Below are 72,089 nucleotides of genomic sequence, written 5' to 3' on the forward strand. Positions count from 1 at the left end.
TTCGGACCTTTCCCCGCGTATTGTACCATTTTAACCCCCTTCTTTTTGTGTCGCTGTTGTACAATAACACCCCCCCCCCCCCCTCCTACCAGTATCTGTCTGGGAGGGAATGCAGACTGCACTGGGTGACACCCTTTTAGGAAGTGACTACAACGCGAAAACTGCAACAATATTTTGAGAAAAAACATGCCTTTTCCGGTGAAGCAGTTGATTATTTCTAACACAGCTTTACAGATTCATATATAAATTTCAACGCGGTTGTGAAAGGGGGGGGGGGGGGGCAAGTTTGACACCAAGACAGTGAATAGCTAATCTTTGCTTATCTAATTTTAAATTAAAAACCTTTAAATACCCCACTACACCTCTATGCTTGGTATAACACCATCGTTGATAAAGGTGTGTAATGTGACTGAGGGGGGTGTGGGGGGGGGGGTCGCTACACCCAATATAGTGACGCCATCGCTGACTCCCTTATTCCCTTCCCCCCCCCCCCCCCCCCCCCCCCCACCCCCGAGAAACAATACCATCGACCCGCTCGCCTGTCACCACTTCATTACTTTTGTGGCCGTCACGTGATCCAGTCCATATTTTATTAGTGCATTGCCCGGCCATAAATCATGTCTTGTGCTGATTAGAACGCTTTATGTGGCTCTAACTTAATGGTGAACAAACTACAGAAGGAAAAAAAAACTATTTTTTTTAGCTCTCGGGTTTCTATTTTTTGTTGTTGCTGTAATGATATAATCAATTTTAGAAAATTGAGACCACACACTCTCTTTGCTTTTACAAAATATCAGGATGCAATATGTTTTTAAAGCTCATTTACTCTTCCCCCTTTTCCCTTACGTCTCTCCCCACCCTCCCACCTCAGCACACCCCGCTTCCCCACCCATACCTCATAGTACCCCCTTTGTGTTGATAATTCCCCCCCTCCCCCTCACACAACAACAAGCCGGTATGGTTGTATGTAAAATCACGTATGTGTTCCATTAGCGCTTATTTGATGCTTTTGTTACCAAAAGTTTAAGACGGTTCAGTGACTCTAATGAACTCAGATTGTTACGTTCTGAAGAGGCTCATTAAGTACTGAAGTATATAAAATTCGCTTAAAAACTCATTAGAGGTAATTAAGGATTTAATTATACGAAGTTAGAGGTGGAAGGATTATGGGACAAACGACTGTGTGGAGTTTTCTACATCGTAATAAATAGGGAAATACCGTGATCGTGTTCTAGTTGATGTAATGTACAACCTCTTAGGGAAATATCGTGATCGTTTTCTAGTTGATGTAATGTACAACCTCTTAGGGAAATACCGTGGTCGTTTTCTAGTTGATGTAATGTACAACATCTTAGGGAAATACCGTGATCGTTTTCTAGTTGATGTAATGTACAACATCTTAGGGAAATACCGTGATCGTTTTCTAGTAGATGTAATGTACAACATCTTAGGGAAATACCGTGATCGTTTTCTAGTTGATGTAATGTACAACATCTTAGGGAAATACCGTGATGGTTTTCTAGTTGATGTGATCTAAAACCTCTTGGAGAAATGACGATATTCTCGAACTATTTGGAAATGTGGTGATGGTACAACCACTAGAAAATGTGGAGATTTTCAGACTACTTCGAAAAGTAGATATTGTAAAATTACTGGGAAACGTGGCAATATGATATTATCGGGAAATATGGATACTGTAAAACTACGATGAATACTTGGAAATCGAGATATTGTACAACTACTTGGGAATAAAATGGCACATTCAAGCTCTGGCTCCGACGTAATCCTGACCCTGACCCCGACCCCATCCTTATCTAGACAAGGAACCTAACCCTGACCTAAACGAAGGAACCTGTTTGAAACAATACCTTGATGTGATATTATATTGTCATGGAGCCTTGATCAAAACACACTAAAAACCGATACCCAAATCCACACCTTCTTCTTCGTTCTTAATTCTTGTGCTGGAAGGGATTCCTTCCAACATAATAAAGTCATAGGTTATGGACCATATAGGTCGTTGACTCCGATTTCAGCCTGCTTTTCTTTTTGTATTTGTTTCAATAGCCTTTGTCGAACCAAGAACAAACTACAAGGCAGCACTTGTTTGATTTAGGAGTTGTCTCTCCTAGAAGAGTGGCTGTCCCCAGCTAACGATCCTCATCTGCCCTAGACATCCACAATTTTCACATCTAACACCACAATACACGACATCCACAATTTTCACATCTAACACGACAATACCTGACATCCACAATTTTCACATCTAACACGACAATACCTGACATCCACAATTTTCACATTAACACTACAATACCTGACATCCATAACCACTATTATAACAACTAACACGACAATACCTGACATCCACAATTTTCACATTAACACGACAATACCTGACATCCACAATTTTCACATCTAACACGACAATACCTGACATCCACAATTTTCACATTAACACGACAATACCTGACATCCACAATTTTCACATTAACTCGACAATACCTGACATCCACAATTTTCACATTAACTCGACAATACCTGACATTCACAATTTTCACATCTAACACGACAATACCTGACATCCATACCCACAAACCTGACCCAGCTAATCTCAGGTGAGCCAGGGTTCACTACAGCACTCACCTTTGATGTACGTGCGTCTCCCCCCGGGCAGGTGCCGTGAGTCAATATCCTCACGGCTCGCTAAACACTTTGCCCATCAAACTGCAACATGAGTTGATTGTGTTTATTTTTATTTCCAACCTGTTTGTCTTACACGTTAGAGTAAAAAAAAATTGCGTTGTGAAGTGTTCTAGTGTGGGATATAATGTTAAAAGTAATGACTTAATTGATTCCCCTAAAGACGTCATTCACTTTAATTAGCAATCTTAAATCATACTTTCAAGACGGGAACACATGTTTTAACTTTATATTTTTTCTCACTGTTTACCACTAGGTTTTAAGTAACTTTTAAAATAGCTATTATAATTTTCTTCTTATAAAAACTGTATGTTCACAAGTTCTTTCGGCCTTTGGATTCACGTCAGATATAGCCAGTTCACCCCCCCCCCCATTTCGTCTCAACTTCTCGAAAGTTGAAGCACCCCACCCCCGTCCATCTTTGATAACAATAATTCTAACGTAACATGACACTGTCATTTTATTCTCTTTAAAAAAATACAAAATGCATCACGTTTATCAATGACACCCCCACCCCTCTCTGCCATTTTGCAAAAACGTAACAATTTCATCACACGTCTACTTTTTCTCCACCCCCCCCCCCCCAACATTTGGGTATGTGATCTCATTTCTGGACAAGCTTCCCATGTTTTTCCTTTATTCAAGTTATCAATCCAATCTAAACTTAACTCCAATTTCCGTCCAGCGATCAGGGACAAACGCGAATGACGACACACATCCTATCTATTTTTAGCCCTGCTCTTGACATAAACATGTCCCATAAGCCTTAGATCACACGTGTCCAGGTCAGCCTGACCCTAATGTATTTTGTTAAATAACTTTATTTGAAAAACCAGCCCTACACAATAAAAACCGGCATTTGTCATTACCGTCCATGGAGGTGACGTCATTCATCTCACTACAACACACCACGTGATCCGTTCCCATCAGTCTTGGTATTGTTGTCTGAATGGACGCTACGTCACCGCCGGGGCTATATTTAGCGTACAGGAAGTAAAGGGCAATAAGCCTGCTTTTGTCCTCTGATCTCATTGGTGTAGGTCAAGTTAATTACCTTACTTCTCTCGTAGCCCCGCCCACTTTTTTTTGTAGTGACATGTCATTGTCGACGTGTAAAGTGACACTGGTTTCCTACATGCTGAAAGGTAGCAGGACGTGGCGGTACGGAGAGTAGGTACAGTAGAGTTCACCTGGTTTGTGATAGTTGATTACCATTTTACCATTTTGTCAACCACTGATGATTTCCTTTTTACCCTGCACCTCACGCCCCCACCCCGGCAACCAATCCGTAATGAGAATGAAACATTACCTGCATGATAGCTAAGTCCTCCCAATTTGCTTTACATGGAAAAGTATCAATCCCATGACAAACCCACCTCATGTTGTTCTGTATTACATAACGAAATACCCCTCTCCCCCACCACAACTTATCACACTTAACTTACAAAACTTACAAAATAAACCGCTATAGCCGGCTAATTATATCTCGCATGTCTAAAATATCTCAATTTACAGGGCGATGAAAGAAATAATTACCCCCACCCCCACCTTCATCATGCTTCATACATCCAGCCTTGTTTTGTGTCAGCTTTGTTTAATCCCACCCCACCATATCCCATCCCCACCCCACCCCACCCTATCTCGTCCCCACCCCTCTCCACCCCATATAACACCCTCCCACCCCTGAATACAGCTAAGCCCGTGTTAATTTGATCGGCTATTAATCATGATTGATGTTCGATCCTGACCTTTCCAAGATTAGAATTGTGCCAGGACTGGATAGTCTCCCCCACCCCTGTCGGGCATAACCTTTAGGGTTTGTGGGTAGGATGTGGCACGTGGGGTTGCCGAGGAGGGGACCGGTCAAAAGTAATGAAAATTATTTCAAAAAAATATTCAAAGAAATGTTTCCTCCTAGAAAGTACAAGTACTATATATCATGGTGCTCTAGAACCTCCTAGAACAGTGGTTCCCAACCCTGTGCCCGCGGGCGCCATTGCGCCCGCTGAACGATTCGTATGTGCCCGCCTCTCACTATTCGACAGACAGAACTTTTTTTCATAAACATTACTTTAAAATATTATTTATTTTTATTCATTTGTTACAGTTTTAATTTTTTTTTGACTGCCTAGGTTTATTAAATATGTTTGATACTTGTCCCAACTTGTCTAGCGGCGAGCCAGAATGCACTATTTACGCTAGCCTGGAACGGCTAGTGCCGTTTGCTCATCACACCTTGTACACGCAGAAAACCCGAAGTGAACGAATGGATCGAGCGCCACGGACTGATTTGATAAACGCCGAAGGCGCCAAATCACAAGGCACATAACTCTGATTGCTTCGGCGATCATCGTCTCACTTCGGGTTTTCCGCGTGTACATGGAGTGATGTGCAAAAAGCATTCCCCGCCTGGAGCCGCATTGTTGTCATTGTGATTGCTGCCCTGTTCGGGTCGCGACAGTTAGATGAGAGACATATTCGTCAGACGAAACACGAATTAGAGTTTTCTAAAAAAACATTAACAGGCTAAAAGCGAGGTGCGTAATTTATTGTATTCATAAGCGATGATCTATTAATAAACTTTTATTATTGAGGAGATAGTTGTAGTTCTTGTTATAATATATTTATGCATATAATGCAGAAGGAGTTTGTCGATTTAAAATAGGTGGTGCTCGCCACCCTACCGATATTTTAGAATGTGCTCTAGAGTAAAAAAAGGTTGGGAACCCCTGTCCTAGACAATAAAGTACAAGACTATATATCATGGTGCTCTAAAACCTCCTAGACCATAAAGTACAAGTACTATATATCATGGTGCTCTAAAACCTTCTAGACCATAAAGTACAAGTACTATATATCATGGTGCTTTAGAACCTCATAGACCATAAAGTACAAGTACTATATATCATGGTGCTTTAGAACCTCCTAGACCATAAAGTACAAGTACTATATATCATGGTGCTTTAGAACCTCCTAGACCATAAAGTACAAGTACTATATATCATGGTGCTCTAAAACCTCCTAGACCATAAAGTACAAGTACTATATATTATGATGCTCTAGAACTTCCTAGACCAAAAGTGCTAGTACTGTATAACATGGTACTCTAGAACCTCCTAGACCATAAAGTGCCAGTACTATATATCATGGTGCACTAGAAGTTCCTAGACCATAAAGTACACGTACTATATATCATGGTGCTCTAGAATATAAATGAGAAATATGAACCACTATGCATTGGGTGGTTTCGGGTTAGCGTTTTATTTGCATCCATCACATGTTCAGCGAGAACTCCCCATTTAGCGTACAGTTCTAAAGCTAAACTCATTGGTCTGTAACTTGTTCCTCTATGTGTAGGTGATACATTTTTTTATGTTAATCCGTGTGTAGGTGATACATTTTTTTATGTTAATCCGTGTGTGTGTGATTATTTTTTTAAATGTTAATCCGTCTGTATGTGATTATTTTTTTAATATTAATCCGTCTGTATGTGATTATTTTTTTATTGTTAATCCGTGTATGTGTGATTTTTCGTTTGAATGTTAATCCATCTTTATGTGATTATTTTTTAATGTTAATCCGTCTGTATGTGATTATTTTTTTATTTTAATCCTTGTATGTGTGTGATTTTTGTTTGAATGTTAATCCGTCTGCATGTGATTATTTTTTTAAATGTAGCACCTTGTGCATGTGATTGAATTTTTAAAATATTAATTAATCGAAGAAATTATCTTTAAAACCTAACGGCCTCACATGCAGGTGCTTCAGTAATGCTATCATGTGTAATATATATGCGGCCGTCAGATTTCGGCAAACAATTTAGGCACGTGAGATCAGAGTTACGTTCAATATTACAAACCAGTTGAAAGTATTTGGAAGTGTAATACCAAAAAAAGCAGAATTAGTAGACAGTAGAGATTTTATTCCCATACCTAAACCTCCTGACCTTTCCAGTAACCCAGTGACCTCGTGACGTCATTGACCTGGCTGACCCGCCGATTGACCGGACGATAATTTCAGGCGATTGCGTCACTCCACTCGCCTGCTAACAGAACTAATTGACGGCGAAATGACCTCATCGGCAATCGATAAATCGGTACCCTGGTCCAGCGGCTATCCACTAAAAATAATTACCGTGGGGTTTCCACAGGGGGATTTTCTACATTAACGTCATCAAGATTGAGAGGAGCCTCACATTGGGGGTGGGGGAAGGGGCGTGGTTAATGCCGGAAGTAGTGGATTTGTAGGATTTTAACAAAGCTATTGTTTTTTGTTCTGTTTTGTTGTTTTTTTTTTTTTTTGTTTAAATATTACAAATCGGTTTAATAATTAAACTAATTTCGCAATTCCGTTTTTTTTTTACTGAACAAAATTCGGTAGACTGCTAACACGGAAGTGTCAAGTTCGAATCCGGGTGTCGTCAGTAGAACGTCCGTGAGTCCACTCAGCTCTGATGGGTACCTAACCCACGTTAGGGAAAGTAAAAGCGGCTGGATACAGCGCTGACCACACTATCCCATCATATGCCGAGGTCGCGGAAACAGGTGAACTCTACTTCACTTGTCCCACGGACCTTGAGGTTCGAATGTGAACTTGACTGTATAAAATTAGCGAGGTATTAAGCCCACTCACTTCCCGTGATTTCCTAGTTTAGCTCATATTTAAGCCCGACTCATTATGTTGCATTGAGTTCTGGACTAGATATACGTCCATCAGGATTGAACGTTTGTCTGTTTAGCTCAGAAATCAACGTTTAGCTCAGAAATCACCGTTTAGCTCAGAAATCAACCCGGCCCTACCTGTTGCAAAATATTGTGTCAGGACGTATATAGGTGCTCACCTACACGTGTAGTGAGTGACTCTCGTGCTTTCAACGTGCATTCATCGCTCCACATTACAATACAGGACTTTTTACAACATTCGATGTTGTTTAGGAATCCTACCCTGTTCCATTTGCTTCAAGACAAAGTAATTAATCGAAACGTTTTTTGGGAGGGGTTGAGGTGTATTCAGAGTTCCTTTCCCGTGTCTCGCTATAATAACCCATCGTGTCCGGCAATAAATATATAACGTTGTCTGGTCATCTAGCAGCCTAAAATAATATAAAAAAATAACCCCCTCGCTTACCCCCCTTAATACATTATTACTTCCCTTGTATCTCTACTCACTATACCGAGGAGGGGAGGGGGAATAATAGATGTTCTGAGACCTCGGGATCAAAATTATTCCAAATTATTTTCCGGCCGTCCAGACAGCAGGTATATATTGTGCCGGCACCGGTTCATCACGGGTAGCTTCCGGTAGACCGCTTGTCTGGCACGGCTTTTATTCCAGAGTGGTGTCCTCTTGTTCTCGGGGGGCTGATATTTTGTGTTCTATTATTGGTTTACTATAGCTAAATTTAAAAACAAAAATACGAGTGTACTTTTGGCTGTGACATTGACTAGGGATAAAAGTTGGTTCGTATTTTTATGGGACGAAAATCAATATGAAAATCTTTTAATACACGGTTTCAGAAATAATTAGATTTTCCAACACACACCTTTTTGTCTAAATTAATTGATGAAATAAAAGTTGCAATAATATTCTATTTCGGGAGAATTTCTTCAAGCCGAGGATTAAACTGTCAATTTCACAGAGGACAATTATTAAAAAAACATTTGCGCGTAAATTAATTTTAAAAATCATATTAGAGATGTGACCACTTTCAGCGTTCTTACGGTAATAAACCACCGACAAATACGTTGTGTGTAATGGTTGATTACATCAAGTGATAGTTGCTTACACGTGTAACCTACACGATGGACAGGCTGGATAAAGTGGACACGATGGACACGTCCAGTTTTGGTGGCTCGATGGTGTCACTGGCCTCATTGACCAGTCTGGCCAACTTGACCAACCTCTTCAAGCTTCCATTGTCGGTGAGTTGTCTGTGTCGGCTTTAACATTCACCGTCGGGACTAGTATGTAGCTGTTTCTGTCGGCTAGACCACTCAACGTCGTGAATAGTATAATGAAAGAGTACATAATAATTTTGAAATGCTTGTAGCAATCAACCTCTACTCCGTAGTTCTATTTTTTTAATTTTTTTTTAATTAAGAACCGTAGTCGTAATAATTGAGAACCGTAGTGGTAAGGTAAACGTTCGTATGTTCGTTCTGTTGAGAACCATAGTGGTAAGTTAAATGTTCGTATGTTCGTTCTATTGAGAACCGTAGTGGTAAGGTAAATGTTCGTATGTTCGTTCTGTTGAGAACCGTAGTGGTAAGGTAAATGTTCGTATGTTCGTTGTGTTGAGAACCGTAGTGGTAAGGTAAACGTTCGTATGTTCGTTCTGTTTCGCTGTTCCAACTTGTATAACTACATGGCTGTATAGAAAACAATGAAAACAATAGTTTTCTCTACGGATTGAGTTCACCGCTACTGCTGTATTTATAAGCAAATTAAAATCTTTTTATATTTATACATCTTATTACATGAGCGTAATTTTATATTTATACCGGCAGAAGAATTAGGCTAATTGGGCTATTTGATAAACCGTGTTATATCAACTTACCTTTTAATACATTCCATCAGGCAATTGAATTCGACTACTTCGCCTACTTGATACAATTCACAGCAGGAACTTAATTTTGAAATACGTGTCACTGTAAAAAGTTTGCTACTTAGGCTAGTTGAAACGTAGTTGATGTCTAAACTCGTCTAAGATGCTGTAGTTCCTCACTTGCTTATAGGTTATATTTGTCTGGCCCTTTAAATCTAGGTTATATGTTTGGTCCGCTATCTAGGTTATATGTGCCGCCCTTTAAATCTAGGTTATATATGTAGCCCGTTACATCGAATTATATGTATGACCCGCTATCTAGGTTATATGTGTGGCCCGTTACATCTAGGTTATATATGTGGCCCGTTACATCTAATTATATGTATGGCCCGCTATCTAGGTTATATGTGCGGCCCTTTAAATCTAGGTTATATGTGTGGCCCTTTAAATCTAGGTTATATATGTAGCCCGTTACATCGAATTATATGTATGACCCGCTATCTAGGTTATATGTGTGGCCCGTTACATCTAGGTTATATATGTGGCCCATTAAATCTAGGTTATAATATGATTGGCCCGTTCAATGTAGGTTGTATGTGTGGCCCGATATCTGGGTTATATGTGTGGCCTGTTACATCTATGTTATATGTGTGGCCCGTTACATCTAGGTTATATGTGTGGCCTGTTACATCTAGGTTATATGTGTGGCCAGTTACATCTAGGTTATATGTGTGGCTAGTTACATCTAGGTTATATGTGTGGCTAGTTACATCTAGGTTATATGTGTGGCCAGTTACATCTAGGTTATATGTGTGGCCAGTTACATCTAGGTTATATGTGTGGCCTGTTACATCTAGGTTATATGTGTGGCCAATTACATCTAGGTTATATGTGTGGCCAGTTACATCTAGGTTATATGTGTGGCCAGTTACATCTAGGTTATATGTGTTTGTGGTCTGTTACATCTAGGTTATATGTGTGGCCAGTTACATCTATGTTATATGTGTGGCCCGTTTCATCTAGGTTATATGTGTGGCCCGCTATCTAGGTTATAAGTGTGGCCTGTTACATCTAGGGTATATGTGTGGCCTGTTACAGCTAGGTTATATGTGTGGCCCACTATCTAGGTTAAATGTGTGGCCAGTCATTTGGATTCCCTGGGTGGCCTAGAGGTTTTCTGTATGGCCTGGCCAGGTTTGGCCATTCCTCAACACCAAACTTGAACGGCCCAACTCTCCTAACCTGAACATATGCCCCGTGAACCAACGGGCGGCCAGTAAACAAAACTATTTAGTCTCTGGCTAATTACTGCAAGACGCTGACGTCACGACTGACATTTACGTCCTCCGTGACGTCATCACGAGGGTGGCTGCTGAACTTTTTTGTTTTGGCTTACCCGTCTCAACACATCAAAGTTGTTTCCCTTTTAATTGCTAATTACAGAGATGTATAATTCGGGTCTCTTGATTAAACTGTACGTTTTTTTAAAAAAAAACGCGTTAAATGAATCGTTTCATCAGTTAAATCATGTATGTGCAATCAAAATTTTAACAGTTCTATATGGGTGGTCCTGGACAAAAATATCATGGTTTTATTATTTCTCTGACCACAGTGACGTACGCTAATGAGATTAACTTTAAATTTTATAAGACTATCATTGTTACTGTACAATGTATAGAAGTTAATTAAATCATGTGACTACTAATTGAGATGAGTTAGTTCAACATCATGCATAGTGATGATATTCGCCTGGCTATTTGTCTCGACACCAGTGGCGTAGCCAGGATCGTCTCATAGGGGGGGGGTCCAATTTTTACCCGGGGACAAACTTTCTTTTTGTACCCCCCTCCCCTCAAACTTTTGATTTGCACCCCCCCCCCCCCCTCAAACTTTCGATTTGCACTCCCACCCTCAAACTTTCGATTTGCACCTCCCCTCATACTTTTTATATACATACCGCGGGGTCTATGGGGGGTTTATGACCCCCCCCCCCCTAACCCCCCCCCCCCCCCCCCCCCGCCTACGCCACTGCTCGACACAATTTTGCGCTAAGGCCAAAATGTAGTCTGAGCGAGTTCATCGCGGTTATCTAGGAAACTAAAATAAAACCCCGTAAACAATGGCGGTACATCAGGAGTGGACGTAAGTCCCAGTGTTAGATTCGAACATCGAGCGACATATTTCTGACATAGGCCTATTTCGTTGATAACATTTCGTGAAATGTGTCTTTCAACATTTGTAAGTAGGGTGACGCCCTCTGCGGTTAGTCATTGGTGTGTATGTGAATGTGTGTGTGTGTGTGTGTGTTCGATCACTACTAATGTGTGCCATTAAAAATGTGTCTTTAAGTTTTTCTAAAAACAATTCGTCGACCACAGCAACGAAGCACAAAGCTATTAATCTTTTGAGACGTTGCAGTAATAATTTATATCTTTGTAGATATTTGTTGATGCACACATTGTACAGAAACTGGATCAGAGTATTTTATTATCAGTTTAATTTATCACGTCCACGAGGTTGCCGTGTCGGGTCGGTAAATCTCTTAGTTGCTCAACCGTTAAGTCCCGAGTTCGAACCCTCGACAGGATTAGACCAGATTGCAGGGGACAGAAATATATCTAGGAGAGACAACTCCAAAATTAAATAACTGCTGCCCTGTAGTTCTTGAATGGACAAAGGCTATGGACAGTCGCTACCTATAAGGCGAACTAGGCGGTCGCCTTGAGCGCCATTCTTAGGGAGGCGCAAAAATGTTTGATCGCTATTATTAATAAACCGGGAGTGATCTCCCCTAAACTTTCTCGAATATTCTAATATAACACTACGTGGGATGTCAACTCGGAATATAGACATGATTTTTGTTTACTTAAACTTTTAAAAATAGAATAAAATCTAGTAGAAAAAAAAAATTGCGCACCAAGCGAGCACCAAAACCAAATGTGCGTAATAGTGCGCAATATTATTAGTACTTTATAAATTTACATGCGTTTTTTGAGAAATCGGAAATAGCGTAAATTAGTACTTCCGGTCAACGGAAATTACTCAAAATTTGATAGAAGGTAGAGAATTTGATCTTTTACTTACATGTGAAATTTCATTTATCTATCTGAATTAGTACTCAAGTGATAGGCTTTTGAAAAATTCAAAGTAGAAAAAGTACCACTTCCGGTTATCGAAAATCGCTCAAAAGTTGATACGGATCTACGATTTTGATATAATACTTATATATGAAATTTCATCAACCTAGCTGTAACGGTACTCAAGTAATCGTGTTTACACACAGACACACAGACACACACACACACACACACACAGACATACGGACAAGATTGCAAAATTATGTTTTTCCGTATCAGTGAGGTGTAAAACGTCGAGATTTGTAAAAATCTCGATTTTTTTTTTTTTTTTGCACGATTACAATACTTTCTCTATACTACGTATATACGAGAAAGTAAAAAAGTACCTAATAATTCGCGATGGTGAGAATCAGTGTTTCTTTCATGCATCTTTTCGGGGGAAGGCTGAGTCCGTCCCGTCGTCGTCGTCTCCCCCCCCCCCCCCCAAGAGAGTCTACCCCCCACCCCAAAGGAAATGGGATTTATAAAGAAAATATTGAAAATATATACTTTTAACAGTGTCCGTAGTTCTGTAGGCATCGAGCCTAGTAACGTTTAGGTATCGAAGTTTCATATCTGTTGTGAATGTAGTAGAGTTTGAGTCTATCGAGTAGTCAAGTTTATCTTAAGTTAGATTATTTCAATTCAGGACGGAACACACTACAAAGAGATGTAGGCGTTCTCTAGCTGAAAAATCTAGGAATCTATATTACCACTCGTAAAGTATTAATAGACAATATTATATAGGCTTGAATTCATAACTAACCGTACACTTTGTTTTTCAAATTATATTTTTTTTTATTGTAATTAATAATTATAGCAATGTCTTAAACAGTAAACCGTATTTGATTTATTTAACCGATGTCCCTTAATTTAGGGAGTCCAAAATTTTTCCTTTTTATGTTAGCAAGATATCCAAAAATTTTTGTCGTCAAAATTTAATAGAAGTATGTTATAATAAAGCTACCGTGTTTAAACTCTAAAAAAAAAACAACCTACATTTAAGTATTCAACTATTAAAATATATTATTTTGACACGTCACATCGTTAATATAAAAGATTAGATATAATTATTACGTAATGAAATTTAAACCGTTATGTTGTTGTTTTCAAACATGTCTTAGTTACACTTGGTTAATTTAGCTATTCTTGGGAACGTTATTTCCCTTGAATAAAACGTTTGTATTTGGATTACCAAATGGGAGATAATTCCTTGCTTAACTTTACATTCATTTCAAATTCCTGCACCTTAGGTTAAAAGCTTACTTATAAATACAAATGCAAGTTATTATTTGCTATTTTAAAAATTATATAGATCAAAAGATCTAAACGAAATAGGTTTGGTAGGTTTTTTAGCATTATCAAGTTGAAAAACAAATACATCAGTAGCAGTTGTAGATTGCAATACTTAATATTAGTAGACATTTAGTATGAGATAGTGCAGCAAATACGTCTAAAGGGGGGGGGGGGGTATGTCGTAAAATAGAAAGTACACTCCAGGACTTAGCAACAATTTGAATAAAATGTAATTACGTTTGCAAACTGGAATTGAAGGAATTAGAACAAACTTTTGCGACGAAGGAGGCAAGTAAAATTTGATTTTGATGTCTACTTATAACGTGCACTAACGTAATTGATAATAAATTAATATGTCATTTTTAATTAATTATTTTCTTATACATATATTATAGTAAATTATTACTGTGAAAGGGGGCGTTTTAATAAGGTTTGCAAATAACCTGGCGCCGGCACTGGCTATGGAAGCAAATTCAAAAAGAAAATCAGGCTGAAATCGGAGTCAGTGATTGGCGCATAACAGGTTGACACGTAATACTTAATTTTGCTGGAGGACGATTCCGTCCAACTAAACCATTAAAAAAAGAATAGTAAATAGAATTAATTTGAAATTAAAGTATTAAACTAAATATGAAAAGGGGAAATACTGGTTCGGAAAGTTTTATAAAATGTCTTTGGGGGGGGGGGGGGGGGCTCTGCTCCTCCAAAACTTACCCCACCCATGTAACGCTACTGCCCCCTGTTACATCAGTCGAGGTCAATCAAAATTCTTCTCTCCCCACCCCCTCCACACACCCCCTCCACACACCCCTCCACACTTACTGTTCCCGCCCCTCAATCAAAATTCTTTTGTCTCCCCAAATTTTATTTTCACGCAGCTCGCGTCTCATCAAGCTATTTATATCCCCAGCGTGACATTTATGCATCTAACGATGAATGACTTTGTTGACAACGTGAATTCCCAACCTTTCTCTTGTTCAGAGGCCAGTCAATCTACGTACTACTTAAATATCCACTCAATAATGTAATGCTTGTAAAGAATCTTCTTTAGACCTAGCGACCCATAATGTAGATAAAGTAGAGTTCATGTATTTTGATCTCGGCACATGAAGGGAAGGTGTGCTCAGCCGCCTTTACTTTTCCTAACATGAGTTAGGTACCCATCAGAGCTGGGTGGACTCAGGGACGTTCTACGGACTTGGACTTGGACTCGGATTCGAACTCGAGACTTTCGGTATAATGTAAATACCAACATTAATTGTTAAATTGGTTGATGTTGCCTCATCACGTTCTGTAAAGCAAGGCTGCCCAGATAATGCAACACTGACCTCAATTTGTTATACACGTTTAGGTTAGGATTATGACTACGATAACAATTCATGCTATTGTTAGGGTAAGGACAAGTAGGTTAGGATTAAGACTACGATAGCAATTCTTGTTAGGGTAAGGACAAGTAGGTTAGGATTAAGACTGCGATTACAATTTATGCTATTGTTATGGTAAGGATAAGGCTAAGAACTATGGCATTGACTAAAGCAAAGCTGCAATGAAACCATCCAAGTTTTATAAAAGCATTCCCAATTTATGTAAAATTAAATGTGATGTATTAATTTTTCGTTGATTAAATGAATTCGTGTTACAGATTTAATGAAATTATGATAACTGTTGTTATAATTAGACCCCCCCCCCCCCCCCACCACCTCGCCACAGCTACCCTCTCTGTGAACTGAAAATCGTGTGCACTGTTAATACACAACATATTGCTTTGAGTTTTCCCTGATCTATTTATAGCAGGCAATTCATTACCCCCGCCTGCCCGACTTGTGGATATTTAGTTGTCGGAAAATCTTCACGTCTGCTTTATCGTTTTATCTCGTGCTGTAGGGAAGGTTTGTGGGTGGGGGTTGGGGGGTAGTTTGTAGGTCAACCAGTTCATAAGGCAAGCTTGTGCCACACTTAGGTATTTATTGATTTTTACCGCGGCGTTGATAAATAAATACCTAAAGGTTACTAAATGATATTGATTGATTTCTAATGGGGTGTTGATAAACCCATATTTTATTCTTAGCTTACTGTATATTTATATTGATTTTTTAATGGTTTTTAAGCTAAGCCGGAATGAATGAATAGATAGTATTCTCAAAAGCGACCTGACATTGATATATATATATATATATATATATATATATATATATATATATATATATATATATATATATATATATATATATATATATATATATATATATATATATATATATATATATATATATATATATATATATATATACGTTTTATAAATTGCTTAAATAAATGTAGTGGCTAACAGCCTACAGATTGAGTTTTGATTCTCACATTTTGTTTGTAGCCTGTTTTGAATTCCTTAGGCAGTGGTTCTTACCCTTTTTCAGGTACCGAACCCCACCTGTTTCTTATGCGCATTGGGCGAACCCTTCTCTCAATAATTATATTGTCCGCACTGACTAAGTCAGATCAGGTGTCGGGTGTGTGTGGTGTCTTGACCTCCGCCGAACCCATGAAACTCACCCACAGAACCTCTGGGGTTCGATCGAAACCAAATTAAGACGCAATGACTTACAAGTCTGAACCAGTGACAGGTTGTCTTTGTTGGTAGAACCTGTGTTGTCCATAACAGCATGTGGGCAATCAGCTAATATAGCGTGAGTACCACAAGCGACGACAACCTTTAACCTCAGATGAGAGACCAGGGTATCTTAATTCTGTAACTGCTACTAGATCAGCGTCCTTACAACATGCGGGGATCAGCTAATATAGCGTGAGTACCACAAGCGACGACAACCTTTAACCTCAGATGAGAGACCAGGGTATCTTAATTCTGTAACTGCTACTAGATCAGCGTCCTTACAACATGCGGGGATCAGCTAATATAACGTGAGAACCACAAGCGACGACAACCTTTAACCTCAGATGAGAGACCAGGGTATCTTTATTCTGTAACTGCTACCTAATCAGCGTCCTTACAACATGCGGGGATCAGCTAATATAACGTGAGAACCACAAGCGACGACAACCTTTAACCCCAGATGAGAGACCAGGGTATCTTTATTCTGTAACTGCTACCTAATCAGCGTCCTTACAACATGCGGGGATCAGCTAATATAACGTGAGAACCACAAGCGACGACAACCTTTAACCCCAGATGAGAGACCAGGGTATCTTTATTCTGTAACTGCTACCTAATCAGCGTCCTTACAACATGCGGGGATCAGCTAATATAACGTGAGAACCACAAGCGACGACAACCTTTAACCTCAGATGAGAGACCAGGGTATCTTTATTCTGTAACTGCTACCTAATCAGCGTCCTTACAACATGCGGGGATCAGCTAATATAACGTGAGAACCACAAGCGACGACAACCTTTAACCCCAGATGAGAGACCAGGGTATCTTTATTCTGTAACTGCTACCTAATCAGCGTCCTTACAACATGCGGGGATCAGCTAATGTAACGTGAGAACCACAAGCGACGACAACCTTTAACCCCAGATGAGAGACCAGGGTATCTTTATTCTGTAACTGCTACCTAATCAGCGTCCTTACAACAAATGGGGATCAGCTAATATAACGTGAGAACCACTAGCGACGACAACCTTTAACCCCAGATGCGAGACCAGGGAATTTTAATTCTACAACAGCCACTCTATCAGCGTTCTTACACATACAACTTGAACAAAAAACGTCTACTGTAAAACTTCTCGTATATCACGAACATATGGTTTAAGGAAAATTAATTCTCCACAATGGCGGTTCAGCTGCCAACACTAATTAATGACATCAGGCTGGGTGCTAAGCTTAACATTAAATACAAGCTTACATGAGTTGTGTAATCGTTAAACGTGTGTAAGCATTTATGTGTTGGCCAGTCAGCGGTTGATGATGATGAGCGAGTCTTGTCTGGTGTTATGTAAGTTAGCGGGACACTTAGTGAGATTAGCCGTGAGTTGAATGGGTTATTTGTTTATATAAACCTGAGTTGTATTTGTTGTATGTTTATATGGCCCTGAGTGTTTGCATGGTTCTGATTGTTTAAATGTCATTGATTTAGTATGACCTTGAATATGTATGATCTTGAATATGTATGACCTTGAATATGTATGACCTTGAATATGTATGACCTTGAATATGTATGACCTTGAATATGTATGACCTTGAATTAGAATGGCCCTGAGTTTGTATAACTATGATTTAGTATGGCCTTCAGTTTGTATTACACTAATTTATTATGGCATGGCCATGATTTTGTATGGTGACCATTTTTTCTAATCAGATTTTACTTAAAATAACATGGTATTAGCAGCCATTTAATGGAAAACTCAAACAAAATAATAACAATTTTAGTTCCCAATACGCAGGGTTTTAGGGGTCGGAGTGGTCTAGCGGTAGTGAGCTAGACTGCTAAGCCGTAAGTCTCGAGTTCGAATCTGGGTTCAAGTCAGATTGTCCCTGAGCCCACGCAACTATCATGGGTACCTAACTCACGTTAAGGAAAGTAAAGGCGGCTGGGCATAGTGCTCACAACAATATCTCTTCATATGCCGAGGTTACAGAAACAAGTGAACTCGACTTCACTTGCCATATAGACAACCAGGTTTGAAAGAGAACGTTTTTTTTTTTTACTTTTACACACGGTTTTACCTACAATCCGCTTCAGGTTAAACAATGTTTCAACAACAGGCTGTACTGTACAGAAGAAGTGTGCAGATGTTAGGTTTATGGTCACTTAAGGCCTGAAATAGAAACCACACACCCTGGCAGTAGAAACCGTTATTGTTAAGCACTACAGCCATGACCCATACGTACGTGAAACGATGTGTGAACTACCTCAAGGGAAGGTATGTTTATATACGCTGCTGATAGCTGCTTCACGTACATAAAGAGGGCGTTTTATGTTAACAGGTGCCTCTACTGGTGTGTGGGTCTAAGACAGGAACCTTGTCTATTGGTCTAAGACAGGAACCTGGTCTTCTGTTGGTCTAATTCAGGAACCTGGTCTGTTGGTCTATGACAGGAACCTGGATGTTGGTCTAAGACAGGAACCTGGTCTGTTGGTCTAAGACAGGAACCTGGTCTGTTGGTCTAATGCAGGAACCTGGTCTGTTGGTCTAAGACAGGAACCTGGTCTGTTGGTCTAAGACAGGAACCTGGTCTTCTGTTGGTCTAATTCAGGAACCTGGTCTGTTGGTCTATGACAGGAACCTGGATGTTGGTCTAAGACAGGAACCTGGTCTGTTGGTCTAAGACAGGAACCTGGTCTGTTGGTCTAAGGCAGGAACCTGGTCTGTTGGTCTAAGACAGGAACCTGGTCTGTTGGTCTAAGACAGGAACCTGGTCTGTTGGTCTAAGACAGGAACCTGGTCTGTTGGTCTAAGACAGGAACCTGGTCTATTGGTCTAAGACAGGAACCTAGTCTATTGGTCTAAGACAGGAACCTGGTCTGTTGGTCTAAGACAGGAACCTGGTCTGTTGGTCTAAGACAGGAACCTGGTCTGTTGGTCTAAGACAGGAACCTGGTCTGTTGGTCTAAGACAGGAACCTGGTCTGTTGGTCTAAGACAGGAACCTGGTCTGTTGGTTTACAGGAACCTGGTCTGTTGGTCTAAACCTGGTCTGTTGGTCTAAACCTGGTCTGTTGGTCTAAACCTGGTCTGTTGGTCTAAACCTGGTCTGTTGGTCTAAGACAGGAACCTGGTCTGTTGGTCTAAGACAGGAACCTGGTCTGTTGGTCTAAGACAGGAACCTGGTCTGTTGGTCTAAACCTGGTCTGTTGGTCTAAACCTGGTCTGTTGGTCTAAGACAGGAACCTGGTCTGTTGGTCTAAGATGGTAACTCTAACTATATGATCATTATCAGTCTTTAGCTAAATGACCCCAATATCTGACTAAATGACCCTAAAAAGTCATCGACTAAACGTCCCTAAACATCAACACGTTGTACCGATCCCTGCCATTGTCTCGCCCCTTAGGCACAGTTAACTACCATTTATTGATGACGATTTAAAGCACATATCTAACTGTGAGAAGCTTGAAATTGGGTGCATAAACTTTACAACAACAAAAAAAAAACCAGCAATATTCTAACATTAGATCCTAGTGTCTGTAATAAAAATGTCACAAATAGACACAGATATAGCACATAATTCGCTTATCTTGCAACCTTTGTCTCCTAGTTTTTTAAATTCACAAGTTGTGTGTTTATTGATACTTTATTGTGCTTTTATTGTGCTTTTGAATCATACTTTAGTGCAGGTAAGTAATAAAAAAAAAAGTTAGAAACTAAACGTGGACACATGTCAAGGTTCGGTATTGGTTACTTAGCTGTGAACAGTTAAACTGTTTCTATAGTGGCTAAACACAACACAACACATCAACTTAGTTTTCCAACAACTTCAGCTCAGTAACAGATTCAATACAGCCCGAATCGTCTTCCCGTCGGTATTCGAACACCTAACGAGTGTATGAGTTAGATTTAACTTTAAAGCCTAACACAGATTAGCAATATTATCTCCCGTACACCTGGACTACTGATCGATGTACCAACAACTCAGGTTCATACTAAACCGATCTTCTACGGTTTTTTTTGTGCCTGTTCTGGTATTTAGTTTCACCAAACCGGTGCAAAGATTCACCTGCACTGCTGGTGTTGTTTCACCCTACGCCATATTTTATACGTGTTAAAAGCTCCCAGCGATAGGACAACCCTCAATGTATAGGCCCGTACCGTCAAATCTCCGTAATTGTGTTTTTATTGTGATAGATGGATGGATTTGTCAGTGTGAGCATACCCAAACACCCATTTCTCCTGGGGGTTCTGGGAAGGTTTCCATAATCCACACCCTTATAAAAAAAAAAATTCTCGACCTCTCTCGTGTCGATTTGTTCTAATTTGTTTGCTGAAAAAACCTTTCGCGCTTTCGTCGAGGTTGACGGTGGGGGGGGGGGGGGGGGGGGGGGCTAATATCTAATTACCTTACGGCTTTAAGCATTATAGCGAGATATATATTTTACCGCCTTTTCAATTAAACTTATGAAGAGAAATCTTGTTAGCATAATGCTATGTTTTAAACCTTGCTTTGAAAACTGTCAGGAAATAAAATATGACTTGAAGAAAGTTTCGCCACGCCGATAGACTAGGTTCCAGTATAAGAGTTCTTATAGTGTGTCTGGTACAGTCTCTTGGTGTGTCTGGTACAGCCTGTGTCTGGTACAGCCTGTTGGTGTGTCTGGTACAGCCTGTGTCTGGTACAGCCTGTTGGTGTGTCTGGTACAGCCTGTGTCTGGTACAGTCTCTTGGTGTGTCTGGTACAGCCTGTTGGTGTGTCTGGTACAGCCTGTTGGTGTGTCTGGTACAGCCTGTTGGTGTGTCTGGTACAGTTTGTTGGTGTGTCTGGTACAGCCTGTGTCTGGTACAGTCTCTTGGTGTGTCTGGTACAGCCTGTGTCTGGTACAGCCTGTTGGTGTGTCTGGTACAGCCTGTTGGTGTGTCTGGTACAGCCTGTTGGTGTGTCTGGTACAGCCTGTTGCTGTGTCTGGTACAGCCTGTGTGTCTGGTACAGCCTGTTGGTGTGTCAAATGTTTGTTGGAGGTGGCTGAGGAGCTTTGCACAGAAAATTCAAAACTATTTGAAAATGTAGCATTGTGTGCAAATACAATTAGGCCTACTCGCCGTGTTGCAAACCTGGGTGAAAACATTGCGATTCAAATACTGAAAAATTCAAGCAAGTTTCGCAATTTTTCAATTGCAATGGATGAGTCGCTGGACAGCTGTTCCATCTCTCAACTGATTATGTTCAATAGAGGTGTGGATGAAGACATGAACATAACACAAGAGCTGGCATCCTTACATAACATGTATGGCACTGTTGCCGAAGAAGATATCTAACCATAGATAGTTCAGAGACAAAGACAAAATCGCAAGATTTACCATATTTCACATCAGTAAGATTGCTAATTTTGCGTGAAAATTCTGAGCAGAGTATCTAAGAAAAGAAATAGGCGACTTCCTGATAGTAAAGGCAAGTCAAAGCCATTATTGTCTCATGAAGAGTGGGTATAGAAATTAGCCTCTGCTGCAGACATAACTAGTCATTTAAATTTTCTGAACCTAAAACGGCAAGAGAGTGAAATTTAGTTTCTGATCTATACACCCACCTAAAGGCCTTTAGATATAAACGTGTCATGCTTTTGGAACAGGTACAAGCCAACAACTTGACGCACTCTCAGTAGTGCACGGTCTTTACGGCTGAAGCAACCACTGAGTTCCCCACGTCATTTGCATACGAGATCATTAAAGACCTCCAGCTGCAGTTTCAGTAGCTGTTTTCTGACTTGGATTCAAAGGCAGAAGAAGTGAGACTGTTTCAAAGCCCATTTGGAGCAAATGTGACCAGTTGCAAAGATGAACTGCAGCTGGAGGTCATTGAATTGCAAGAAAATGACTTCCTCAGAGACACGTTCAAAGAAGGGCGGATGGGATTTCATACGTTTTTGCACAAGGAAGAATTCCCTAACATTAAAACTTTTGCATTAAAGTACCTTTCAAATTTTCGAACAACATACCTGTGTGAACAAACATTTTCAAGAATGAAATATGTGAAGAACAATTTGAGAACAAACGTGGACCTCGGGTGTGTGTGGAGGGGGGGGGGGGGGGGGCGACACTTGAAATTTGTATATATTTCTATATAAAATATATTTCGTTGGGGGGGGGGGGGGGCGGTAGACGTTCTTCGTGGGGGGGGGGGGGGGCGCAACGACCCTGAAGAGATGCCTTAAAGAAACTCTGGCCCCCGAACTGATATTTGATAGTTAATGCGGACCTCGGGCTGAAAAGTTTGGAGACCCCTGCTCTAATGTATAGACCCATACAATATTCCACATACACCACATGTTTTTTAAAGACTTTCTTGAGGCATCAAGATTTGAAAACAATGTATGATTCGATATCGTCATTAACCACGTGATCGAGTTTCTCCCCAAGTCACTTAATTAATATTCTTTTAATTACATTTTCTTCATTAACATGGGCTTAATTTCATTTTTTTTTTAATTTTCTTTGATTGCATTTTAATGGTGTATTTTGCTCTGTTATATTACACAGCTGTCTGATGCTGAGTCCTTCCAGTGGGTTAATAAATAACAGCTAGTTCTTGGTAAAAATGTCGAATCGATGTTTGAACGTGTTTAACAAATAAATACTTTAACGAAGTTAGAGGTTGCACGGTAAAGACATCACAGATTTATTTGGCTAAAAATGTGTAAGGTGTGTTTGATAAAAAATCAGGGATGTTTTCATTTAGTCAGGGAGATTTCCCCCTATCCGGAAAACACATTAGGAAATTAATTTTTTTTTTAATTTATTTTTTCAATGAAGATAGTCAGTGGGGGTAAGTTGGCGCAGATGTGTGCAATGTTAGGCTGCTGTAATGTGGCTGTAGATGTGTGCTATGTTAGGCTCCTGTAATGTGGGGTAAGTTGGTGTAGTTGTGTGCTATGTAAGGCTCCTGTAATGTGGGGGTAGATGTGTGCTATGTTAGGCTCCAGTAATGTGGGGGTAGATGTGTGCTATGTTAGGCTCCTGTAATGTGGGGGTAGATGTGTGCTATGTTAGGCTCCTGTAATGTGGGGTAAGTTGGTGTAGTTGTGTGCTATGTAAGGCTCCTGTAATGTGGGGGTAGATGTGTGCTATGTTAGGCTCCAGTAATGTGGGGGTAGATGTGTGCTATGTTAGGCTCCTGTAATGTGGGGGTAGATGTGTGCTATGTTAGGCTCCTGTAATGTGGGGGTAAGTTGTTGCAGATGTGTGCTATGTTAGGCCCCTGTTATGTTGGGTAAGTTGGTGCAGATGTGCTATGTTAGGCACCTGCAAGTGTCTTATCTGTGGACGGTGTAAACAGATGGTCTGCTGGTGCTTTAGTCAGCACAACATGGCGTGGCGGCGTCAGGAGTCTAACCTGACTGACGCTTGGTACTGAGTCTGATTAGAAATTAGCGTCATGAGTGTATTCCCCCCCCCCCTCCTCTACAGGCGTCATGTGGCTATCCCCACTAGGAATTGGCATCATGAGTCAACGCCCCACTATTGACGTCATGAGTCTAACCCACACTGTTGGCGTCATGAGTCTACCCCTCCTGTTGGCGTCATAAGTTTACTCCCACTATTAGCGTCATGAGTCTTTGTCAGACACATTACTGCTGTGAAAGACAGATATCTGGTTTCTACGTCACTAGAGACTAGCATTAAAAACAGGGAGAAGAGGTATGGTGGATTGTACTGGGAGGACACACAGTGTAGCAAAGGAATCCGTTACAACACTAACACAGGGACGTTAACTCGAGTTTTCTCAATTAACAAACAAAATAATTGAGTGATCTCATCTTCGTTGATCGACCACTGCTCGAATCGGCGGTGGAGGATTATTGTGATGTTAGCTGTCCGTTAGCGTAAGCCATGGGTTATTTAGGGATGAAGGTGGTTGGTTGTTCAGTGGCGTAGGCTATGGGTTATGTAGAGGTGTATGTGGTTGGTTGTTTAGTGGCGTAGGCTATGGGTTATGTAGGGGTGTAGGTGGTTGATTGTCCAGAGGCGTAGGCTATGGGTTATGTAGGTGGTTGGTTGGATGTTCAGTAAGTAGACTGTACACTAAATGTTTTACGTTGAGTGTATATCGCAGACAGACTGCACCCAATCTCACATGGAATGTGCTGAGTACAGTCTAACATTGAATGAGCTAAACACATTATTACTTCATGTAAATTAAACACAGATTGATAAAATGACCTACCAAATGGTTTAAAAAAATCTTCTATTAAAAATTGCAATATTCAGGTGATATTTGTATCGAAAAACTATCAAAAGTTTTCAGTCGTTTATAAACAATGCAATTTAAAACGACCATTAATACGTAAAAAAAAATCCCTTCCCGAGACACACATACGCACAGGCTAACACACACTAGCACTAAATAATCCCTTAAATAACCTCTACTCTAAAGATTTTTTTTTACATTTGTTACTAGATCTAAGTAATACAAAATCCAGGTTTCGTCACAATATCTTAACCATATCAACCCCCTAGCCTTCCGCCCACTTCACACATCATCAAAACAAAAACCAGATCCCCACCCTAGGTGCCTGACGTCATGTATAGACGACTGCCTCACATTAAAGCTGTAGTGATGCCTCAGTTCTCCCCCTTGAAGTTTTGCAAGCACCAAGAACGATAACCCGTGGATAAAACGAACAACTGTCTGTATTTGTGTACCTTGTCAGTTTACGCAGGCCGATCTCTGCCCTGCTTCTGCTCATTAGAGGAGCCATCAGGTAGCAATCTGTGATTGGTGTTTTCGACAGGTGGACACAAACAAAAGGGTCCCCAATGTTTACCTTGACGCCTGCTGCAAGGGAGGCAATGTGTTTGGGCGTTCAAACAAACTCGAGCTCACACACTTGGACTAGCCTCCCCTTGCTGGCTATTTTAAACTTAAGCCTTGTAAAAATTTGAATTGATGCGTTGTTTTTTTAAAGGAATTTTCCCGGTAATTTTCTGTGTGGCTAGGTATTCCGAGTTTTAAAAAAATGTCCGCCAGGATGGAAAATAAGGCTAGAAAATATCTGGTTAAGCCTTTAAAAACATGTTTTGTTACCTTATTTAAAACTACCCAAACAAGGATTTGAAAATGGTAACTACCAGGAAAGGGAAATAACTGGGAGTTAATGCAATTATTTTTAGTTCCATCCTCCGTGTTTTTTCTAAAGGGACAAGAGAACTTCAGTATCTCGACCCAGAAGAGAACGTGTGTTTGCTTGAGTGTTTGCCTACACGTCTGTTGTTTCTGCTCGTCTCTTGTTGCTTAAATGTGCTGTTCTGTTATTTTTTTAAAAATCGTGTGATGTTCCGTCCTATTGTTAAGACTAGTGTTATTCAGTTTAAAATACTTGTGTTGCTGTCTTTTTATTTAAGCGTGTATTTCTCCGCGCCAATCTTTGTATCTGCATTATTTTTTTTAAATCTGATACTAAAATTAAAATATAAATGTATCTTTGCTAAATAAACAATGTTGGTACATATTCATTAGCTGTACCCTAGTATTAATTAGCTGCACCTACACTGATTACTAAAACTAACCCAAACCTCATCATAACCTAACTTCTCCCCGTGCCAATAGCGATAAAACTAGCGTCGGTTCGGCTAATTTATAGCCCAACCAATATTTCTAATCTGATGAGATTTCGAAAATTATAATTGAATTAAAATTAACGACGATAAAAATGTTGGTAATGACGTCATTGGTTCTGGAATATTCGTATCTTGATCACGTTTGTGCTGGTGTTGTTTGGACCAGGTACTATGGGAAGTTGCTTCAGTATATCTGTAGTAACCATTTATTGTCTAATCTGGCTAAGCTTAAGATGATGGAAAAATTTTAAAATCTCACGGTCAGAAAAGTGTTGCTCCTAATCAGGACACACCTGAAAAAAAAGGTAAATGAAAAGAATATAATGTTTGTAATGTTGTAAATGAAATAATTGAACCGTGGCAAACTAAAATACAATGATTTCCACGCCTGCAAATAAAATTAAAAAAACAATGAAAGACGTGACAAACGTTTAAATAGAAACATTTTTGACGTGTGAAAATATTCAACTGGAACCAATTCTTCAAGTTCTGTAATATTTGTGTCGTTATTCTATAATAAGTAAAATTTAATGGACCATCGGACAAAATTTTAATTGTGTTCTGGTTTATTGTGCATCGACGTATTTTTGAAAAATATACATCAACTAATTGGTTTGTTGTAGCTACTGCAGGTCTAATGGAAGTGCTACTCCCATACACATTTTATAAAACAAATTAAGCACGGCTATCTTCCTATAAATGTTACCGGCTCCAAGACTCTTGCGGCTCTAATGCTACTGATTATATCATCAGGTGGATGGACGTAATGCTAAAAAGTATGGTTAAGCCGTTGTTTAAACACGTGACAAGAGTCCACCCACCTCTGATCAGTTATCTAACTCACGTTAAGGAAACAAAGGCGGCTGGGCTTCAGTGTTTCTTCCAGGCATCTCTTCACCCCCCCCCCCCCCTCCCCGAAAGAAGTCTACCGTCCCCGTTCCCCCCCCCCCCCCACCCCCGAACGAAATGGAATGAATATAGATTAGAAAAAATATACTTTTAACTGTGTCCGAAGTAGAATTTATCTGCCCCATGTGTCTTGGGCACAATCGGGAAAAGATGATGATGAATTTGTAAAATGGCTTTAACTTAATGAAAGTTTCCTGACGAAACGTGCCTGTATACATTTAATCTTTAAAATCAAAATCTTCAGATTTTAAATTACCTTTAGGAAAATTAGTCAATGACTCTAATTTTTAACTCCACTTAATGAGCAACTGTATCAACCCCCATCTGAACACTGTCCCGGTTCAACGCCTGATTTGCATAAGAAAGCCACAGTGACCTTTAACCTTAGAGCATTCCCCAGTGATGAAATCAACCCATTCGTGTCACCCTGTTTACCTTTCGGCTCGACCCCAAACGTGTCGTCTTCTCCTGCTCGTGTAAAGAGAAACGTCATTCAATGGGCGTGTTCTAATCTAAACCCCACACGAAATACCGAGTTACTGTACTTGTATTTGACACACACGGATATAAGGCATGTCAACGTGTTTAATGAAAACTTGCCTTGGCCGTTTTAAACTTTCCCCCGTTTTATCCCTACAAGATGATAATTTAAAATGTCACGCACGTTCAGCTTTTTAAAACCAGGTGTAACGAATAGGACTTGTGCTGAAGGAATTAGTCATATGTCCTTATTAGGGGAAATAAACAGAACGGGGGGTTAATTTGTATAGACAACTCGCTCCTGTTGTGGGCACACAAAAAAAGTTAGTTTTCCCTAAACGTGTTTCTTAATCTGGTCCGCGGTTTTAAAAAATCTGGGCTGTTTACTGATAAGATTGGAGGATTTTAATATCAATGCTTTGTTTGTTCAAATACTTCGTTTAACGCTCTGGGTTATATTTAGAAACAGTTAAAGTCAAAAAGATTTTCAGATTTTTACACTGCATACGTAAAATTTCCTGTTTTATTTCGTTATTTGGAGTTATGTATGTTGTGCCTGGTATATTCAAAATTATAATTTTAGGATGTTCAACAGTAGTTTATTACGTTGATTTTCTTTACAGTAGTTTATTTTTTGTGTTAATATGAAGTTATTACTTCCCTTTCTTGGTATTGGATGTATGTATCTTTTTCTGCTATGGAATAAAACGTATTAGTTCAGTTTATACCAAGTTCATTTTCGAAGTACTTAATTTTTGTCTTTAAAAATGTCCATGTTGGGTTCAGTTATATAAATCATTTATTTGCTGATGTTTTTTCTATTCTTTCATGGGTTTCTGAATTCGTCCTTTGATTTACAAAAAAAAAAACCATCTGAGTTGACGAATTTCTGAAACTGAATGTGACAGGAAAGTTTTTTTCTATGTGTGTTGTGGATAGTTTTTTTTTCTGTGGCTAAATAATCTGCTTGTGGTGTTGGCTGTAAAATAGGCCGTCATTTTAGGTGACTTAGGACCATTGGTTAGCTCCTAGTTACTTGAGATGAATTAGTATGGAACAATTGTTTTACTCAAAGTTAGACCTACTTGAGATAAGCTACCATAGGACCATTAGATAATTTCTATGGATGATTGGGATTTAGGTAGCTGACCAATCTATGGGGGTGGGATTCCAGTAGCTGACCAGTTTATGTATATATATATATATATATATATATATATATATATATATATCACTTGAAATGTTAGCCTCTATCAAGTCCACAAAAACACTGCTCAACTCAAACAATGTTTGTATTCCCTGTACTCTTATGGTAGACTGTCAGCCTTTAAGGGAGATCACTCAGGTACTCTTTCTATGTCCTATGTAGGCTTCTGTATTCAGTCACGTGACGATTATTCAAAGACACAGAGACACCTCGGCGACCGCGTTAACAGTTTAACTCCATGTCCTTTGATGTTCTGTCAATTGGATGAGACGACTGGTGCGAACTTTGACCTTAATTTTCCCGTCAATCTGAATGTCTCGGCAGTATTAGGCTTAATTGGTGTAGGTACAAGTAGTATTCAGTGCGGGATTTTTAACGCATTTTGTTCTGTGATTATGGGCGTTATCTCATTGGATGATAGTGGATATCATGTTCTAGTCAGCTTATCCATGTGGTACTAGTGTGTGTGGATTATGAAGTTTTTGTTCCATACAAGTTTAGCGACATCGGTATATAGAACATCTGATATAATCCATGGTGTTAGCTTAGATATTTTGTGCTCTGTTCTAGTTATAAAGGTCTTGTTATGTTGTTTAAGGATTATATACTCAAGGTTCCTTATATTTTTATTTAGTTTTCATGCGTATAGAGTATTTTTATGGACCGTTCGATCTGGTTCAACTGTGTGTCATAGGCCATTAACTGTCCAAAGTTTTTAGAACCCAGAACCCATATGTAGAACTACACTTTCTTAAAAGTAAATTAACAATGAATCCCCCGTGTATACGGAAGCCTTTCTAAATGATATTTTGTTCTCTGTTAAAAAGACGTCATGAATTTTTTCGTTTTATGTTAAAAAGGATATCTTGACTTTTTGGTCTTGTTTTTAGGTTCATGGTTCATTGTCCTTCCAAATTACATAAACACACTCACAAACATACATTCATACATACAAACACATGATAGGACCATAGCATGACTACACATGGCCAACACATGTGTCCGTGTTGTCACATAAAAACGTCCTCCTAACTTCCCACATCTACATTTGTCATGTCATTTAGGCTTGTCTTTCGTTTCGTTACATCGTGGGACTACGTCAAAGTTTTTGTTTTATTCGTTTAAGAAATTAAAAGGTTTTAATTATCGTGTTACGTCATCAGTACGTGGAAATTGGATTAACATACCATAGAAGGATATTCTGGGCTGGATTATCACACTTGTCACATTTGGGTAATCCCTGGAATAATCAGAGGCGTGACATCTGGATAATCCCTGGATTATCACAGGCGTGACATTTGGATTATTACCCGTGTAAAAATGTGGTTAGAAACAGAGAATAAACTGACCACCGATTCACCTATCCCAGCCATTATTGTGACATATGACAAAGTAAGTACTCACTGGACAGATGTCAACTGACATTTATATGCCATGGCCGTCTAGGTACTACAATCACTGACCTCTACAATCAACCTACCTATAACCTGAAGCTACCATCTCACATATTTTATCTCTGCTGTTCATAACATCCTGTCACAGTTAACAGATGATGTTATTGTCCTATTTATGCTTGTATAGTTATACACATTAACGAAACAAACAATGTTTATCTCTCCCCTCCCTCTCCTCATATGATAACGATTGACCTGTACCTGGTGATATGTTTGTATGGAATTGTGTGCACATCATTTGATCATCATCTTTTCTCATTCGTGCCCATGTCACATGGGGAAGATGTAGATTTCATCAGCTGCAGTGACCTCGGCATATGAGGGATAGTGTGGTCAGCACTATGTCCAGCCATCTTTGTTTCCGCAACGTGATTCAGATAAGAAAGGTGAAGAAAATAACAGAACATATGGATAATGTGTGGCCAAAAGACAGCTGTACGTAGTCCCCAGGTCACAAAACGTGACATACACATACATTAACAAAGTCTGGGTGGCGAACACACACCTACCATTCACATATCTAGACTAGCAAAAATCACACCAGCCAGTCACAAACCTAGACTAGCACATATCACATCAGCCAGTCACAAACCTAGACTAGCACATATCACACCAGCCATTCACAAAACTAAAACTAGCACATATAAAATCAGCCATTCACAAAACTAAAACTAGCACATATAAAATCAGCTATTCACAAATCTAGACTAGCACAAATCACACCAGCAATTCACAAACCTAGACTAGCACAAATCACACCAGCAATTCACAAACCTAGCCTAGCACAAATCACACCAGCCAGTCACAAACCTAGACTAGCATATATCACATAAGCCATTCACAAACCTAGCCTAGCATTAATCACATCAGCCATTCACAAACCTAGACTAGCACAAATCACACCAGCCATTCACAAACCTAGCCTAGCACAAATCACACCAGCCATTCACAAACCTAGACTAGCATATATCACATAAGCCATTCACAAACCTAGCCTAGCATTAATCACACCAGCCATTCACAATCCTAGACTAGCACAAATCACATCAGCCATTCACAATCCTAGACTAGCACAAATCACACCAGCCATTCACAAACCTAGACAAGCACATATGACACCAACCATTCACAAACACAAGCTAACACACAGCCAGGCCCAACAAACATGGTTTAGAACCTTCAACCCACCTATCATATTTGACATGTATCCCATTAGGTACACACACAAGTCCCCAACAGTTTCTGATCTATCAGGTCGATCAATACCGCGAATCACTTATCTATCACGATTTCTGAGAGTTCGATATTGTAAGTCGCTCGTTGCGAAAAATTGGCCTCAGTTAATCACCTAGATGCGTGCTTCACCTTCAGCTCCAATTACACTTAACCTTAAGCTCCAATTACACTTAACCTTAAGCTCCACTTACACTTAACCTTAAGCTCCAACTACACTTAACCTTAAGCTCCAATTACACTTAACCTTAAGCTCCAATTACACTTAACCTTAAGCTCCAATTACACTTAACCTTAAGCTCAAATTACACAACCTTAAGCTCCTATTACACATAAGCCTTAAGCTCCATTTAGACTTCCACCTTAAGCTCCACTTACAAGACCTATGTTCCTGTTAAAGCCATCTGCCCTGAGGGGTGGAGAGACAAAGGTCATCTTTGTTGATGTTGTGGCCGGGTGTTTGGGATGCGTTGTGTTGATGATTGCATTGTTATGGCGGGTTTTGGGCAAACGTGGTTTAAAAGCAGATGTAGCCACTTTTCAACAAAGCGTTTTGGAGCTGGCCGTGTGGTTAAAGATAGCCGTGTTTCAAGTAGTCGTGTTTCATGGTTAGAAAAAGTCGTGTTTCAGGTAGCCGTTTTTCAGGGTTAGAGGTAGCCGTTTTTCAGGTAGCCGTGTTTCAGGGTTAGAAGTAGCCGTGTTTCAGGTAGCCGTTTTTCAGGGTTAGAGGTAGCCGTTTCTCAGGTAGCCGTGTTTCAGGGTTAGAAGTAGCCGTGTTTCAGGTAGCCGTTTTTCAGGGTTAGAGGTAGCCGTTTTTCAGGTAGCCGTGTTTCAGGGTTAGAAGTAGCTGTAGGTCGAGATATATTTTAGCGTTTGCGGTAGCCTGCTTGAATGGTTAAAACAAATGGTAGCTGCAGTGAAGTTAATAAAATAAGTAATAAAAAACAGATATTGTTAGTTACCTCACAAGTTAAAGACAGTTACAAATACTATGGACGTTTCGACCCAAGGTCTTCGTCAGCACACAACAGTGTGGTTACAGATTTAACAGAACGGTTTAAGTATTGCCATGTAGTAATATTGGAACTGGCCAGTTTTGGGCAGCTGTAAGTAGCATTGTAGGTAACCGTGTTGTGATATTGGAGGTTGCCATAATGAATAATATCGGATTAAGCTATGACATAATACAGGTAGCCACAATCCCCTCCCCCACCCACCCCACCATGTCCGCCAACGGATGCCAGTAGCTGCCACAGTTTGACATGTTAATTAAATGCAAAAAATATTCCTTACGTTTGGCATTTGACGTGAACTAACATTAATTAGTTGATTAGATAATTAAGATGTAGTGTTCCGTTTTGTATTCGCGGTAATCAATTAGTATGCCGAGTTCACAACCCCTGAAGAAAAGTGTACCGTCATTATTAAATCATGGAAGCTGTTTAAAATACCTAATGAGATTTGTGTTCAATTAAGTAGAAAAAATGAGCAATTAAAATATACAATGAAATATTATTGTCTTTAAATTTTGCTAGTAATGTAAAGTATTTTTTTAAGAATATAAACATGATGCAGTTTAATTAAAATATAGATGATAAAACCATCAATTGTATAATCTCTTTCTTTTCCGCGTTCTTATTTCTAACACAATTAAGTATTACGTGTCAACTTGTAATGCGCCATATAGGCCGTTGACTCCGATCTCAGCCAGCTTTTCTTTTTGGCTTTGCTTCTATAGCCTTTGTCCAACCAAGAACATACTAAGGCAGCAGTTGTTTGATTTTAGTGTTGCCTAGAAGTGTTGCTGTCCCCAGCTATTGAGCCTCATCCGTCCGAGGTTTCGAACTCAAGACTTTTCGTTTAAGCAACCATGAGCTTTACTGACTCCACCACGCCAACCCCTTAATTGTTAAATGAAAATGTACAATTAATTAGTTTCCATAAGACTCAATTAACCTTTGTGTGAGCACTGAACTGATGAAGATGTTTCTCTCCCCAGGATATTGTCGTGAACGAGGTGGACGTGGGTCAGCCTTGTCACAACTGTGAGGACAGATGTTCCGGTTTCGCTTTCCATGACTGGAGGTCAGTTCAACCTTCTGAGACGTGTTTTAACCCAATGGTGTTATGACACCTACATCAATATACTTTAACGGGTTTTTTGGGGGGAGGGGGGGGGGCGCTCCTAACTGGCGCCTATGGTATAGATCAAGGGGGTGGGTCCAACAGCTATAGAGCTAGATGGAGCCGTAGTACCCCGGCTTTACTGGAGCTGGTTGACTCGGCGACGTCCCACAAATCTATTACTGTAGAGCTAGGCGTTTTCGGCTATAGCTAGAAGTCAACACGTTTCTTAACAAGTTAAAGATGACATGCTTACAAAATAAATGCTCTTATTTTGAAAGAATCACTGTTATATTTTGTATATTTTTTAATGCGTGTAAGCTGATTTAGAAACATAAAAAAAAAAACTTGCCACCTTGCCTCATATTTTGAATCGACTCAACTAACAAACACGTGCATTCTGTACTCACCAGAAACATCTGCGCCCACTGCAAATGTGCGCGTGAGAGCCACCAGATCTACAATGAGAATTTCGTCAACGTCTGCGACAGGCTGGGCTGGAAGCGAGAGGACGACGCTGCCAAGTCTGTGTCCAAGCTGGACACACTGAACGAGGGGTACACCTGGGTGCCAGGCAACCTCACGAGCCAGAAGGTGAAGGTCATTTTTGTTCTGTTGGGGGTGGGGGGGGATACGCTTAACGAAGGCCTTGTTTGGGTGCCAGGCATTTTCACACGCTTGAAGGTGAAGGTCGTGTATTGTAGGATGGGAGGGGATCAGGGTTTGACGGTGCTCACATTCTCATCCCTCTATTGTCACTAACATTATAACGCTACGAAAACACAGGTATCGAAATGTACAGGGGTTTTTTTAATAGAAGAAATTACTCAATCTTGTTGTCTTTCGTTTGGTTACTATATCTACCAAATCCTATGCATGCGTAAATCCTTGTCTATAAGCTCTGCGAACGTTGTCTAATTAAGCGTTGTAATTCTAATCAGCCTACGTGTTTACTTTCACTGACTACCCACGGTTGAACTCGACTACTTATTTCTTAAAAAAACACTTCAACCCTTTAATTAACCTAATTATTGAGATCCATTATCTTAAACTTTGTCTTCATATGTTATCACCTTATCTATCCCATAAACTAAATACCAAGACATATAGGTTTCAGGCCATAATGAAGAAAACAATCTTTAATTTATTATCTTTTCCCGTTCGCGCATTTGGGCAATGATGTTTATATGTGCGCAGCTTGCGATATGCTAATGTAGTCAGAACTGTGCCCTGCCTCCTAACGTCAATCTGGTACCCATCAGAGCTGAGTGGACTCAGGGGCGCCCTATAAACTCGAGCCCGGGATCTGAACTCATGACTTTCGTGTGTTATAAGCTCTACCATTCAACTACGCTGTCACCATATGCTTTAATTATCGTCCAAATACTAAGACTTTGACTTAATGCAGCATCAATTAGCCTTATCCATGACCTGTGAACCAGTTAACTTATAACAATAACATGAACATGAGTGACGTTCACTACAAGACGCCAGTTACCCTAAAGCGGAAAAAAAGCACTAACGTTGTTATTTTATTTTCTCTAACATGGAGAATATCTGTATTCTATTTACGAAATAAGTAGCTGAAATTTCCGGCAGTGTAATTAATTAATTATTCCACGAACTCGTGAAAGGTAATTGATTGATTGTCTGCGCATATTGCAAGTCGATTATTTTGGGTTGAGGCCAGACGCTTACGAGCGCTTCTGGGACGCTCGAAATCCGGATAAATGATTGGCTGAGTAGGGCACGTGATGCGTTTGGAGAACGTCGATTGGTCGGGAAATGTGCGCCATTTTATTAATAGCCAGCTATCAGTGGAGTTATTGCGTCGCTCCATCTCCTGCAGGGTCTGGTTACTCTCAGGCCAGACTCGCCAGGGTGGGGCGGGGGATGTTGCAGGCGGTCTGTGGGGTTAGTGGAGGGGGGGGGGAGGCGGTGAGGAGGTGCAGTAGATGAGCAGGGTCAGTAAGGGATGAGGACTGCGTTAGGTTACTGGGGTCAGTTGGGGTCAGGGGTGATGTAGGTTACTGGGGTCAGTTAGGGTCAGGGGTGATGTAGGTTACTGGGGTCAGTTAGGGTCAGGGGTGATGTGGTTTACTGGGGTCTATCGGGCGTAGGTGTAAGTGGCGAAACAATTGATAGGGTTCAGTGGTTCTTGGGTCGGTCAGGGACTATAGGATTTCATGGAGCTGAAACTGTGTCAGTCTATAAATTATGGAGAATTAAAGTTGACCTTTGTAGATAGTTCAGGATTATATTAGTCAGTGATACACACTGCCCACTTTCAGATACTTAACAACGAAGCAACTCCAAAGGTAGTATACTCACCCGATTACTGTGCTAATGGTATGGTACTCACCCGATTACTGTGCTAATGGTATGGTACTCACCCGATTACTGTGCTAATGGTATGGTACTCACCCGATTACTGTGCTAATGGTATGGTACTCACCCGATTACTGTGCTAATGGTATGGTACTCACCCGATTACTGTGCTAATGGTATGGTACTCACCCGATTACTGTGCTAATGGTATGGTACTCACCCGATTACTGTGCTAATGGTATGGTACTCACCCGATTACTGTGCTAATGGTATGGTACTCACCCGATTACTGTGCTAATGGTATGATACTCACCCGATTACTGTGCTAATGGTATGGTACTCACCCGATTACTGTGCTAATGGTATGGTACTCACCCGATTACTGTGCTAATGGTATGGTACTCACCCGATTACTGTGCTAATGGTATGGTACTCACCCGATTACTGTGCTAATGGTATGGTACTCACCCGATTACTGTGCTAATGGTATGGTACTCACCCGATTACTGTGCTAATGGTATGGTACTCACCCGATTACTGTGCTAATGGTATGGTACTCACCCGATTACTGTGCTAATGGTATGGTACTCACCCGATTACTGTGCTAATGGTATGGTACTCACCCGATTACTGTGCTAATGGTATGATACTCACCCGATTGTTGTCTTAATGATACTCAGCGGGTTTTAATTGGGACAATATAAAAAGCAGCCTAACCCTAATGCATTCTTCAAACTTGCCTGATTTTTCCCTTTAAACTTACCAGATTCGTTCTTTAGGCTTGATTACAACTTTCAGATTTTAATTTAAAATCATCTTTAAGATTCACCAATTTACCTTTGTTCAGGCCGTGTATTCCACCGTTACATGGCATAAATTATAATAACTGATTCTATTGAAAGCAGTTCACCATTCTGATACTAATGTTGGTCATGCTGGTATTAATGTTGACCAAGTTGAAATCGACGTTGATCTTATTGATACCAATGTTGATAATGTTATGTTGATTAAAACGTAGACCGCAAACGTCAAACCTCTTCTATCAAACCTGTCCAACCCTCTAACGTCACCATGACAACCCGACTATGACAACCCGACAGCCACGTTTATTTAACCCATATGTCGCTGTCAAAGATTACAATCAGTTGTTATTAAACCTTCTCTACAGATTCTAGATAGTACTTTTAAAAACCTTTCTCAGATTGAATGACATGTTTTGTCTAAGTAATGAAAAGACAAAAAAAGTGATTCCCCTTAAAGTCTTGTGCGATTGTTGGTGTCAATCATTCGATGATTGACTAGAAGCGACCGGGAGTTTTAGTTTCGTTTTTTTTTTAAACTGATTTACCTTGTTTAACGCTATTTCTATCGCCATTAGGAATGTGTTGTTTATTTTATTTAAATTGGCGCTTTATTTCGGTTTTTACAAGCTTTTATTTAACTCACTTCCTCTGTCGTCAGTCGTCAGTCTGTCTAGACGGAAACGCAGGAGTGAAAATTCGGACAGTTCTACTTGACCGACACGATTCACAGTTGGCACGTGGGTCAAGACATGAAGACAATGCAATCTGAAACTAAATTTGACTTAATTGGATGCCTAATTGATTTTTTATGAATTAATTAAAATTTGGACCGAATTAGTAGGCATGTCTAGCCAACCACACCACACGCGTCATCAATAGCTGCGCCATCACGACCACGTAATGGCTGCGTTCAAAAACCATTGCGCGCCTACTGAACGTGATATTCAGTAGGCGCGCAATGGTTTTTAGTCATGTAACTCTATTGTAGATAAAACATGTAAAGTACTGAAAAAAAAATTCATAAAAAACGTTTTAATAACAAGCTTTTATGTAATGATGCACTAAAAAGTAGAAAATAAATTATAGACTACTATTTAAATAACTATAAAGAAAAGCGTGGGTCTCTTCTCAAATATTAGTAAAGGTATAAAATAGGTACTAAAGTACTAAAGTGCCCCACGCTTTTCTTTATAGTTATTTAAATAGTAGTCTATAATTTATTTTCTACTTTTTAGTGCATCATTACATAAAAGCTTGTTATTAAAACGTTTTTTATGAATTTTTTTTTGTAAATTTTTGTTTAGTTTGTCGTGACGATATTTTTTGCAGAATTATTTGTATAGTTACTTCCCTTTTTGTTGCTTGTTTGTTTTGGAGTTCATGAACGGCTTAGAGATTTGGAGAGCTCCAAACTTTTGTTGAACGTTGGATTTCTGTGATGGAAATTGGCCGTTAGATAAAACAAGACTGATCAATATTGGTTGATCTAAAAATAAAATATCCGTCTTTTTGCAGTCGGCTGCTCAGCTTTTGGTTTTCGATTTAGGATATTTTCTTTTGGTTACCTTTTTTTTGGCTACTTTTTATATGTTTACGGTATTTTGAAACTGCAGGGATTTTTGAGCCACGGTAGCAAAAATACAACAATATAAAGTAAAGTGTGTGGTAGAATTTCGTATGTATGTACCTGGCAGCACTTAAAAAAATTAGTTTGAAAATACTGTCTAGTTCATACTAGGCCTACAGATATGAAAACAAAATCATCGAGTTTTTTCACTATAAACAATACCGTATTATGTCCACAAGCCATTTCATTTTTAAAAAATCTTTGAATAATAAAGTAACTGATTATTTACATGTTTGGGTGATAAAAACTTGAGGTCTATTTTTAGGTGCTGTAAAATTAGTCGCAGCATTTAAATTTTTGCCTGAGGAAATTTTTCCCTAAAGAAAATTTTGCCTGAAGAAAATATATTGCTTTTTATCGGCTTTTATATGAAATGTCTCATTTTAATAATAACCATAATATGAATAACGTAAAAAATACTAGCATAATGACAGTAATAGGAAATATACTGTAAAGCAAAATGCTTTGGTAAATAGAACATGTTTAATGTATGTGTTCGCACATGACAGCTTGATATCTTTACTCTCCTGTACCTGCTCCTGATATCTTTACTCTCCTGTACCTGCTCCTGATATCTTTACTCTCCTGTACCTGCTCCTGATATCTTTACTCTCCTGTACCTGCTCCTGATATCTTTACTCTCCTGTACCTGCTCCTGATATCTTTACTCTCCTGTACCTGCTCCTGATATCTTTACTCTCCTGTACCTGCTCCTGATATCTTTACTCTCCTGTACCTGCTCCTGATATCTTTACTCTCCTGTACCTGCCTCTGATATCTTTACTCTCCTGTACCTGCTCCTGATATCTTTACTCTCCTGTACCTGCTCCTGATATCTTTACTCTCCTGTACCTGCTCCTGATATCTTTACTCTCCTGTACCTGCTCCTGATATCTTTACTCTCCTGTACCTGCTCCTGATATCTTTACTCTCCTGCACCTGTTCCTGATATCTTTACTCTCCTGTACCTGCCTCTGATATCTTTACTCTCCTGTACCTGCTCCTGATATCTTTACTCTCCTGTACCTGCTCCTGATATCTTTACTCTCCTGTACCTGCTCCTGATATCTTTACTCTCCTGTACCTGCTCCTGATATCTTTACTCTCCTGTACCTGCCTCTGATATCTTTACTCTCCTGTACCTGCTCCTGATATCTTTACTCTCCTGTACCTGCTCCTGATATCTTTACTCTCCTGTACCTGCTCCTGATATCTTTACTCTCCTGTACCTGCTCCTGATATCTTTACTCTCCTGTACCTGCTCCTGATATCTTTACTCTCCTGTACCTGCTCCTGATATCTTTACTCTCCTGTACCTGCTCCTGATATCTTTACTCTCCTGTACCTGCTCCTGATATCTTTACTCTCCTGTACCTGCTCCTGATATCTTTACTCTCCTGTACCTGCTCCTGATATCTTTACTCTCCTGTACCTGCTCCTGATATCTTTACTCTCCTGTACCTGCTCCTGATATCTGTACTCTCCTGTACCTGCTCCTGATATCTGTATTCTCCTGTACCTGCTCCTGATATCTTTACTTTTACCTGTACCTGCTCCTGATATCTTTACTCTCCTGTACCTGCTCCTGATATCTTTACTCTCCTGTACCTGCTCCTGATATCTTTACTCTCCTGTACCTGCTCCTGATATCTTTACTCTCCTGTACCTGCTCCTGATATCTTTACTTTTACCTGTACCTGCTCCTGATATCTTTACTCTCCTGTACCTGCTCCTGATATCTTTACTTTTACCTGTACCTGCTCCTGATATCTTTACTCTCCTGTACCTGCTCCTGATATCTTTACTCTCCTGTACCTGCTCCTGATATCTTTACTCTCCTGTACCTGCTCCTGATATCTTTACTATCCTGTACCTGCTCCTGATATCTTTACTCTACTGTACCTGCTCCTGATATCTTTACTCTCCTGCACCTGTTCCTGATATCTTTACTCTCCTGTACCTGCTCCTGATATCTTTACTCTCCTGTACCTGCTCCTGATATCTTTACTCTCCTGTACCTGCTCCTGATATCTTTACTCTCCTGTACCTGCTCCTGATATCTTTACTCTCCTGTACCTGCTCCTGATATCTTTACTCTACTGTACCTGCTCCTGATATCTTTACTCTCCTGTACCTGTTCCTGATATCTTTACTCTCCTGTACCTGCTCCTGATATCTTTACTCTCATGTACCTGCCTCTGATATCTTTACTCTCCTGTACCTGCTCCTGATATCTTTACTCTCCTGTACCTGCTCCTGATATCTTTACTCTCCTGTACCTGCTTCTGATATCTTTACTCTCCTGTACCTGTTCCTGATATCTTTACCTGTACCTGCTCCTGATATCTTTACTCTCCTGTACCTGCTCCTGATATCTTTACTTTTACCTGTACCTGCTCCTGATATCTTGACTCTCCTGTACCTGCTCCAAGCAACCGTGACGATGTAGTGCAGCGTGTAGCAAAGAAAAGTTTCATCCAGACTGAACTCACCCCCTCCCTCCCCCACCCCTGACATACGTTTTAGCGCCCACCCTCCCCAAAATATCAAAACCTAACGATAACGTAGCTGTTTATTTTCCCACGTTTTTTTCTAGTAATTGGGTTGATTGAAAAGTTGGCTGGGGTCTCTTGCTTACCCTAGCTAGAGAACAGGTGAATTCTGGGGTCACCCCCTCCCCAGGTTCTGATCAGCATTTAAATAATATCGAGTATGTCCGTCAGGTAAATATGTATCAAACACACACACACACATACTATACATACACACACAAACACACACACACACTCGCGCACTCACACATATTCTGTATCTGGAGATTTTTTTTATTCAATAGTAGGTCTACATGTCGTATCAGAATTTTAAATTATTTAAAACGTACATCTGGCTGATGAGGTTTTGTTATGAATTTTGTAGTTAAATGATATGGTTTAACTTATGCGTAACTCCTTCATTGAATGTTTTCTAGTTTTAAGTTAAACTATTCATGATGCCATTCGGGGTCGTTTGCTGTTGTGTCTAATTTAGTTTGAATGTCGATAGTTTGCAGATATATTATCAGATGATGAAATAAAACTTTTAGTATGTTTTTACATAACTTTTTACTGTACTTGTTGCAGCTACAGTATCATTATTGGTTTAGCTCATATCGATATTTAAAATTTAACTTTCTTCTTTACGTAAACCCCTACTGACTTAGACCTTAACCCTTGCCCTAACCCTAACTCTAGACCGAGTTTTAACACAACGTGTAACTTTAACCTTGCCTCTAGTCCTACCCTTACACCAAAACTTGACCCTACACAGCCCTGATCCCAACAGCCAAATGATCAGACCTAAGCTCGATACTTTATTTCAGCACCGATGTTGTTATCCTATTGTTTGAAGTTGAAATCCCATCCAACACAAAACTAAACCTGTTGGTACCCGTTAAATGAAACTCCCGGTAAGATGTAAGCAAATCGACCCCATTCCCTTGATACCCTGATCTCTGGGACATTTACCATAGAAGTGGGTTTATAGAGCTACAGCTGATGTAATGTATGAAAGGTTGGCCGTAGGGTAATAGGTCATCTTGACCTATTTAGAACTGGAAAGGTCAGGTCGTTCGTGTGTATATAAAGTACATGATGGTAGTCAGGTTGTAAGGGTGGGAGGGGGATAGGTGTTTGTTGAAGATGATCACGGATGGACGGTGTGGTGGTAAATGTGGTGGACAGTGAGGTTGTCGATGGTGTGGTGGTTGGTCGGTGTTGCGGATAGGGTGGTGGATACGGTGGTTGATAGGGTGGTGGATGGTGTGGTGGATAATGAGTTGGAGGTGAGGTAGACGATGTGGTGGACAGGTTGAAAGCAATGGAGGGCAAAAAACAAGTCAAAACGACAGGCAGTACAGACGGACAAAAGAACACGCAAACTTTAAGAAATGTCATAGAATAGAGAGATACATGACTTTACCAGTAAACAGGTGTGTGTGCAATTCAGTGATCCAACCCATACCTTATTATTATTTTTTAAAAATGATCTTTAAAGAACACAAAAAAAAGTTGCTAATGGACACCAGCGAGTTGACGAGATTCCTTTTATAATGTTGTTGACATGGAATAAAAAGAAAGGTTACTATAGTCTTTAAGTGAATCAAATCCGGGCATCCTCCGGCACCCCGACAGGGTGCTATTTGGCGCCCCGGGCCTTCCCGTGTACGCTATGGTACCTACGTTCGCGTAAGTCAGTTCAAAAGACTATGAATAAGTTGCGTCCTATTGGTCGTTTACTAAGTTGAATCAGGCGGTTACGCCGCACGTCGTCATGGTGCGATTTGGCACCCCGGGCTAGACTGTGGACACTTTGAGTTTATATTTGCGTTTGTGTTTTCTTTGTGTTTGAGTTTGGGTTTGCGTTTGTGGTTGTGTTTGCGTTTGTTTTCGTTTGCTTTTTTTTTCTTTGCGTTTGTGTTTTCGTTTGCTTCTTTTTCTTTGCGTTTGTGTTTTCTTTGTGTTTGTATTTGCGTTTGTGTTATGTTTGCGTTGTTTTTTTTTGTGTTTTGGTTTTGTTTGGTTGTGGTTGGGTTTGTGTTTGCGTTTGGATTTGTTTTCGTTTGCCTTTTTGTTTGCGTTAGTGTTTGCGTTTTTTTGCGTTTGTGGTTGGGTTTGTCTTTGCGTTTGTTTTTGTGTTTTCGTTTGTTTTGTGTTAGTGTTATGTTTGCGTTTTTTTGTGTGTTTTGGTTGGTTATGGTTAGGGTGGGCAATGCCGGGTTTATTCTGATTACTAAACACACAAGTTATGGTACTTTACAGATACGTTTTTCAAAGATGCCACTGCATGGCCTGACTAGTAAATAAATAAATTTAAACCCCATGACCTAGTTTTTCTATTTTTAGCTTACAATGTGTACAATAAAATTTATGGCGGCCTATCGAATAGCAGGATGCCATTGTTTATGTCGCCATGACACGTGAAAACCAAATTGTTTTTGCTTTTTTTTTAAATTTTATTTAGTTACCGAAAATATTAAAAAGATCAAATACATCCAATCTTTAGTTAAGTCCGAAAAATACCAGACAGGCAGGATTTTAAAACCATGTTAATTGTAACTACGCCGTGCATGATTTTTAAATTAATTTATGGACCTCTCAAATACCTTTAAGACTTTTCTCGCTGGCGTCTATTAGAAAATGTGTGACCTCAACTGTAAGACCAAAGGTTTGGTTACATATAGGCTACTATTTAAAATCTTCCACCTATTAGGTTTAGTGGTAATATAAATTCGAAAAGCGTGCTTTTATACCAACTCTGATTTTAAAAACTTAAATTATACCGTAAGATTTTAGCATTTATGATGACAATATATTTAATTCTGATTGTAGAGAACATATTTTTTGTAAAAACGAATAAAGTTTTTTTACTACGAACGAAAGTAATTAGTTATGTTTTGACATTTACAATTACAATTAAATTTGTAGAAATTAAGAGAGTGATTATTTCCCCTAGTTCGTTTGTCTTAATTTTCTAGGAATCATTATGTCAAATTGTTTTTTTACAAGGATTGCAAATAGATTGTGTTGCGTTCATTGTGTGTATCTTTTTTTTTTGTTTTTTTTTTAAATTTAGAGTGATAAATTGTTTTATTTTGTCGACCAACATTGTGTTTTTTTTTTTTTTTTTTTTTCAGAGTACTTTCAGAGTACTTTCAATTTATTTTACATCCTAGTGAAGCAATGACATACAGCTAGTAAATATATATATATATATATATATATATATATATATATATATATATATATATATATATATATATATATATATATATATATATATATATATAATGAATTTGAACCCCCCCTCCCCCCATGAGACGATCCTGGTACGCCACTGAGAACGACAACAAAAGCAAAACAAATCAGACGGCAAAAGTAGAGAAATAGTCAGACAGACAAATAGACAGACAGATAGATAGAAAGACAGTCAGACAGACAGACAGATAGACAGACAGACAGACTCATAGAAAATCAGATCGATAAACATCAGACGGATTTGCGATGTAACAGATAAATCTTATACATTTCCCATTATCTTCCTCCATCTTTCCTTCTCCCCACGCCCCCCCCCCCATCCCCAAAACTCCCTGGCCGGTGGGTCACTCTCCTGACCCCAACGCCCTGACAAATTCCGTCGTAATTCCCTAGACCGCCCCATTGCAAGCCGGTCTTTTCAATCGCTCCAGTTCACGGATTGCCGGAAAATTCCGGAAATAAAAGAAAACGCAAGGCTCGTGTCACGTGGGGTCTGGTGTGTAATCATCGGAAACGGCTCGACCGGAAATGAGTTTTTGTCGTCCCTCGACTCCCCCCCCCCCCCCCCCCCCCCCCCCATCCACATACTCAAACCACCTTTAGGCTGTAGATAATGATTTAGAATAGAAGAATGGCCTGTGCAATGGCCTACCCTTAAATTGTATGGGGGGATAGAAATAAACAAGCCATTGGCCATGCTTCTTTTTAACTAGGAAATATGTACATGTTGAATAGAAACATATTGATCTAGAAACATTTCAATTTAGTGTAGAATCAAGCCTTTTCAGTTAGAGTCATGTCCATTTTTATAAAAACTCTTGTTCTGTTCCGAGACAAATAATTTATTAGTATATTAGGGAGATAAGTCGTTCTGTATTGAGGTGAATGCAATTAATGCTATAGTGTTAGGTTCAAATCAGTTTCTTTTTATTGTTTCGGTGTTATACTTCGGTTTGGCCCTGTAAAGGATAACTGCAAATTGGGCTAAAATTTGTGATATGTGCCATATAAAGGACGCCACTTTGAGATACCTCACTATGCTATAGATCATCTCTACCTTGATTCAATACCTGCGATACAACTGAAGTGAGCAATCAAATCAAACGATGTACCAGACGTCCCACTCACACCTATTTACCTACCTGTCCACTTACCTTCACTTCCCTCACTCAACCTTTAAGATAGATAAGCAGCTTCTTGTAAACGTAATAATACTAATCGCTCACTCCTCAAATGTGTTTCACTTTCGCTCTTTGTGTATTTATTGTTCTACACATGAGTAGTGCAATCGATTACCGTGGAGTACTCATTCAATAACATTCTAGTACTATGTAATGGCGTTGAGCATTGTTTAGTAACGTATATAATCTTAACGTATATAACTGCCGTAGCGACCGAGCAGTACATATATTCCTATACATGGCCCGTTCGATCATCGCTACACGTTATAAGGAATCTTGTTATATGGCAAGAAGGGCGTGGAAAGATAATTCAAATATTTTGTTATATTAAAAGTTAATGGGACGTCGTGGCTTAGCGTAGAACGCTAAACTCCAACCCCGAGAGTTTCGAATTCGGATCCGGATGCAGGTCAATAGGATTTCCATGTGTCCACACAGCTCTGGGTACCTAACTCATGTTAGGGAAAAGAAAGTCGGCTGGGCATTGTGCTGACCACACTATCCCTTCACACGACGAGAAATAGGTGAACTCTACTTCACTTGCTCCATTGACCGTGTGGTTCGAAAAGGGAACGTTTTCTTTTTACTGCTGGAGAGGCAATATTGTATAAGAATTTTTAGGTCTAGCAGAAGTTACGTTTTCGCAAAGGTTGAATGTATAGTTTGACAGCACTGACTTTTCAGTGTTTTATCTTTTAATGTTGCATAACGATATATAGGATAGGGGTCTTATATATGCCCAATTACTAGTCTGTATACAAATCTTTAAGATGCCCGATTCTTTGCATATGCTAAAAATCTTATATGTGCCCAATCGTGAGGAAAAAGAAGTAATACAACTTTTCTTCTTTGATTAAAAAATATATTAACATTTTTTTCTTTAAATTACATCACCTATTTAACTGATCACATCAAAGAAATTCAAAGAAAATGCCAGCAACTGAATGAGAGAAAATGTAACAATGAGCAAGTATCCAACATATATCACAGAAATTTTGCTGCATAGACATATTTTTACATACACATACAGGAACATACTGTCCGTTATTTTATTTATAGACACGAGTCCGCCATATCACAAAGGATATATTGTCTAGTCCTGCTGCTCGTCTCCACATTTATAAATAAAATAGAATACATCTATTTTATGAGAGTTGTTTTTTAATATCTAATCTGGCATTTCATGAAGAGAATAGCCGCCCTTTCATCTTTTTTAAAGTAAATAAATAAATCTCTATGTCGCCATTCATACCCCCTCCAAACGATATTTTGTTAGAACCCCCACCCCTCCCCTACCTCTCCACCCACCACCCCATTCCCCGTCTATTCTCAATTCATGCCGAAGATATCAGGCGCCCTAAGAAAGAGGCCGATATTTTTGGTTTATGTGGGTCTTGTCTGGAATAACTTTGAATGAAAGTATTCATAATTGGAACAAGACACGTCTCCATACTCTGATAGCGAAGAATGCATATTGTTGGAAAGGCTCTTCTCATATATATATATATATATATATATATATATATATATATATATATATATATATATATATATATATATATATATATATATATATATATATATATATATATATATATAATGATGAACTACAAAAAAAAAAACAGTTTTTTTTTTCTTTGTTGTTGACCTTTTAGCGTTTGAGTGTCGTGTGCTAGATTCTGGACTCCCTGTAACTCCCTATAATTTAAAACAGTCATGATCTATACATAAATCAACTTGTTTAGATTATTAATGTTATTCCTCTCCATCCCTCCCCCCCCCCCCCTCCCCAAGCAAGTTTTTCAAAATTGCAAATGTCCGGCTGTAAGATAAACGACTGACGTCATGTAGTATCTTCTCCATCTGACATCTTCGGGTTATTTATTCCCTCCTCTCTGATCCTGGTGTGGTGACCCCACTTTTGGTGATCACATTTTAGGGAATACCGTATTTGATCCCATATAGGGGATCCAATGGTGACCCAATGTTTGTTAACCTCGTGTGCATAAATCCCATTTCTTCTGATCCCTTTGTGTCGATCTATTTCTTTATGCCTTATAGCACCTGCCTCTAAAAACAACATAGATATCCTGTGTAATTCTTTCACCTCATGTCATGTTAATCCTTATAACAGTAAAGAAATTTCGCTTTTTTTTATGCTTATAAATTATATCCTTAAACAACATTAGACGATAGTGAATTTGATCCATCTAGTGGACGCCGGCCCCATGACATAGCTAACGAAGACCTGTTGCTTGAACCTTTCAGATCCGCGAGTACATGGACCAACTGCCCAACCACAAGGTGCCACGGGTCGACTCCCAGGGCGACAAGTACCGCGACCAGCAGATCATCAAGCAGCTGCCCAAGCAGGACCTCTCAGACCTCTACTGCAAGTACCTGGACGGCGAGACGGAGCGGAAGGAGTTCAACATCTTCAGGGAGCTTAGGGACCAGGTGGCCATGGGCATCGGCGTGGTCAGGGAGTGTCAGGTTAACACGGTAGGTCAAGGACGGTACAAGGTCAGGGGAGTGTCAGGTTAACACGGTAGGTCAAGGACGGTACAAGGTCAGGGAGTGTCAGGTTAACACGGTAGGTCAAGGGCGGTACAAGGTCAGGGAGTGTCAGGTTAACACGGTAGGTCAAGGACGGTACAAGGTCAGGGAGTGCTAGGACAGTATGGTAGGTCAAGGCTAGTACAAGGTCAGGGAGTGTCAGGTTAACACGGTAAGTCAAGACCAGTACAAGGTCTTACAGTATTAGGGCAGTATAGTAGGTCAAGGTCAGGGGAGTGTTAAGCTAACATGGTAAGTCAAGGACAGTACAAGTTCGGGCATGATCAGAAATGTATGGAAGGTCTAGGTAAAAGAGTGTCCATTTAACACGGTAGATCAAGGACAGTACAAGGCCAGGGAGTGTTGTGGGGAACACATAACGTCAAAGGTCATAGGCCAGGGTTAGTACCAGGTCACGGAGTGCTAGATTGACACAGTAGAACAAGGCCAGTAACAGGTTAGGGAATGCCAGGTTAACAAAGTAGGTCAAGGTTAGTAGGCTACAAGTTCACAGAGTGCTAGGTTAACCCAATATCAGGGAACTTTGTGGGAAAAAACAGTAGGTCAAGCCTAGCACTAGGTCAGTGTGAGCCAGGGTAACATGATAGGTCAAGGTGAGTACTTGGAAGGTCAAGACCAGCGGTCTGTCATCATGTTGGCCCCGTGCCCTAATATACACACAAAAAACACAATATTTGAAATAATTCTTGTAGAAAACATTGGCAGGTCATACCAAGCTGTTATTACTATAAGTTCTACCCTATGCCTAATTTGATCCTAACCACGAACTTTAACCTTATTTTATCCTAATCTAGTCCTTACAACAACCTTAACCTTGTGACAACGGTACTGTGGTTTATTTTAAATTCAGTATAGTAGTTTATTGTCATTTTTTATTTAGACATCGACAAATTTTATTTACAACCAAAATAATAAAAACAATTCGTGAGACGAAAAACATTGACCCCATATGTCAAGTCAAGACAAGCAAATCTTGACATACTCTGTCAAGTCAAGATCTAATATTTACCACATGTATCAAGTGAACATCTAACAATGACAACATCTGTCAATTCAAGATGACTAATCATTGACCACATCTATCAAGTGAATATCTAACATTGACAACATCTGTCAAGTATTGACCATATCTGTCAAGTCAAGACCTGAGGCTCACCTGCAAACTTTGACGTGTCTGTCAACCAGAATACAAAGTTCTCTCTCCCACGCCCTGTTATCACCGGCTACTCGAACGCCAGCCCATCCAGCACGACGCCACTCGTCTGACACGCGACCACTTCACTCCCACAAGACTGATCTATCGCTTCTGTCTGGAGGCATTGAGTGCTCTCATTGGAACCAATTGAGATGTCAACCAGCCTCCCTCCCCGCCGCCCATCCCCCACTTCTCCTGGTTCACCCTCCCACCCCCCTCTCCCTCCCACCTCCCCCTCCCTTTCCTCTATCTGCTCACACTGTCCTAGTTCCACGACCCATCATTTATCGTCTGGCTTGCAGCCCAATCAATCACAGCTGTGTTTATTTTTATTTTTTTAATCCAACATGATTTTGACAGCTAAGCTACTTTATAATATTTATTTTGAGCCTTGGTAATACATTTTAAAGTTGTAGTTCTGAAAAAAAATAATTCAAAACCTTTCAAATCGTAAAGAAGGATAGATCTATCTTTTTTTTCTTAAAATAAGTTTTAAAATCTCATCTGGTTGTCACATGCGTGTAGGGGAAATAACTGCGTAAAATATTTTTGTTCTGTGAAAAACATAGTTGTTTCCCTTATTTTATATTCCATACATACATTTTTAAGATACGATTTCTAAATAAAACATAAACATATAAGAAAATCTAAGATGTGTACAAAAAATATACATTTGAACAATCTGCAAGTTTTCTGTTTCTTTTTCTAGAGCTGCTACAACTGCAAGGGGGAGGTGGAGCACGGTGACCTGGTCGTCATGGCAACCAAAGCCGGGCAGGACGCCGTCTGGCACCCGGCCTGCTTCACGTGCCACACGTGCGAGGAGCTACTGGTGGACCTGGTGTACTGCCACCACGCCAAGAACTTGTACTGTGAGCGGCACTACGCCGAGCTCATCAGACCCAGGTGTCCGGGCTGTGACGAGGTAGGTCACGTCTGAGTGGTGAAGGTGACATCTGGATTTAAGAAGAGATCTAGGTGTCATTTGGGTGTAAGGTGACATTAAGGCTTCATTCGGTTGTAATGTGACATCTATGTGATATTTGGGTTTAAGGTGACATTTTTGTGAAATTATGGTGTAATTTGACATTTGGGTGTAAGGTGACATTTGGGTGTAAGGTAACATTTGGGTGTAAGGTGACATTTGGGTGTAAGGTGACATCTAGGTGACATTAGGGTTTAAGGTGACATATTTGTGACATTTGGGTGTAAAGTGACATCTAAGTGGCCTTTGGGAGTAAGGTGACATATAAGTTGCATCATATGGATGTTAGGAGATATCTAAGTGTGATGTGCCATTTGTTTGTTTTATGTAACATTTATTTGTTACGTAAAATATTTGTTTTATATGGCATCTGTATTATAAGATGACATCTGTTGATAATATACACTTGTGTCTCTATCGTGACATCTGAATATATTATGTAAAACCTGAATGAATTGATACTTGTGATAAAGGAATCAGTTTGTGTTTATTGACATTAACCATACATTTGACATTTGAATAGTTCAGTAAGAAATTTGAGTATAAAATTTTACATCATAATGTAGCGTATACAAGAAATTCAAAAACTTGCCCTATATGAATTTGGTCCGGTATACATTTGGTCGAACATACATCTGATCCATTATATATCTGGTCAAACGTACAACACCTAGTCCGACATACAACATATGGTCCAACATACAATATCTGTTCCGACATACAACATCTGGTCCGACATACAACATCTGGTCCACCATACAACATCTGGTCCGACATACAACAATGCGACCACCATACAACATTTTGTCCACCATACAACATTTGGGCCGACATACAACATCTAGTCCACCATACAACATCTGGTCCGACATACATCATCTGGTCCGACATACAACAATGCGACCACCATACAACATTTTGTCCACCATACAACATTTGGGCCGACATACAACATCTAGTCCACCATACAACATCTGGTCCGACATACATCATCTGGTCCGACATACAACAATGCGACCACCATACAACATTTTGTCCACCATACAACATTTGGGCCGACATACAACATCTAGTCCACCATACAACATCTGGTCCGACATACATCATCTGGTCCGACATACAACAATGCGGCCACCATACAACATTTTGTCCACCATACAACATTTGGGCCGACATACAACATCTAGTCCACCATACAACATCTGGTCCGACATACATCATCTGGTCCGACATACAACAATGCGACCACCATACAACATTTTGTCCACCATACAACATTTGGGCCGACATACAACATCTAGTCCATCATACAACATCTGGTCCGACATACAACATCTGGTCCGACATACAACAATGTGTCAACCATACAACACCCGGTCCGACATACAACATCTGGTCCGACATACATCAATGTGTCCACCATACAACACCCGGTCCGACATACAACATCTGGTCCGACATACAACAATGTGTCAACCATACAACACCCGGTCCGACATACAACATCTGGTCCGACATACATCAATGTGTCCACCATACAACACCTGGTCCGACATACTCCACCCGTCCAACATAAAAACCCGCCTGATTCAGCACATCCCCAAACCACGGCCCACATACCCCGCCATATTTACCTCCTGTTTACAAACGTTCTCCCGCCCTCGGACGGTGAGACGCGCGTGCTTGAAGGTCAAGGCCGTCAGGTAAAAACAAAAAAACCAGGTTCAGCATTACGGCCCTCCATCACGTGACTCATGTTTACCCATATGTATGGCGGATTGGTAAGGATTAGGCTCATCCTATCACGGCCAGATTTTCCTCCTGTAGTAAACATCCCCCGACCTCGCTTCGATTTCACATCTTGCACATCACCATGGCAACGATTATATACACATCAGGTTTGATTTTAGTCTGTAGACGGGATTTGAACCCGAAAACTAGGTGTATTCTGACAAGCAGGGATTGTTCAATTCAGTTGTTCGCACTTTGACCTTCTGTGTTCGATCTCCTGTCATTTAGACATTTGTCAGGAACAAGAACTCTGACACGGTCGGAAAAAGTGTAGCATTTTGTCGGTTATTTCCCCTTCTACATATTGTCAACTCATCAACAATTAATGCTATAACGGCTTTTTTAGTGAAGTAAACCTAGTATAGGTTGTTTTAAGTGAGATTGTGTTGAACGCATGGTAAATTCATTGTGCTAAATATTGAGTGGATTGTGTTAAACCTAGAACATTCTATGAATGTATAAACTGACCAAACCAGTCTGAACTAAAATAACAAACACAGTTAAAGTTAAATCGGCATTACTTAGTTTATGTTTTGAAAAAAGAAAAAAATGAGTGAGTTGTTTTTTTGGGTTTTTTTTTTTTTCTGGTTTGTTTATCTGCATATGAACCTTCTAGCGAATTAAAACTAGGTCGTACATTCTGTGAGATACAACAACTCTTCCAGACTGTGTTTAAACACAGCAAACAGATATCTGAACGTGTTGTGTTCAAACACAACTCACATCTGCTGGCAGTGAGTACGTCACATCTTGTACTGCGGGTTCTGTGACCTTTCTTGTAGAATTCCAGATTTGTCAATGCAGAGACGCATGACGTCACGATTGCACTTTCGATTTGCCAAGACGTTTCTGGTGCTGATCAAATGGAGCCACAAAAACATTCTACACGCACAAACACGTAGTTTTAAACGTGCATTCTTCGTCTGTACAAGTAGATATAATAACTAAATTATGTGTTAAAGATTTAAACAATAATAGTAATTTACATCAAAAATGTATAAGCATTAGTGACCATCGACCCACACTGTTGGCTATCTAACAATGAAGTAAAATAAATTAATTTGACAGATTTTTATACTTAAATAATACAATCTGTATATCTATTTTCAACAAGGCATTGATGATTATATTTTTCTCTATTTAAGATACCGCCCGCTATGTTATTTTACACTCTGTTAACAAAATATTCCCCTTTACATTTTTTTATAAACAAAAAAACCTACAATACATTATCTAACAATGGCTAAATATTTATAATTGTGCCTGCAAAATGTAATTATCAATCACGTCAAATAAGCTGTCTAGAAGTCGCGCCATTTTGTCTTAGAGTTAATGGGAGGTAACCCCTTGTTTTTGTTTGTTTACTTAATTTAATTCATGATTCGCTGTTATTGTGGTTCCTAAAAAACCTGGACTTTCCCGACCTTTGACCTTTTTATGCGGTGTTTTCTGCCATGTGGTTGTAACTTGCCCTCTGTTTGTGAAGAGCTCGCGGCATCTGGGCCAATAAAAACCCTCAGCTAAAGCGGAAAGGTGAGACAGGGGAGAGAAGAATAGACAGGGGGGATAATCTGTAAGTTCGCCGGATCGAAGTGGTCTCAACATCTGCTGGGTTTTTTGTTGGTTCGACAGAATGATTGAACTAAATCTCGCCAAAATGTAACTTAATCGGGCTCTAGAATCGGGCGCAAAACTTACCTGTTGGGTTTATTCCAAATACACATTTGTTTCTACCTCTTATTAATTTATTATTAAAAAGCTGTGAAAAAATTGCACGACTAATTAATTGACCAAACGTCTAATTACAAACATAAAGAGCTATTTGTATCTTAATTTTCTTCACACATGTGTAGTTAATCAACACACCTTTTTTATTAAAACGTTTTTCTTAACTCAGCTTCGCGTTTGTTTGGTTGTTTGGATGTTTGTTGTTAAAATTGACATCGAAAATTAGCCCACTTCTGATTGCTCTAGAGACCTGAAATTTGGCATGCATGCTACTTTCGCCTAACAATTTCAGATGCAATCATAAAAACTAGCAATTAGTGACCGTAATTAGCTTAATTTAATTACGCCCCAAGGACCATAAAATTGAGGACATGATTTCTAAAGATACCGACAAGACTGGAGGCCTATTGGCACAGTTACTTCGGCCCCAATTGATGTGAGCGCGCTGGCCGTGATCGTATAGTGGTTAGTACTTCGCGTTGTGGCCGCGACAACCCAGGTTCGAATCCTGGTCGCTCAAGATTTTTAGTCCGTGTATTTATAAACACTTTTTTAAAAACCACGTTTTTCATGTGTAGCAACGGACTAAAAAGGAGAAAATAAAATACTTAAAAAAAACTTTTTAAAAAACCACGTTTTTTATGTGTAGCAACGGACTAATAAAATACTTAAAAAAAAAACTTTTTAAAAAACCACGTTTTTCTTGTGGACTAAAAAGTAGAAAATAACTATTTACATACATTTGATGACAAAAAACGTGGGTACGTTCACCATCAAATTTCCCGACCCATCTGCCCGACCCACGTTTTTTGTCATCAAATGTATGTAAATAGTTATTTTCTACTTTTTAGTCCACAAGAAAAACGTGGTTTTTTAAAAAGTTTTTTTTTTAAGTATTTTATTTTCTCCTTTTTAGTCCGTTGCTACACATGAAAAACGTGGTTTTTAAAAAGTTTTTTATATAGTTTATTTTCTACTTTATCTAATCACTTGATTAAGTATGACTTGACTAAGTGTTTTTAAATACACGGACTAAAAAAATCTTGAGCGACCGATACGCTTTAAACAGAGAAAGGGTGTAATTTACGTTGCTGGCGTGGAGATCTACTCACGAATCACGTGATCAAATCTCCCATAAACAAACAAATAAACGCGAAGCTGAGTTAAGGAAAAACGTGTTTATGTGTATTTTAGCATGCCCAGCGTACCAACCGTGTCACCGTTAACAATGTGTTATCGTGTCCGTTCTCCTTTTTAAAACGTTTTTCTTAACTCAGCTTCGCGTTTGTTTGTTTGTTTGGATGTTTGTTGTTAAAATTGACATCGAAAATTAGCCCACTTCTGATTGCTCTAGAGACCTGAAATTTGGCATGCATGCTACTTTCGCCTAACAATTTCAGATGCAATCATAAAAACTAGCAATTAGTGACCGTAATTAGCTTAATTTAATTACGCCCCAAGGACCATAAAATTGAGGACATGATTTCTAAAGATACCGACAAGACTGCAGTCCTATTGACACAGTTACTTCGGCCCCAATCGATGTGAGCGCGCTGGCCGTGATCGTATAGTGGTTAGTACTTCGCGTTGTGGCCGCGACAACCCAGGTTCGAATCCTGGTCGCTCAAGATTTTTAGTCCGTGTATTTATAAACACTTAGTCAAGTCATACAATTGGATAAAGTAGAAAATAAACTATATAAAAAACTTTTTTTTAAAAACCACGTTTTTCATGTGTAGCAACCGACTAAAAAGGAGAAAATAAAATACTTAAAAAAAAACTTTTTAAAAAACCACGTTTTTCTTGTGGACTAAAAAGTAGAAAATAAATTTTCATACATTTGATGACAAAAAACGTGGGTCGGGCAGATGGGTCGGGAAATTTGATGGTGAACGTACCCACGTTTTTTGTCATCAAATGTATGAAAATTTATTTTCTACTTTTTAGTCCACAAGAAAAACGTGGTTTTTTAAAAAGTTTTTTTTAAGTATTTTATTTGATATTCGGATGACTTTGCTGTAGTCATGTATAATCAATAATTATTTCCCCTGAAGTAGGGGAAGTAACTTTAAGTTCTTCTTGCAGCTATCGCTTCCTGGCTCAAGACAAAATCTCACTTGTATAGACAGGGGCGATAACTGCTGCTATCATTAGCGCTGAAAAAAATAATTAAATTAGACCTCGTTAATAAATGCTTTAAGGACGGACCCTTAGTCAACTTTCTTGAAAATTTTCAATTTTCTTTCCTCTGAAATCATTTTAGTTTATTTTGGTTTTTTTTTTATTTTGATATCTAGTGAAGATTGGCAACGATTTCTTTTTTTTTTTTTTTTTTTTTTTTTTGTAAATTGGGTAAATTGCTGTTTTCCCCAATAATATTATCGGAAAAGTAATTATTTGTCAAGATTATTCATTATATAGCTAATACATAGTCTTATATGACAATAAAGCTTAATTTTTCGTTTTCCCAGTTATGTCAATTTTACGGTATAGATCTCGGGGGAATAAATTTAACTCAAAATGCACCTGTCAGAAATACTTCAAATGCTCACAGTATGTTGCAAACATATGTATCTATAAAGTAGTAGAAGGGTTTGGCTGTACTTTAATTTTATGGAAATCGTCTGTACAGTAGCGTACCCAGGGGGGGAGCAGGGGGAGCGGCCGCTCCCCCTCTGGCCATTTTCAGCAAAGTGGCGCCTTTTTGGAAACTTTTTTCTCAAAGTTTTAAAAAATGATTTTTGTTAAAAAAATATTTTTGGTCGGCACATCTATGTAAATCAAAAGATTTCTTTTCATGCAGCAATTAAGCAGAATTGTACTATTCTAGTAGCGTCTACGCTTACAACACTTATTAACAGCTGTATCAAGTTTGTCATTCTAAAAATAACCATTACGATGCATTGCAATTTTAAAAAACCTCTACGGGTAGTACCACTTGGCAAGAGGGGTGTTACGTTTAAGGCAACTGTATAATGTACTTGCTTAAGAATAATTGATCTATAAAATATTATACATAAATCTTCACACATAATTACTTTATATATATAGTTTTAATCCTGTAATTATTATTTTTTTTAAATTACAATACAGACACATATACAACTGATGTGGCACATCTATTTAAATTTACTTATGGGTAAACTGCGTTGTGGTGGGGACATTTTGACAAGGTCAACAACGTCTATCACGATGAAGTAGTAGTTTTGTGACAGTTTGGGCGATAGTGATTACGATTACAAATTATATGAAACAGTTACAACCCCCCCCCCCCTCCCCCCATAGACCCCTCTGTAAAAAAGTAGTGTCATAATATCACTGCTACTTATTTAAATCTATTTCTGAATCAGTATCAATTATATGTGTAATTGTATATGTATGTTTAGAACAGTCAACTAAAAACTGACGCTATGTTCACTCTGTTCACCACACACACCTTACCACCACGATTGTGTAGAGCGACATTAATGTCACACCTAGGTATACACTGGGTTGGATAATTGACCTAAAGTGACCGGACAGTGGTGAATAAAGTTGATCACTATGTTAAAAAATGATCTTTAAAGAACACAAAGAAGCAGTAGTTAATTAAAAGATGTATGATCTGATCTAAATGAGAGATGTTTTTGTTAAATGTAAACTATTATTCTGGATATTTTTCTATTTTATTTATAGCGTGTTTTTATACCAACTCTGATTTAAAAACAACTTTTACTATGCTGTAATACTTTAGCATTTATGATGACGATATATTTAATTCTGATTGTAGACAAAAGAAAATTGAAAACACTAATACTGTTAAACAACTATATTACATTCGAAAGTAATTATTGATATGTTTTGACATTTATAAGTAAATATGTAGATATATACAAATTTATATTAAAAGCGTGATTATTTCCCCTTTTTCGCTAGTCTTCTTAATTAATGTCCCAGGAATTATTATGTAAAATTTGTTTTTGTGTTGCGTTTATTGTTTTTGGTTGTAGTGTATATATATATATATATATATATATATATATATATATATATATATATATATATATATATATATATATATATATTGTTTACATTGATACATTTTTTGTTTTGTAGGCCTAAATTGTGTGTTTTTTCTTATTTCTTCGAGTGCTAATAACAATTTATTTTACAACATAGCGAAGTAATGACATACAGCTAGTAATTATATATATATATATATATATATATATATATATATCCTAATATATAAATCCCCACGTTCGCACATCTCTCTCTCTCTCTCTCTCTCTCTCTCTCTCTGTCTGTCCGCAAAATATTTTCGCCGGACATCACGTCAGAATCGGCAGCGATATATGAAGAACTTTTTACGGACTTTTGTTGAAAATAATATGTTAGATGTTTTAAATGTATAACCACAATTTTAGTTAAAGAAGAAAAATAAAAATTAAAGGCGTATTCGAATGTAGAGAAACATTTATATTTATGCAACCGGAAAAGCATTAATATGTGTGAAAAAGAACGCATAAAACTGTGACGTCACTATTGCTTATACATTAACTAATGACGTCATCTGCCGTGTTTAGAATGAAAAGAAATGAACTATTTCAGGGGTCGGCAACCTTTTGAGACGGAAGAGCCAAAATTTACAATTTACAACATTTTCCAGTTTTTAAAGAGCCACTAACATTAGGATTAAGTAAATTAGTAATTTTTTTTTAATTTAAAATAAATAGCTTTAAATATGAAATAATATGTATTCATATAAAAACATACATATGTTTCGCACATAACATTAAAAATTAAATTATTGTAGCTAGCTCTGCTATGATACACTTAATTATCAAATAATAAAACTATAGGACTATCCCAATCCACTTTAGGGGCTCTTAACTTTTTTTTTGTTCTTTACTCACATCACCCATTAGCCAGGTAGGCGTCAACACGACAAACTCCGACTACCTGGCTTGGATATCGGTTTGATTACTGTATCAGTCACTTTTGTCCTTTGGTTCTCACCTAGCTGATCTTCCACCACACTGAACGCTGGGTAAACTCGTACCCCACCGTCACGTACCCGGCTCAAAAAAAGGAAGCTAATAACTAAAAAAACTACGTCACTCAAGTCAAATTGATGATTAATAACAGATAGGGAAATGCATTCTGTATAAAATAACATTCTCCATTTAACGATATTCGAAAAAGTCGGCACTTGGGAAGTGGCAAGCATTGCACTGCTGAGGGGCTGGGCTTGGTGCCCAAGCGGCTGTCAGCTGTCCGAATACTCTCTATCTATTCCCACCTATTCTCATTTTTCGCTGATTAGTGTTTTTATTATGTTTAAAGTTGTGTTTCTTTACAGTATTTAATTTGTTATGGTTTTTGAAAAAAAATACAATAATTTCTAATATGTGTGCATGGAACTCGAGAGCCGCCACTTAACATCAAAAGAGCCGCATGCGGCTCGCGAGCCGCAGGTTGCCGACCCCTGAACTATTTCATTCAAATTTGATTTAGATCTACGTACACTATGAAATGTATACAATACAATTTTTCGGCCTAAACTCATAAAATTTATTTTATGTATTTGGATTCTAGATCTAGAGATTCTAGATCTAGACTAAATCTAAATCTACGCAATAACTAGATCTAGACGTAGACGCTAAGATCTAGATTTAGACTCTAACTTCTCTAAAATCAATTCCAAAAATAAATTTCTATATTAGGACTAAACTATTTCAAGACTTATTTATTTTATACAAAATCTTTGTTATGAACTGGCTAATTTGGGATAAAAAATTAATTTGAAAGAATAGGCATATTCGCGTAAGTTAAGATTTTAAAATATGTGTTTCATTCTCCGTATTTTATAAGGTGCCTAAATAGCGGAGATGTTAGTGTACATTAAACCACGCAGGTGGTGCGGGTTCGAGACACAGCAAGTCAACTTGGTTAATGTATTCTTTTTTATTATGCTCGGGCTAAACTTTAAAAAAAAATTCTTTTAGGAATCTAGATCTAGATTGTCGGGTGTCCGATAGGGCACTTCCCGGAGCCGCAGGCGCTTCAAATTTGGCATGATCTTGCCTTGGTGCGACAGAACACGGGGGCCGGTTGGCCGAAAAGTCTACGATGAGGGGGTCAAAACTGACCTCGACTGACCGGTACCTTATATGAGCTATAAATCGAATAAAAATGTCCACGGAGGAACCTCTTCATAACTCTTGAGGTCGTAGACCGACCTTCGGGCGAATTATTTAAACATTCAAATTCTCAATGTTTTCGAAAGCCTAAGCGAAGCTGGGCAGCATGCCTAGTATATATATAATACACGTATATAGAATGTGTTAAAAATTCGGCGCCCTTTTTTGCTCATTTCGCTCCCCCTACAACGAAAACCTGGATACGCCTCTGCGTCTGTATAGCAGACTTAGTCATACAAGATGGAATTTATTATCGAATTATATTACACCGACTTGATAAGCAAAACGTAAACTATTGGCTCTACTCTTATAAATGTAATTTATTAGCTTTAATAATTCTACCAAATATCTACAAAATCTTTAATAGTGAAACATTAATTTTATAAACACACACTATAACAATCACTTTATGAACATATTTTATATGATTGAATTAATTAACCATGATATACCATTAAATCAATGAATAAAACCTATATCATTGACTATACGAACAATAAAATAACATTGACATAAAAAAACAAATCACAAAAAACAAATGATTGAACTAGATGTTAATTGGGCCAATTTTCAACCTTTGATTCAGAATGTTATTTTTTGCTCCTTAAGTTGGGTTCTAATCCTAAGTTGTTTTTTTTTTACCTAATGACGTCATCAGTCTAACTCGCGTATTGCTCAATGTTCACAAAAATGCATCTCTACTCACTCTTTAAATATTTATTCACGTTATACTTTTGATTTTTTAAACGTGTTTTTTTTTCTCAACGTGAGCGCTCGTGAGTCGTTAATTGAACAGCGGCGTAAGCAGACTTGTCAGCGTGCGTCATGTGGTGTGGGTGTACAGCTTCTTGCCACACGCAGATACTTCACATAGACATGCCACACCACACCATACCACGCCACACGCAGATACTTCACATAGACATACCACATCACACCACGCCACATCCAGCCACACACTCCTAGATGTTACACTCAGAATTCTGACATCCATACACACACAACCATACAAATTGCTTTTCACACACTCAAGTACCACAGGCACTCACACCTTACATAATTATGGGTACCACACACGGGCCTTCCCTCACACGCATTTGGGTACCTCACACATTACTCCTCTTTCCCATACAAAAATGCCACACACAGCCACACCCCTCACATGCAAATAGCTACCACACACGGACCACCCATCGCTCTAGCCTAACACACATATTCCATTTTTACACAAGCAATTAGCACACTATATCAATACCAAGTACCATATGGCCCTCTCACATCCAAGTACCATATGGCCCTCTCACATCCAAGTACCATATGGCCCTCTCACACCCAAGTACCATATGGCCCTCTCACACCCAAGTACCATATGGCCCTCTCACACCCAAGTACCATATGGCCCTTTCACACCCAAGTACCACATGGCCCTCTCACACCCAAGTACCATATGGCCCTCTCACACCCAAGTACCATATGGCCCTCTCACACCCAAGTACCACATGGCCCTCTCACACCCAAGTACCACATGGCCCTCTCACACCCAAGTACCATATGGCCCTCTCACACCCAAGTACCATATGGCCCTCTTACACCCAAGTACTATATGGCCCTCTCACACCCAAGTACCATATGGCCCTCTCACACCCAAGTTGGCCCTCTCACACCCAAGTACCATATGGCCCTCTCACACCCAAGTACCATATGGCCCTCTCACACCCAAGTACCATATGGCCCTCTCACACCCAAGTACCATATGGCCCTCTCACACCCAAGTACCATATGGCCCTCTCACACCCAAGTACCATATGGCCCTCTCACACCCAAGTTGGCCCTCTCACACCCAAGTACCATATGGCACTCTCACACCCAAGTACCATATGACCCTCTCACACCCAAGTACCATATGGCCCTCTCACACCCAAGTACCATATGGCCCTCTCACACCCAAGTACCATATGGCCCTCTCACACCCAAGTACCATATGGCCCTCTCACACCCAAGTAGCGTATGGCCCTCTCACACCCAAGTACCACATGGCCCTCTCACACCCAAGTACCACATGGCCCTCTCACACCCAAGTACCATATGGCCCTCTCACACCCAAGTACCACATGGCCCTCTCACACCCAAGTTGGCCCTCTCACACCCAAGTACCATATGGCACTCTCACACCCAAGTACCATATGGCCCTCTCACACCCAAGTACCATATGGCCCTCTCACACCCAAGTTGGCCCTCTCACACCCAAGTACCATATGGCCCTCTCACACCCAAGTACCATATGGCCCTCTCACACCCAAGTACCATATGGCCCTCTCACACCCAAGTACCATATGGCCCTCTCACACCCAAGTACCATATGGCCCTCTCACACCCAAGTACCACATGGCCCTCTCACACCCAAGTTGGCCCTCTCACACCCAAGTACCATATGGCCCTCTCACACCCAAGTTGGCCCTCTCACACCCAAGTACCATATGGCCCTCTCACACCCAAGTACCATATGGCCCTCTCACACCCAAGTACCATATGGCCCTCTCACACCCAAGTTGGCCCTCTCACACCCAAGTACCATATGGCCCTCTCACACCCAAGTACCATATGGCCCTCTCACACCCAAGTACCACATGGCCCTCTCACACCCAAGTACCACATGGCCCTCTCACACCCAAGTTGGCCCTCTCACACCCAAGTACCATATGGCCCTCTCACACCCAAGTACCATATGGCCCTCTCACACCCAAGTACCACATGGCCCTCTCACACCCAAGTACCACATGGCCCTCTCACACCCAAGTACCATATGGCCCTCTCACACCCAAGTACCATATGGCCCTCTCACACCCAAGTTGGCCCTCTCACACCCAAGTACCATATGGCCCTCTCACACCCAAGTTGGCCCTCTCACACCCAAGTACCATATGGCCCTCTCACACCCAAGTACCATATGGCCCTCTCACACCCAAGTACCACATGGCCCTCTCACACCCAAGTACCACATGGCCCTCTCACACCCAAGTTGGCCCTCTCACACCCAAGTACCACATGGCCCTCTCACACCCAAGTACCATATGGCCCTCTCACACCCAAGTTGGCCCTCTCACACCCAAGTACCATATGGCCCTCTCACACCCAAGTACCATATGGCCCTCTCACACCCAAGTACCACATGGCCCTCTCACACCCAAGTACCACATGGCCCTCTCACACCCAAGTACCATATGGCCCTCTCACACCCAAGTACCATATGGCCCTCTCACACCCAAGTTGGCCCTCTCACACCCAAGTACCATATGGCCCTCTCACACCCAAGTTGGCCCTCTCACACCCAAGTACCATATGGCCCTCTCACACCCAAGTACCATATGGCCCTCTCACACCCAAGTTGGCCCTCTCACACCCAAGTACCATATGGCCCTCTCACACCCAAGTACCATATGGCCCTCTCACACCCACACTCTTACACCCAAGTACCATATGGCCGTCTCACACCCAAGTACCATATGGCCGTCTCACACCCAAGTACCATATGGCCCTCCCACACCCAAGTACCATATGGCCCTCTCACACCCAAGTACCATATGGCCCTCTCACACCCTAGTACCATATGGCCCTCTCACACCCAAGTACCACATGGCCCTCTCACACCCAAGTACCACATGGCCCTCTCACACCCAAGTAGCGTATGGCCCTCTCACACCCAAGTGCCACATGGCCCTCTCACACCCAAGTAACGTGGGGCCCTCTCACACCCAAGTACCACATGGCCCTCTCACACCCAAGTACCACATGGCCCTCTCACACCCAAGTAGCGTATGGCCCTCTCACACCCAAGTACCACATGGCCCTCTCACACCCAAGTACCACATGGCCCTCTCACACCCAAGTACCATATGGCCCTCTCACACCCAAGTACCATATGGCCCTCTCACACCCAAGTACCATATGGCCCTCTCACACCCTAGTACCATATGGCCCTCTCACGCCCAAGTACCATATGGCCCTCCCACACCCTGTACTCACTTCGGGCCCAAGGGAGATATGATCCCAGATCACATAATGGCCACTGACAAATCATGACCTTTATCTCATTATAACCCTGATATGGGTCTTTCTTTGTTAAATATTATTTTCAGTTATGAACACATGAACTTGGACAATTGAGGATGGACATATTGCATATTGCCGCACTTGCAGGAACAAACGGTTACGTGGACATTTTAGTTATACACTTATGATAACCGACTTTTGAATATGGACATTTATGCTCACAACATGCGAGTTTTAAACATTTGAAAACAAATACCCCTAGAAAATATATTATACGGTTCTAGTACGGAGTATCTAGACATTTAGCTTCCATATAGGCTAAATAAGTAAGGGCATTTCTACTACAGATTTCGACAATAACTAAAAGAGAAAGTTGTTCTTGGATAACCTTGGAGTTGTCTAACCTGATGTTGAGCCGTCATCTGTTGCCTCCCCTTTCTATCCCTCACAAAAGTCTTCAGTAAAGAGGAGAGAAGTCTATGTTTACTGCATGAGTTATCTGTGTGACAAAGAGATGAAGAAATCAGAAGTGAAACTTCGTCAATGCTCAAATACCTCACATATTTAGATCATGGGGGTGGCGGATAGAGAAGGTTTTTTTTTTAAGATTTCTTACCCAAAATATAAAGTGCTGATGCTCATTCAAATTGCGTTCAGGGCATATTTTTTGCTGATCTTTCTACAAAAATGAAAGAAAATTTTCACCAGCTGTAACCCAATCCTGGGTACAATATTCTTCCCCCCCCCCCCCCAACTCCCACTCCCACCCTCTCACTCCCGTAACCAGGGTATCGGTATGCACACACTAATTAAATGCTTCCCGTCACTTGTTTACCATACACCCCCCCCCCTTATACCCTGTCCTGAAACAACCCCACCCCATCCCATGTTAACTATTGTTTTATTAAATCAACGTAAGGTTAATTTTCCGCTCAAGATGAATATTCTAAAATACAGTCATAGTGTTAATGTTACATGTCAGTACAGTCATAGTTTTAATGTTACATATCAATATAATCATAGTGTTAATGATACATGTATATACACTCATAGTGTTAATGTTACATGTCTTTACAGTCATAGTGTTAATGTTACATGCCAATACATCCAAACCGCCATTAAGCCGATGGTTCATGTACATATGGGACATATTTTACCCACCTCCATATCCATAACTTACAAAAAATCTTATAGGTATCCCCTCAACCCCATCCCCACCCTTGAAGAAAGCAGACCTCTTGCTTAAACATGCATTTGATAAATTCAAACCAAATGCCACATTACATTTCTCTATAAAACCACTGTGCCACATATAACACATAACAAAGCTGTAAACACTACGTGCAAAGTCCTCAAGGATTTAAAGGTCCCTTATACCTGACTGTATACAACTCTGTGTGTTCTGGATTATGAACGCCCCCCCCCCTTCATGACGCAAGAGTTAGAATTTCCATGTTATAAAATACATTGCTTGTATTAGCTCCTCCAAACTTAGCTCCCCCTCCCCCCCAGCCTCTCGTACCAACCTACCACCCTAGGGGCGTCTGTCGAACATTTAGAACCGCTGCTTCACACGGACGTGAAGTTTATTTTTTTTTACCTCATGTGACGACCCTAGCGACTGAGTGAGTAACTCTAAAAATACCTGTCCATCCAGGTGAGTCACGGCTATATCAAGCCAGGTATTTTCCCACGCCGAACAACCCCACGTCTTACACTTCGAGGGCCGTTTACTTTTTTTTTTTTTTAAACATAGCTCCTGATTTTTTCCTTGTTAATTTTTTTTCAATATTTTTTTTTCTGCGCATAAAGTTAAAAATTCCAAAATTCGTAAAAAGTATTATTTTAAATAAAAAAACAGTTTTAGCTTCTAATAAAAAAAAAATTTTCTTGCCTAGCGAGATTATGCTCCCCTAATGTGTTGTTCCAAGCACTAGGGCTATTATTCATCGATGGTTATGATTTCAACACACTCACTACCAAAACTACCCGCCTTTCGAAAGAGCTCCCCACCCAGGGGAGATCCATCTCCATGTTTGCCCATATCTTGGATAACCTACTTGAGTACTACCAATCATATCCGAACCAACGGTTACCCTACCCCAAGACAGCCCTCCCCAGGGGCCACCCTATTTAATGAACCATCAGCCCTAGAGATACCATACCCCTGATTTACCACACCCCACGTTCACCATACCCCACGACTATAACTACTCCCAAAATCTAACACATACCTGATCCCCCACACTCTAGGACTTCCACCTCTATGTAACACCACACCCCTGTACTGCCACGCCCATGTAACACCACACCCCAGGACTCCCATCTCTATATAACACCACATCCCTGGATTAGCACCCCGTATGTAACACCACACTCCTGTACTGCCCCCCCCCCATGTAACTCCACAAGAGTTTCTTCCAGGCATCTCTTCGGGGGGGCTAAGCCCCCCAGAAATTTCCCCCCCCCCCCCCCCCGAACGAAATGAAATTTATATAATTTATATAGAAAGTATATACTTTTAACAGTGTCCGCCCCCCCCCCCCCCCCCCCGAAGAAAGTCTACCCCCCCCCCCCCCGAAAATTTCAAGTGCCCCCCCCCCCCCGGAGAAAAGTCTGGAAGAAACACTGAACACCACACCCCAGTAATGCCACCCCTATGCACCACCACACCCAACCACACACATGCAAAACACCATCCCACCAAACCCACCCTGCAGTCCTGTATCCTGCTATTAAAATCACTGACATTTTGTTTGGCTTTTCCTGCGTGTTTACCTGGCAATAATTGCCGCAGCATTGTTAAACTTTGAGGAGAAGAGTTCCACATCCCACCACCTCCCACCACCTCCCGGGTGTTGTGAAAAGCCGGCCGGCTATGTGTCTGCACAAAACACATGCGCTGGCAAGTTTTGGGTAAGGGCCGTTAACTCGGTTAATGTTCTGTTCTTCAACTGTACAAGCACAAATTACTTATGTGCTTGGCTAACGGCTTAGCTCGTCTGGTTATAGTTTATTTTTGTTATAGTTTATCTTTCTTACAGCTTATCTTTGTTGAAGTTTATCTTTGCTGTAGTTGATCTTTGTTGGAGTTGATCTTTGTTGTAGTTTATCTTTGTTATGGTTTACCTTTATTTTGTTTTTCCTGTTATAAATATTTGATTTCTACTATCTTCTACCCCCTCCCCCCGAAAAAAAATGATATGTGACCTTCGATATATTGAACAAGTAAAATGCCATCTCTTTTCTTGAAATCTCATATCTCATTACCTCATCGTGTCTCATCATTTTCTAATATCATGCGTTTCTTATAGTACCATTAAAGGCGCATCACTTTCTTATATATATATATATATATATATATATATATATATATATATATATATATATATATATATATATATATATATATATATATATATATATATATATATATATACACTCTTTCTCATTTCCTAACACCTACTCATATCTCATAAGTTCCTATACCCCGCCATTATCTTATTAACTCTCCTAAATAAATGAGCAGTTTCTCAAATCTCATAAGTCGTACACCCTCACATTCCCAAATCCCATCGACCACTTGAGAGGTCCTTACGACCAGGGCTGGTCTAGCTCCACTTGACATCACAACGCAACTCCCTCGTACGGCAGTCCCAGCAGTTTAAAATATAAAGGGATGACGTCACCAGCCCAACTTCTGACGTCACATATCTCTGTCTACATCTGCATGGGATGAAAGATTAGGATTATCGAGTTTAACTAGCTTTACTTTAATTTTTAAAGAAGAATCAACCTCTAATATTGAATATAATTTGTCATGTTTTTAAAATATAGCTATGAATAATTGAATTATAAATAAAATTCAGATCGGGTTGGGTGTGTGAATGATGGATGTTTGGATGGAGATCACGGTGGTATTAAAATAAAATTGTATATTCACTACCCATTTTATGTATTTATTTATTTTTAATCAGGGGTATTAACTCTAGCAACTTAATTACGATGAGCTCCCCTTTTATAACTGACGTATGAGCACAATAATTCGATGCTTCAAATCTTGACTACAGTCCGTCCTGACCACTGAACCAGATACAATTTGCTGCGATGAGTACTTTAAAAAATTGTGAAATTTCCTTTTCCTCTCTCGTCCCTGCTTCTCCCCAGTGGTTTAGTACGCATGTTGCGGTTAGTTTTGCACACCGCACGGAAATAAGTTTTCACTCATTTATAGGCATAGTATGGCAGCCGGCGTTTTGCACACGAGCCTATCTTCAACACATCGCACCGGTACGATGGCTACCTACCTCATTTCGAAACTTTGTCCCACTCGACTCGGGCTAAATACTTATCCTTGGAGTCAACTCTCAGACAGATACACAGGTACAATCTTTTAACTATTGATTAATTGTGGAGTTTTCTTCTTCGCTCCCTAGTGGATCTAGTGTGACATTTTGATTTATTTTTTCAAAAATTTAAGCGCGTTTTTCTTTTTTGTTTGTATTTTTTTTTTCGTGTTGCAAAACTTGTTTTTATTTTGCGTGTATTTATTATATCTAGATCTAGTGTGTTTTTTCAATAAGTAAATAATTACTAAATTAGTGGGTGGAATACATGTTATTTTTTTTCAAATATAAACTATTTTCTTGTCAGTTTTTTTAATGCAAGTTTTTAATCGTATTCTCTAATGTTCAGTGTAAAATTATTGTATAAATTGCCGGCAACAAAGGGTGGACTGGTAGTGTCAAATTCATGTTTTTTTTAAAAGTCAAAGCTGTAAATAGGCCTAATACAGTAAATTACAGTACAGTCTCCGTCGGTTAGCTGGGATTTGAACCGGTACCCCAGTAGCCCAGTCCGACCCTGTCGACTAGCCACAAATACAATGAGGGATCACCCAATGTATAAAAACATTTATTTAAAATTAGGTGCAAATTTTTATTATTAGAAGCATAGCAGAAACATTTTAAATATAAAATAACATATGAGAATTTATGGTAATTAAGGACTGATGTTTAGCGTGATAATGAGGTTCGCAGGTTTAATAAATCTTTTAAAAACCCGCTAAAATTACCCTCCCCGTGTTTAGTTCTGAACTGTAGCACTGCTACTGGTGTGTTGCGGGTATTAGTTCTCCCCTTTTTGGTAGACCTCACGATGCTTTAGTTCAAAAGCCGCTAATGGTGTATTGTGGGTATTAGTTCGCCCTTTTTTTGGTTGATTCCACGGGGCTGCGAGAAAAAAAAACAAAAAAAAGCAAAAAAAAAAAAAAAAAAATAAAACGCACAAATGGCTATACGACGAGTAGTCAAATGCGTGTCGTTAATTAGTCTAATTATATCAGCATGCGTCAGGTAGGGCGTGGGTAAAATATTGTTGCTTTCCGCGCTCGTGGCTGAAGTGTAGCGTACATAATAAACGCTGCTTCATAGCGCGTTGTAATCGTATGTTATAATGCTGTTACATACCGTGTTTGTAATCTTATGTAATAAATGCTGTTAGATCGCACGTTGTAATGTTATGTAATAAATGTTGTTTCATAGCGTGTTTTAATCGTATGTAATAAACCATGCAATGAATTCCATGTTATTCAGCCTTCATTTCATTCACCGGTATAATATAATCACTGATAATTTACCTATATTGTACACTCTGCTGATTATAAGGTCTTACAAATCGTTCGTTAAATTATACATTAAAAATCTGTGTTAAACATGTTATCTTCTTAACGCTATTATTTACAGAACATTTTTCTAAATACGCTGGATTATTGCCTACGTTTTCTTATGGTTCTCCCACACAGCAAATGTATACAAGACTCTAAGCTATGAACATGTTACGTTATATATTTTTATTTAAACGCTGAATCAAAACAACCCTAAATATTTGAAACACACTTGAAACTTTTTAAATAATTTATTATCTAACAGCATTAACATACTCTCATTTATCACACAACACCCCTCCTTCCTCCCCCATGACCCTGCACGGCCTCTCCCTCCACTACCCCTCCCTCCCCGCCCGAGCCAGCAAGTGAAGTGGATAGATGAGGCAATGAACGAGCACTCACAACTACTCACTCCCCTCTTATCTCCCCTTTCTCTTTATCTTGTATTTGTTGACTTGAAAATCTCAGTTATGCTCTAACTGTTGCATGCTCACATTTTCTACTCAGTTACTTGAGTCATCGTAGGCAATTTGCTACACACTGTTTACTATTTTCTACCTTTTTGACTGTTTTCTACCTACTTTTGGCTGTTTTCTACTCGTCTTTTGGCTGTTTTCTACCCGTCTTTTGGCTATTTTCTACCTACTTTTGGCTGTTTTCTACCCGTCTTTTGGCTGTTTTCTACCCACTTTTGGCTGTTTTCTACCCGTCTTTTGGCTGTTTTCTACCCGTCTTTTGGCTGTTTTCTCGTCTTTTGGCTGTTTTCTACCCGTCTTTTGGCTGTTTTCTACCCGTCTTTTGGCTGTTTTCTACACGTCCTTTGGCTATTTTCTACCCGTCTTTGGTTATTTTCTACCCGTCTTTTGGCTATTTTTTTACCCGTCTTTTGGCTGTTTTCTACACGTCTTTGGCTATTTTCTACCCGTCTTTGGTTATTTTCTACCCGTCTTTTGGCTGTTTTCTACCCGTCTTTTGGCTGTTTTCTACCCGTCTTTTGGCTGTTTTCTACCCGTCTTTTGGCTGTTTTCTACCCACTTTTGGCTGTTTTCTACACGTCTTTGGCTGTTTTCTACCCGTCTTTTGGCTGTTTTCTCGTCTTTTGGCTGTTTTCTACCCGTCTTTTGGCTGTTTTCTACCCGTCTTTTGGCTGTTTTCTACACGTCTTTGGCTATTTTCTACCCGTCTTTGGTTATTTTCTACCCGTCTTTTGGCTATTTTTTACCCGTCTTTTGGCTGTTTTCTACACGTCTTTGGCTATTTTCTACCCGTCTTTGGTTATTTTCTACCCGTCTTTTGGCTGTTTTCTACCCGTCTTTTGGCTGTTTTCTACCCGTCTTTTGGCTGTTTTCTACCCGTCTTTTGGCTGTTTTCTACCCACTTTTGGCTGTTTTCTACACGTCTTTGGCTATTTTCTACCCGTCTTTGGTTATTTTCTACCCGTCTTTTGGCTATTTTTTACCCGTCTTTTGGCTGTTTTCTACCCCATATTTACCAGAGTTTATTACTCCTAGACATTTAGTTCTGCAGTCAACGAATTACTTGCCCTCACACTTCGAACATAGCACCACTACACAGAAAAACATCTCGTCCTTTCCCTAGCAACCCATGCAATTAACACTTGCTAGGCTTGGAAACTTATGTTTGCAGTTTTAATGTCTCCCCCTTCCTCTCTCTCACCTCCTCATGTTTAAAACGTTACTCACTACCCCTGCATGGATGCTAATAGACGGGTGCAGGGCGTGTGTTTGTGAAATTATCATTTCCTCCCCGACAGCTGATGATAAATACACCCCATTATGTAGTAATACATACACATACACCCACGCTAATAGCCCCCACACTTTCCTACACCCACGCCTCCTTAATGGCGATGTTACAACCTCCTTAACCTTAGTTACATGATTACCTTACATAATATATATATATATATATAAATATATATTATATATATATATATATATATATATATATATATATATATATATATAATTATATGTATCGAAATTAACTCCTGCATAGCCATGTACATCTGGCGATGTTAAAAAACCATTGATATCAAAACCCTACTTCATAATTTGTATCATGCATTGGTATCAAACACTTCCATACACTTTACCCATTTCAAACGTGCACAGCTTCTCCGCATATTTCTATGGACATATTTTTCCTAGACTTTTGAACAGCCACCCCCCCCCCCCCCCCCCCCCCCCCCGTGTTGGTACACATCCAAGTCTGACTTGTAAACAAGACAATTACCTCCCTCCAAACAATCTTTACTGTTACTCAGGTGAGCTGTTCAACTATTTGTGTCGCCTTTTGTCGGCACGGTTACCTGTTGGTCACATTTCTGTTCTGTCTTTAACTGAGGTTGAATTGGGGTTTTGTAGTTCTGCTAGCTCGGGAGTCGAGAAGGTCTTGTTTATACTCACCTCCACTTTTAGTTTGACATTGTCGCCTGTTTTGTAGCTTGACCTTTCACCCGGTATCCGATTTTTTGAGCGAGCAGCAATCGTTTGTTGTTTCTGTGAGCTCTGTGAAATTCTCTTTTATATTTTTTAGTTAGTTCTGCTTGTTAAGTTGCCTGTAAGGTCCCTTTTTATATTATTTTGTTAGGTCTCTAGTTAGGCCGCTTGTTAGGTCACTTGTTAGGTCACTTGTTAGGTCCGCTTGTTAAGTTGCCTGTAAGGTCCTTTTATATTATTTTGTTAGGTCTCTTGTTAGGCCGCTTGATAGGTCACTAATTAGGTCAACTTTAAAGGCCGTCTATTAGGTCATTTTATATTCTCTTGTTAAGTACCCTTAAATTATACCTTTATAATTAGCCTAACAGTATTATCACTTCACACCTAAAATAATCCTTACCAGAATGATCCCTATAAAGAGACGCATATGATCCTCAC

General features: G+C 39.7%; 1 protein-coding gene across 1 annotated transcript; it reads left to right on the plus strand.

Annotated features, from left to right (window-relative positions):
- Positions 1-29,688: 29,688 nt before the first annotated feature.
- LOC131943179 (prickle planar cell polarity protein 3) lies at positions 29,689-49,710 on the plus strand (the record flags this gene model as incomplete). The annotated part of the gene is made up of 5 exons (XM_059303190.1): positions 29,689-29,863; positions 33,158-33,243; positions 33,696-33,876; positions 47,282-47,515; positions 49,495-49,710. Coding segments are annotated over exons 1-5 (789 nt in total), but the record flags the coding sequence as incomplete, so codon positions are not given.
- Positions 49,711-72,089: the final 22,379 nt, after the last annotated feature.

Source organism: Physella acuta, unplaced genomic scaffold, assembly GCF_028476545.2.
Source record: "Physella acuta isolate Inbredline_101_S28 unplaced genomic scaffold, ASM2847654v3 ptg000445l, whole genome shotgun sequence".
NCBI classification, from domain to species: Eukaryota; Metazoa; Mollusca; class Gastropoda; family Physidae; genus Physella; species Physella acuta.